The sequence below is a fragment of the Telopea speciosissima genome, chromosome 6 (genome assembly GCF_018873765.1).
Source record: "Telopea speciosissima isolate NSW1024214 ecotype Mountain lineage chromosome 6, Tspe_v1, whole genome shotgun sequence".
In the NCBI taxonomy this organism is placed as follows: Eukaryota; Viridiplantae; Streptophyta; class Magnoliopsida; order Proteales; family Proteaceae; genus Telopea; species Telopea speciosissima.
The window spans coordinates 15,308,448-15,380,536 of NC_057921.1; the positions used below are offsets into that span (position 1 = coordinate 15,308,448).

At 43.0% G+C, this 72,089-nt stretch overlaps 2 protein-coding genes and 1 long non-coding RNA gene across 3 annotated transcripts; 1 reads left to right on the top strand and 2 right to left on the bottom strand.

Moving 5' to 3' along the window:
* Window positions 1-3,736: 3,736 nt before the first annotated feature.
* On the bottom strand, window positions 3,737-9,231 carry LOC122664020. The gene is made up of 3 exons (XR_006333262.1): window positions 9,221-9,231; window positions 7,655-7,659; window positions 3,737-3,871 (listed from the first exon to the last, which is right to left on the bottom strand). It is a non-coding gene; the product is annotated as an uncharacterized LOC122664020 (long non-coding RNA).
* Window positions 3,737-29,597, bottom strand: LOC122664878 (cytochrome c oxidase copper chaperone 1-like). The gene is made up of 2 exons (XM_043860902.1): window positions 29,540-29,597; window positions 3,737-4,248 (listed from the first exon to the last, which is right to left on the bottom strand). Exon 2 carries the CDS (start codon window positions 4,227-4,229, stop codon window positions 3,993-3,995), a length of 237 nt encoding a protein of 78 aa, XP_043716837.1. The 5' UTR covers window positions 4,230-4,248; window positions 29,540-29,597; the 3' UTR covers window positions 3,737-3,992.
* On the top strand, window positions 26,600-27,028 carry LOC122665469 (uncharacterized mitochondrial protein AtMg00810-like). Its single transcript, XM_043861621.1, has one exon. It carries the CDS (start codon window positions 26,600-26,602, stop codon window positions 27,026-27,028), a length of 429 nt encoding a protein of 142 aa, XP_043717556.1.
* Window positions 29,598-72,089: the final 42,492 nt, after the last annotated feature.

Genomic DNA, 72,089 nt, shown 5'->3' on the forward strand with positions numbered 1-72,089 from the left:
ACTAGGGTTCTGAATCATTCCCAAATAAGGACAGATGTGAAGAAGGGCTTTTGGTAATTTCCAGCCTTCCCACAGTGCCCAGGGGGTATGTGAGTGAAATCCCCCAGGTCTGTCCATCATTCCAGCCAAATTCCCTTCAGTGGGCGTTGGCTCTAGGCGATGTTTGCATCGCCCAGTGCCTGTAGAATCGACACAGGCTGAGTTTCCAAGGCTGGGCTTGCATGGTTGGGCTCACACCTGATCCTCTGCATGTCAGGGGTGTTGTGTAGCCCCAATGAGGGTCTACATCACGGTCCAATTGGTTTCTCCATCAGGGTTCCAGTCAGGCTAACTATGGCTGCCCAAAAAACCCTGGTGGATAGTATTCAAGGTTTTGCCACACCTGGGAACCTGGATTCAGCCACATGCAAGGCTGGATATGTATGTTCAACAAGGTTTCAGGGCTGCACCCACCTAGGGTTTGGTCCCTGCAGCCTTGGCTTGCACTCTGGGCTTTAATCCATCAACCAGAAGGGGATCTGGGCAATACAACCATGCACAGCCAGATTTCGGCCATGGCAGCAGCATAACTAACTACTGATTTTCATAGAAAAGCCTAGATCTACCATGCATAAGGTCTGCATGGCTGATCTGGACCAAGGCTGGGCAAACCCTAGCTTGTCTAGGCAGTACAACCATGTACAGCTAGATTTTGGCCATGGCAGCAGCATAACTAACTACTGATTTTCATAGAAAAGCCCAGATCTACCATGCATAAGGTCTGCATGGCTGATCTGGACCAAGGCTGGGCAAACCCTAGCTTGTCTGGGCTGCCCAGGGTTGCAAGGCACAACAAGAGCAGAGAAAGAACAGGTACAACAGGAATGGGGGTGGTTCTTTACCTGAATGATGCTGTAGGTGAGCTCAGATCAGCCTGAGATGGGCTGCTGCAGCTCCTTCCTCTTCCTTCCTTCTTCCTTCTTCTTCTTTCTCTCCTTTCTTTCCTCTCCTTTCTCTCTCGGATTCAGATCTGCCAAGGGCTCTAAAATGAGCCTAAGGCCTCCTATAGCCAAGGCCAACTAAGGTCTGTTTGCCTTCAGTCCCTCTTTTAAAAACTAATTTTTGGAACTGATTCTGTTCAGTTCTGGGTTCACTGGGGGGGTCCACACCGAACCAGGGGTATGAGGTGGTCCCTCAAACTCCCCTCTATCAGTGGAGGGTGTCCATGGTCATGTTGGGTGGTCCCCCCATTTATAATAATTAAAAATGTACAAAATCAGCCACTGGGTGATGTCTCTGGGCCTTGCTGCATCGCCTAAAGAATTTCAGCAACAGAATTCAAAGGGGAACAGCACAGGGGTTTGACCCTGGGTTAGGGTATTGTCCCCATATGCCCATTATGAGTTTTTACATGATTTTCCAGAGGTGGGTCCCACCACTTTAAGGAGGAGAGAGAATACCTGGGGTTCAAGCCATACATTAGGCTGTGAGCTGTGCAAGAGCAGGGATCCACAGTCCATCTTCTCACAGGTATAAAAGAGGACATGCACAGGGTTTCTTCATTGATCCATGTCACTGGAGTGATGCTCCAGTGACAAGAGGAGGGATCCACAGTCCATCTTCTCACAGGTATAAAAGAGGACATGCACAGGGTTTCTTCATTGATCCATGTCACTGGAGTGATGCTCCACAGTGATCCTGGTTGCCTGATCAGGGGTTCCTGTCCTTCAACCAAAATTCCAACTTGTTAGGGGGCAGGGTTTGACAGCTCTGGTGTATTGGTGTCCCCCTAGTGTTTCTGTGAAGCTTAATGTTGATGGTGCCTGCAGAGGAAACCCCAGGTTAGGAGAGGGTGGGGTTGTTGTAAGAAACACGAAGGGAGAAGTGTTGGCAGCCTTCTCCAACTTCTATGGCAATTGTACGAATTCGATTGCTGAGTTGAGAGCTCTGAGGAATGGCTTAGCCCTTTGCCAGGCTTTAGGCTTCAGGGATGTAGTGGTAAACTCGGATTCTGCTAATACGATTAGAATGATCAACCCGAGCAGGTGTAATTTGTGGCAGAGTTGGTATTGGTTCCAGGAGATCATGTCTCTGGTTTCTGAAGGTCGGGCTTCGGTGGTCTTTGCATACCGAGAGAGTAATAGAGCGGTTGATTGGTTAGCTAACCTGGCTTGTGAGTTGGGTTCGTCTACCACTTTCCACTAGGACGATATTCCCTCTGGTAGGTTTCAGGTGATCCTTAGGGAGGACAAGGCAGGCCTGTTGATGCTTAGGAGCTAGATTTTTTGGCTTAATCTTGTAAAGGCTTGAGTGGAGGCAAGGCCGTGAGTGTTCATTTTCAGGGGCTGGGGTAAGGCGGAATGTCCCCCCTGTATTCTTTGATTCTTTTTGGGAATTAATAAAATTCTAGGGGCAGCCCCGGGTCCCAGATAATATTCGGGTTAAAAAAAAGAAGGGACATCTCCTGTATTGTTTTTCTCATGTGAATTTTCCACAAGGTTGTGGGCTGTAGGGGTCCTTGGGTTAAGGACGGAGTTTCTCTTTGGTAACTCGTTTTGAATAATTGTTTTCTTTCAATTGTTGATTTTCAATAGTTTTTTAGTGTTGCAGCTTTCACCTTTTATATCATTTGTCTTCATCGCAACCAAGTAATCTTCCAAAACGTTAAGCCCAATCAGGTTGCAATCTTGAAAAAAAAAATGGATTTGTGATCTCTGTTTATTCCCTGACCCACCACCTCTGGTAAAGCATGGTTTCAGTCCTCAACTTTCTTTGAATGCTTTGAAGATCTTTGGACATGTCTAACTTAAATTCTCCTGTGGTTAGCTTTGTTGAGAGTTTTGACTTTTGATTACTCAACCAATGAGGCTAGTTGGATTTTGTTTCAAAATCAGTTTAATTTTACGAGATTTGGTTATGGTGTGAGAGAAGGGGAGGTTGAGACAGAAACCAGGGATCTTCTTCAAGGGATTGAAGCAAGTAGGAAGAAGGGATACATGTCAGTAGAGGCATAGACAGTTTCTGATAAGCTCATTTGTTCCGAAGACCATAGAAGTGGTGTGGCCGTAGGAGTGTTTAATATTCTGCTAGATGTTTATTTGGGTTGTTATAAACTAACAGATTTTTTCTTAAAAGTTATTGATTTTCTTTTCATTGAAGAAAAACAAAATGCTCATGAAATGAACCCATCTTCAGATCTTATACCTTGTCACATAAATCAGGGTCCCCTAATAAAAAATTTATCTAAATTCCAGTATCTTTGTAGTAGATTTTGGGTTATGAACTTATTTTTGAAATTTCAAGGAAAAAGCCAATTCATTGTACACAAAATGAAAAATAGGGGGCTATGGATGTCTATCGCAATTCACAACTAGGCTTTGGAGAGAAGAAACTTTGAACAGTAACTTTTGTGGAAGAGGGATATGACACCATAAAAGTCCACGGACCACACAGAGCTTAAGCGGCATCTACCAAAAACCAATCTGTCTGGCCAAGGCTCTTTTCTTTTCCATTTTTTTTTTGTTCTTATTTATTCATTTAGTTTGAGGGGAGGGGGTGGTTAATGTTTAACCTTTCAATCTTAGGTTCAGCTTTGGTGCTTCTTGTTGACCACTTTAGCCCACTCTAGCCCCACTCAGCTCTATCCATTGCCAACCAAACAAAAAAGTCAAGAGAGAAAAAAGGTCACTGTCAATTCAGAGTCTGATGGACTGGCCAAAATTATTATTAACAAATAACTAAAGTCAGCCAAAGAACACAATAAAAAAAAGTTTGGGGGACTTACACTCATGCTTGTAAATGCATTTTGGATATTGTCTTTACAATAAAACAACAAATTATGAAATTTATTAGTTTGAATGGTTGATGAGATTTCCACCAAAGCTATGATATTCTCATTTCAAAACTTACATTTTCTATGTTTGTGAACAAGGCCGAAGTAAATTTTGTACTGACAATCTAACCAACACTGTTTAATCTCTGTTTTAATATCAGCTCAATTATCTTCAGCAATTTCAAACACTGAAGCCTTCTGCGCGAAGGCACTGATGATGAGCATTAATCCATTTTGTGCAGGCAGCTTCCCCATGCTCCACAATGCACTCATCTCTTACCTTCTTGGTTTCAGGGCAAGCACAACAGATTTTCTTTTTTGGCTTTAACTCAGATCCAGATTTTGCTCTGGATGATCCTTGGTTTTGCTCTGAAGATGACAGAGTATGTGTTTGCATTCTAACCTCTCTACTAGACATTGTGATAAGTACTTGAAACCTACAGAATATGCCAAGCATTAATGTTTTTGTCTAAGATGTTGAAAGCTTAGAAGCTGAATAATTGTGGAAGGGAATTGTAGAAGAAAAAATGGTGAATTTGGAAAACATAATTTCACAACAAAACACAGGGAGCAACCAATATCTTGCAGTGCATAATTTCCAATGGAAGTGCAATCAAGCAGTGCAAAATTTTAAGGCTAGTTAAAGTCCACAACTACATAATAAACACAATGCTGAAAACCTTCTGTGAGACCCCAACTATCTTAAATTAATCAATTGAAATCCTACCCAATCAATGAGGACTAATAGATGATCTAGCCTCTAGCATATGGAGAAACTGAGATAAGGATCAAAATACTATCAAGAGCAACATAAAATGTCCAGAGATTAGATGTACAAACTTAACAAAGCTCCTTTCTTAAAAACATGGGATGCTTTTCCGTTTCCTTCTATTTTTAATCCTGCATTGTTGTACACGTAAAGGCATGAGGCTCCCACACTGCAGGGTCGGGGGAGGGGCAAATATGTAAAAGCAGTCTTACCCCTGCTTCACAGAGAGGCTGTTTTCTAATTCCAACCTGCAACCACCAGGTTGAAATGGAGCAATCTTACAGTTCCACCGAGACCCGCCCTCTGTACACATGAGAATAGTAGCTGCTGTTAGAATAAAAGTAGAGAAAGGGGTTCTCAGGATTAGCGCTAGCGCTAACCGAGACTCCTAATAGGAGATTTATTTTATTCTTTATTTTCTTTCTTGTTTTACCCTTTACCCTATTGTGCTGTACCCCTTTTAATTATTCTATCATAATAAATCGTGAGCAGCCTAGTGTGGCTTACGGCTGCAACTCTCTTCTTCTTTCATCTACTGAAACTAACATGGTATCAGAGCAAGATCTCTAGGGAACTGGTACAACCTATCTAGGGGTCGTCCTGCTTCCTTCTTATCTTTTCTTTTTTTTTTTTTTTTTTTTTTTTTTCTTTTTTGTAATTAAAAGAAGACAGACTTCTGCTCTTCTGATCGGAACAACCAGAACTATTTTTGGTTTGTGTTGAGAGGGGGTGAATCGACCCCCTGGTTGTGGTGAAGGATGGACTGCTGAATATACTGCTATATCTATTACTTTTAAGCAGCATGTGTTGGATTGTATGAAGATTGGTGTCTTTTTGGATTGAGATATGAAGATTGGTGTCTGTTTGGGATCGAGACTGTTGATGGGGGTTCTGAAGATTGAGTTCGAATATATCTGAGACTGTTGGAATCGATTTTTCCTTTCAATCAGATCTATTCAGAGTTCTTTTGGCTGCTGTTTGAGGAAGTTCAGGTATGGGAGACTCTTAGGGTACAGATCCAAAGAGTGTAGTGACTGAGGTTGTATCCTCTTCTTCTAGTTGCATTACGAAAAAAAATTGGAAGGTATTACAAACTTCCAGCAAAGGAAGAAGATTGTAAAGCTGGTCTTAACTGGTCGAGATCAGCAAGCCCATTTGACAGGTCCCAAGACTGTTGGTGACACTTCTTGGGATACAATTGATGCCCATATTGAAACTGTGAAAGAGCTGTGGGATTATTTGAATGTGTTGTATTCAGGCCAAAATAATTTGTCACGTATTTATGAACTGTCCCAAGATTTTTACAGAGCTGATCGCAAAGGTCGGACAGTTACACAGTATTTTGCAGACTTTAAACAGATGTATGAAGAGTTGAACTCCCTTATTCCCATGACCAATGATGTTCAGCAGATGCAACTTCAGCGGGAGCAACTTGTTGTTATGGGTTTTTTGGGTGGCCTTGGAGAGGAATATGATTCTGTTAGGTCACAGATTTTGGGAAGTGAGAAGATTGCCTCACTCACTGATACTTTTGCTCGTGTTCTTCATGTTTCACATGAGACTGTTCGTGAATCTTCACCCAGTGATAGCTCAGCCCTTGTGTCTCAGAATAATTCCCGTGGAGGAGGACGTGGTGATGGCCGTGGGGGTTCACGTGGTGGTCGTGGGTCTGGCCATGGTTCTGGTCGAGGCCAATCTGGTGGTTCCAATAGTTCTAGTAGTTCGGGCTCCGTCCAAACTTGTCATCTTTGTGACTTACCTGGACACATCCAAAGATTTTGTTACAAACTCCATGGTAAACCCCCTCAATAGCAGCACTTTGCCAATTCAGCCGCACAAGTGAGTCTAGAATAGAGACTACTCAGCCTTCACAGTTTGAGAAGAGGATGGGGAGGATGTCAGATGAGAAGTGATAAACCCAAAACCACACTAACCAATCGGGAGCCGCCACGTATCCCGGCCCAAGGAGGTGGGCCATCCTAGGCCCGGCGGTGAACCAGCTCAGACGCAAACCACAAGCGCGGCCATGGGCGCGGACCAAGCATGGGCGCGACCAAGCAGGCACGGACCAGGCACAGGCGTGGACCAGGCATGGGCACAACCAAGCAGGCGCGGACTCAGGCACAGGCGCGGACCAGGGCATAGGCGCGGACTACCCATGCGCAGCCACGGGTACAGACCTGGGGGGGGCGGCCACGGGCGCTACCAAGCAGGAGCGGACTCAGGCACAGGCGCGGACCAGGAGGCCAGGCGCGGACCTGGGGCGCGGCTCACAGGCGCGGACCTTGGTGGGGACCTTGGGCACAGATCGGACCTCGGACATAGACCAAGGTCCAAGACCAGGCTACACCAAGGACCTTATCCAACACGTATAAGTGTCTATCTACTAAGGACATCAACCCTACTGGGGCACTACCTACCGTAGTAGACAACTAACCAAGGAAGAACCATGCTACCCAGGGACTCTATCAACTGCGAGGACGATTTGTCATCAACTGGGACTCCCCACACCGCCACACTCCACTATAAATGCGAAGGTATTCTATCCCATCAACCCATCTTGAATTCTATCATTCATCTGTTTGCTCAGAGAGATCTAACTTAGGCATCGGAGAGTCCTAGGCCGGAACCACACCGGTTCTCCTTTGTCACCCAGGTCCTTTTGCAGGTTACGGCACTTGAAGGGGCCACCGGACGATTTCTTGATGCAATAAGAAGTTCAAGAGATATAGTCAGTTTCAGATTTCTCAGCCTTCTACTTCTACTTCCACTGCTACTTATGTCCAAACAGGTAATGCCACTGCCTGCCTTTCCACCATCTCTCGACCCTGGATCATCGATTCAAGTGCAACTGATCATATGACAAGATCTCCAGGTAACTTTTCTTCTCTGTGCAACTCCTCATCCAGTGTCACCCTAGCTGATGGCTCTCTTGCCGAGGTTCAGGGTACAGGAACAGTTCCACTAACCCCTTCTTTGTCATTGTCATTGTCCTTTGTTCTTTATATACCAAAATTTCCTCACAATCTATTATCTGTGAATAAACTTACCAAGGATTTCAATTGTATAGTAACTTTTTCTTCTAATGCTTGCATTCTTCAGGATTCTATGACAAAGAGTAATTGGTAAAGGTCGTGAGTCAGGGGGGCTGCACCTATTTGATGATCCTTAGTCTATTGCTGGTTCTGGTGCTATTTCCCATCATCAAATACATTGTCGCTTGGGGCATCCTTTGTTGGAAAGTTTGAAGCGGCTTGATCCTAGTTTCAGTTCTTTGTCTAGTCTAGAGTATGAGTCCTGTCAATTTGGTAAACTCCATCGTGTGAGTTACCCGTCTCGAATCCATAAGCGGTCTACACACCCTTTTGCTTTAGTCCATTCAGATTTGGGGTCCATGTCGTGTCACATCAACGTTGTGATTTAAATATTTTGTTACTTTTGTAGATGACTATTCTCGAGTCAATTGTCTCTATTTAGTGGAAAATCGTTCAAAGTTTTTTTTTTGGTAAATGAAAATTGTTCAGAGTTATTTTCCATATTCTGTTCTTTTGTTGCTGAAATACATACTCAGTTTAATATGTTTGCTAAAGTCTTGCGTAGTGACAATGCAAAAGAATACTTTTCAGATCTTTTTTCAAACTTTATGCGTGATCGTGGTATGCTCCATCAGTCTTCTTGCTCTGACACTCCTCAACAGAATTGAGTCGCAGAGCGGAAGAACTGCCATTCGATGGAGGTCACTCGTTCTCTTCTTTTTGAAAGGAAAGTCCCACAATTATTTTGGGCTAATGCTATCATGACAGCCTGTTATCTCATAAACAGGATGCCTTCCTTTGTGTTAAAGGGTGAAATACCTCATTCTGTTTTATTTCCTTCTAAGTCCTTGTTTCCATTACCACCGAGGGTATTTGCGTGTATTTGCATCATTCATGACCACCGACTAGGTTGTCTAAGCTTGATCCTAGGTCACTTAAATGTCCCTTTCTAGGATATTCTCGTACTCAGAAAGGTATAAGTGTTATTCTCTTGCGTTGCATAACTTTGTTATTGATGATGTTTCTTTTGAGTCTACATCTTATCATGGTGAGTCTTTTGCTGTTTCTGAGTTGTATAATATCGTGCCCACAATTGTGCTTTGACAGGAGTTTCCCCAACCCCTATAGGTAACTCCACCACCACCACCACCTCAACCTGCTCCTCTTGACTCTATGCCTGAACCATCCTCTTCCACTCTAGATCCTGATGTAAGTACTTCTATTGCTCCTATATCTGATCTTGATGTACCTATTGCCTTGCGTAAGGGTACTCGTAGTTGTACTCAACACCCTGTGTCAAATGTGGTTTCTTATTCTGGTTTGTCTACTTCGTTATGTGCCTGCCTTTATACTCTTGAGACTCATCCTCTTCCTAAGTCTATCACAGAGGCATTATCTAGTTCTAGCTAGAGGACAACAATGGAAGAGGAGTTGGCTGCACTTGCAGAGAATCATATCTGGGATCTTGTCCCTTTACCTGTAGGTAAGTCTGCTATTGGTTGTCGTTGGATTTACGCTGTGAAGGTGAATCCTGATGATTCCCTAGCTCGATTGAAGGCTCGTCTTGTTGCTAAGGGTAATGCTCAAGTTTATGGAGTGGATTACTCCGATACTTTTTCTCCTGTTGCGAAGTTGGCTTTTATGCACTTATTACTTTCTCTGGCTGCATCACATCATTGGGCGTTACATCAGCTGGATGTTAAAAACTCCTTTCTTCATGATGATCTCCACAAGGAAGTCTACATGGAGCACCTCCAGGGTTTGTTGCTCAGGGGGAGTCTCCTCTGGTTTGTAAACTGAAGCGATCTCTCTATGAGCTCAAACAGTCTCCCCATGCGTGGTTTATGAGTTTAACGGAGGTTGTACTTGAATTTGGAATGTTACTGTGTAATAGTGACTATTTTGTTTTCCATCGCCACTCCAGTGTAGGGAGGATCCTCGTGATTGTTTATGTGGATGATATAGTTATTACTAGCGATGATTGTGTTGGTATAACTAGTTTGAAATCTTTTCTCCAACCAAAGTTTCAAACTAAGGATTTGGGAAAGTTGAAATATTTTTTGGATGTTGAGGTAGCTTAGTCTAGGAAGGGAGTTTCTATTTTCACAGAGAAAATATGTTCTTGATTTAGTTACAGTGTCACGCCCCTATCCCTAGCTTACGCCAAAAGCACAGTCAAGAGGGTGATTAGGATGACACCCGTCACCCCAATACCTACCAAGATTAACGACACAGTGTCCTAACGCATGGTCACCACCTAAGAGCCCACCCCAATAAATACATTTGAGTAAAAGGAATAATACTCCAATCATTGTCAGAGTTTCAAAGAGCGGAAGCATTAATTACATAAGCAGTTACAGTATGTTCAGCTATCTAAGTGGTAATAATATAGTTAGTATTGACATTAGCTGACCATGACATAACTACTCAAAAGTATAATAAGTTATTACAGAAAATGTTTATAACGGGCGTACTGCCCCAAAAGAATCAAAAGGTGGGAACGACGCCCCAACAACATCAGTGCCCATAAGCACAATCATCACAGGGGCAACCATCGTCGTGTTCCTCTAACACGTACTCTGGCTCCTCTGTACCAATACAATCATACTCCGCCGACTGTGCATCTAGGCCAGCCAAGTATCCATCACCTGCATCAAAGTCTAAAAGTTGTGTGCACAGGGGGTTAGCTCCACTGAGCCAGTGAGGGGAAAGGGGAGTGCACATACACACAATCACACATAGTCCATCATGCATGAGTTGTTAAACATATATTTTCCACCTATCAAACAATCTAAGTCATGGTATATGCTACCGTGATAACTCGGGAGACACTGAGGGTCACTTATCCTATCGCCCCAGTGAAACCTCAATTATCACAAGGGACCTGCGCCGGTAGAAGCCATCATGACCACCCAGTGGCAGACCCCATATATCCATTACTACCCCTGACCTGGCCTCTCCCACCTCCACAGACATCAGGTGCTCCGACTTTCCAACACGTAAACCCCTATTGACAAGGGTCATAGCATAAGGGAGTACAATTCCTAACCACAGATATACTACATGCATTTCTATCGTCCAGAGATGTATTCTGGGTGCATCAACGTCCCATTCCATTTAGCACCCGTGTACCAGCACGGCACGGCGCATATAGACTAGGATGGCAAGCAATAAAAATACTAACTTCGGGGTTCCGACACCGGCAAACCCGGCACCGAAATACTGATACAACAAGGTAAAACATGATATCCACATTTCATCAAATCATATCCAGCATGGTTTTATATGTGAATGCAACATGGCAAGAATGAATGCAAGCACATAAACCATTATGTATATATATATATCCCACATGATTGTATCTGTAAATGCATATGTCAAACCCAAACATCACCCAAAGCCCACTCACAGTTTGTTTGGTTGCCGTTTGGTGAGGTTTACCCTATTGCATGCACTCCCGTATAGATTCTAGAGTCTGAGGTAGCGTGAAAGTAGTGTTAGAAGTATATAGGTGGGTCCCACAAAGGATCCCAACAGATTAAATGAAGTTTGGGTAAAGACAGCAGGAGCGGATGAAGGAACGGAGTCAGACAGGTGAGTCCGGTCGTGGATCCGTCCAGGCCATGCCCAGAAAATATATGGAATAGACTCACGGGCGGATGCGGAACATGGATCTGTTCGTGCGTCCGTTCAAAACCTGAGACACACCCGAGAGTAACCTGAGCTATCTGGGTTTCGGGCAGATTCATCTAAGTGGGTCCACTCGTAACTCCGCCCAGAGGAACAGCCAGGTTAGGCTGAACGGACTAACGGACGGATACACGACAATGAGTCCGGTCGTTCGTCCGCTGCCCTCCCTTTGAAAAGCTGCGAAGAGCATCACCCCCAGCCCTTCATTCATGGATCCTTAGGGGTCCTGGGGTTGGGGAGGTGAGCTCAGACCTTCGTTGGAGGTCCAATACACATGGCCCTTCAAGGTGGTAAGGGGATTCAAGAGATTTGGGTTCATCCCCAAACCAAGCTAGGTTTAAATGCTTGAACAGCATAAGGGTCATTCAAAGCCATGGATGCATTAAAGTGAAAGGGATCTAAGTCTTAAGGAGTATTAACTAGGTATTATTGGGCTTCCAAGAGAAATCCCAAACTTGGAATCGATCCCAAGGGAATTCCTAAGGTTTGAAATGGAAAAGAGAGGGAGGAAGGTGAAGATGCCTACCTTAAAACCCCTTATTCTCCAAGCCTTCAATGCTCCTCACAGCTCCAACGTTTTGGGTAGGTAAGTGAAGTAATGAGGCTTGGGAATTAGGTCTTGCTTTTAAGACTAATCTCCCACTTAGGGTCTGTTTGGATGTAGGCCTCTAAGGTTAAAACTCATTAAGAGGTTTACTTAGCCAAATGGGTCCACCAAATGGTAAACCCACAAGTCAAGGAGACCAAGGATGATACCAACCTCGTCCAAAAGGCTAAAATAGGGTATCCAAGGCATAGGGTGTGGGTCCCACACAAAGGCCCGAGACAGCACGGACGGACTAACGAATGGATACAGTACTGGTGAGTCCGCTCGTGCGTCCGTTGCTGTTGTAAAGGTAGAAACAAAAAGGAAAGTGGTTGTGCTTTGGCCCACACTTCAAGGTCAACTGGGGGAGAGTACAGTAGCATTTAACAAGGTCAGTACCTTACCCCTCGACCGTCACGACGTGTTCTTCGTGATCCCAATTAGTTTCCCAATCGCGATGCTAAGCTCATCGCCAAAGGAAGTATCTAGCTGTGGGGACACAGGGAACGCCTTCCGGTACTCTTCGCTTTGCAGACTCGTGCTAAGAGGGTGATCGACGAAATCATCATCGATAAATCTTCCCCACTGCCGGTTAAGGAACCTCTCCTCCACAGGCAAGCCCGTGGACTAGTCAATGATCTTATGGCTAGGTTTGACCACAAGTGAAAACAACTCACCAGCATACACGGCAACAGAATCTACATGTCACACGAGAGAGAAAATAATTATTAATAGTGAATCCGGACGCAGGTATAACATCCTCCCCACCTTACAAAAATTTCATCCTCGAAATTGTCGTACCTTGTAGGAATCCAAGGAAAGGGTACTTCGCTCGCATTTCCACCTCGGCTTCCCAGGAGCCGCCTTCTTCTGTGTGGTTGCACCACTTCACCTTCACATTATGGATAGGTCTATTTCGGAGATTTACCACCTTGCGTCCAAGATCTTTTCAGGCTGTTCTTTATATGACATATCTGCTGCCAGCTCTGGTGGTTCCTGTGATAGAACATGACTAGGGTCATGTACATACTTCCGCAACATAGATACATGGAAGTCGTCGTGCACGCCATCCAAAGATGGTGGAAGCGCCAACCGATAAGCCACTGGTCCAATCTTTACCAGAATCTCATAAGGTCCAATATATCTCTGGCTTAGCTTGCCCTTCTTGCTGAACCGTATCATGCCTTTAGTAGGCGATACCTTGAGAAATACCTTGTCACCGATAAGGAACTCCAGATCCTTCCGCCTTTGGTCTGCATAGCCCATTTGTCTAGACTGGGCAGCTTTAATCCGCTCGTAGATTAAATCCACCTTCTTACAGGTTGCTTGGATTAATTCCGGCCAAAGGATACGCCGCTCACCTACTTCATCCCAATACAATGGAGTACAACACTTTTTCCCATACTGCACTTCAAAGGGTGCCATTCCAATAGTAGCTTGGTAACTATTGTTATAGGCAAACTTGATAAGCGAGATGTGCTCATCCCAGTTGCCCTGCATATCAATGGCACAAACCCGAAGCATGTCTTCCAATGTCTGTATTGTCCTTTCCGACTGACCGTCGGTCTGTGGATGGAAGGCAGTGCTAAAGCTCAATAGGGTACTTATAGCTATCTAGAACCTGCCCCAAAACTTAGACGTAAATCTGGGGTCTCGATCTGAAACAATACTAACTGGGACTCCGTGTAGGCAGACCACGTTATCAATGTACAAGCGGGCTAGCTTATCCATAGAATAAGTGACCTTGATTAGGATGAAATGGGCCGTCTTCGTCAACCTATCCACAATAACCCATAAGGCATCAACACCCCTAGGTGTACGGGGCAATCCTGGGACGAAGTGAGGCATCGGGCCACAAATTCAGCTACATCCCTTTTCATTCCACTCCACCAGTAATGTCCTTTCAGGTCCTTGTACATTTTAGTACTACCTGGGTGAATTGAGTAAGGAGATTCATGTGCTTCAGACAGCACTGCTTTTCTTAGCTGATCGTCCTTGGGAACACATAGACGATCTCTAAACATGAGAACGCCGCTATCTGTCAATGAAAAGTCTAGATCTCGCTGTGTCACCCTGGATAGCTTCAATAATCTCCTGAAAGCGTTCATCTGAAGCTTGAGCTGCTTGAATCCTCTCAACCAAGGTTGATTGCACCGATAAGGCTGCTAGGGATAGTGTAACACCCTCTACCAATAATTTTAAATCCATCCTTCTAGCTTCTTCTATAAGTTCCTTACTGACAGCTAAGGATGCGATGGACAAGGTCTGAGATTTCCGACTGAGAGCGTCTGTTACCACATTTGCCTTCCCAGGTTGGTAATGGATAATGCAATCATAATCCTTCATGAGTTCCAACCAGCATCTCTGTCTCATATTGAGCTCCTTCTGAGCAAAGAAATATTTGAGGCTCTTATGGTCGTTGTAGATCTCACTCTTCTCCCCGTATAGATAGTGTCTCCAGATCTTCAGGGCAAAGACCACAGCCGCCAACTCTAGATCATGAGTTGGGTAATTCCTCTCATATTCCTTTAACTAACGAGAAGCGTAGGCTACCACTTTATCACCTTGCATCAGAACACAGCCGAGGCCCATTTTCGATGCATCATAATAGACTACCATCCCTCCAGTACCATTCGGAATAGTAAGTACCGGAGCCGAGATCAGTTGTTGCTTCAGGTCTTGAAAATTCTTTTCGCATTCGTCTGACTGCTCGAACTTCACTCCCTTTCGGGTCAACCGAGTCATAGGAGCAGAGATTTTTGAAAAGTTCTCGATGAATCTCCTATAGTAGCCGGCCAGACCGAAAAAGCTACGAATATCTGCTACATTCTTAGGTGTCTCCCAGTCAACTACCGACTGTACCTTACCGGGGTCAACTTCAATACCCTTCGCAGATACCAAGTGACCGAGAAAAGCCACTTGTTGTAACCAGAATTCGCACTTGCTGAACTTAGCATACAACTGGTTTTCTCTCAAGCGTTACAATACAAAGCGAAGGTGATCAGCATGCTCTTCTTCGCTCTTGGAGTAGACCAGGATGTCGTCAATAAATATAATGACGTACTTATCCAGCACATCGTGAAATACCCTGTTCATCAACTCCATAAAAGCTGTCGGGGCATTTGTCAGCCCAAAAGACATAACCAAAAATTCGTAGTGTCCATATCGCGATCTAAACGCGGTCTTGCTAATGTCACTACCTCTAATCTTTAGCTGATGATACCCTGAGCGAAGATCAATCTTAGAGAATACCCTAGCACCTTGCAATTGGTTGAACAAATCATCGATCCTAGGCAGTGGGTACCGATTCTTGATTGTAAGCTTGTTGAGTTCACGGTAGTCAATGCACAGACGAATACTACCATCTTTCTTCTTCACAAACAAAACAGGTGTGCCCCACGGGGAAACACTTGGCCTGATAAAACCTTTCTTCAGTAGGTCATTAAGCTGTCCCTGAAGTTCTTTCAATTCTGATGGGGCCATCCTGTAGGGTGCCTTAGACACGGGAGCTGCACCGAGTATCAGGTCAATCATAAATTCTGTTTCCCGATCCGGTGGTAGCCGTGTGAGGTCTTCAGGAAACTCTCTTACCACACTTATCTCTTCCATAGGTGTAACTTTGGCTTCAGTATCCATTACAGAGGCTAAATAACACTGGCAGCCCTGTGCCAAGAGCTTCTGAACTTGGAGGGCCGATATGATTGGGTTCTTAGGCCTCTTGCTTTTGTTACCCTTAAACACGAATTCATTATCCTCTCCTGTCCGAAAGAGTATCTTTCTCTCTGAATAGATCAGGCTAGCTCCATGTGTAGATAACCAATCCATTCCCAGGATCACATCAAAGTCTTTCATATCTAGAATGATCAAACTGGCCTCAAGCCCGTGGTCGCTTATTTGAACAGGGCAAGAGTGGAAGGACCGGTCGAGTTCAACTTTGCTTCCCGTCGGTGTACTAACTGTCAACTTTTGCTCCAATCGGGCCGGTTCAATTTGGCAACTTCTCGGCAAAAGAGGGGGATATAAAGGAGTGTGACGCTCCCGTATCAAATAACACATAAGCAGGTAAGGAGCACACAGAAATCATGCCTGACAACACCGAATAGCCAAACATGATAAACTTAACATAAATGATTTGATTAAGGTGGTTGAGTATAATACCTGTAATGACACCGGGGTCAGATTAGGCTTCCTCATGAGTAACAGAATAAACTCGCCCTTGAGTCTTGCTTGCTGGAGAAGGTACAAGCGGGCGAACAATAGTCTTTGCCAAGGGTGCCTTAAAAGTGGCAACTGGCCATGAACCTGGTTGTCGTGGTTGTGGACAATCCTTGGCCATGTGGCCAGTCTCCTTGCAGTTGTAACAAATAAGGGTCTAAGCCCTATAATGAGAAGCAGGTATAGCTTTAGGCACTTGAGCCGAATCAGGTCTACGGGACTGAATTGGGGCTGCATTAATGTAAGGCCCTCTCCTTTGGAACTTGTTGGGTCCCCTAGAGTCATGAGATGGCATTGGCCTCTTGCCTGCCTGTATAGCCCGATAATTCTCCTTCTGCTGATCTTCTATCAGCTTGGCAGCTTCAACCACTTCTGCATAGGTGGGGTACTTGTGTAACACTACCGATGTACTCAGGCTGGCTCTAAGCCCTCTTTCGAACCTTCTTGCCTTCACTTCCTCAGTCGTCAAGTGAGTCGGAGCAAAATAGAAATGCTCCTCAAAGAGTTGTTGATATTCAAGGACCGACTTGGATCCCTGACTAAGGCTCATGAATTCAATTTCCTTCTTTTCACGAAAATTCCTTGGAAAGTAGTTCTCAAGAAAAGCTTCTTTAAATTGAGCCCAAGTCGCATTGGGATACTTGGCCCAAAAATGATCCTTTGAGGAATGCCACCATACATCTACGTCACCTCGGAGTTGGAAGGTAGCACATCGAATCTTCTCGAGATCGCTACACGGTAGTATCTCAAAGATCCTTTCGAGGTCCCGTATCTAGGTAGTCGGAAACATCGAGTCATGGATCAACTTATAAAAAGTAGAAGGATGATGCTTTTGAAACCTCTCAAAAAGTTTGGAGGCATGCACCCATTATGGTACCGTATTTCTGGCCGGTATGGCAGCCGAAGGAGGGGGAGGTGGATTGGGATTCACTTACGCTGCAAGAACTTCATTCGCAACCGGCTCAACAGGAGGAATGAAGGGGGTAGGATTAGCTGTGGGATTTGGGACTTCGCGCACCGGAGGTGGTACTCTTGGTCCTTCCCGACCGACATTTTGAAGCTTTTTTTTATTTTTTTTATTTAACCCGAACTTACCTGGGACCCGGGCCAGCCCCAAAATTTTATTGAATCATCAACAAATAAAGAATACAGGGGGGGACATTCCACCTTACCCCAAACCCACGAAACCAAACATTAGACTCTAAGGACCGGCCGGCCCTCCCTATCCTCCCTGATGATCGCTTGGAAGGTTCCTAAGGGCAAATTCTCCTGCAGGAAAGTGACCGAAGACCCTATCTCACAGGCCTGCTTGGCCAACCAATCAGCAGCCCTGTTGCTTTCTCTAAACACAAAATCCACTGTCGCCTGAGTAACCTAAATCAGCGCTAAAATCTCATTGAACCAATACCATCCTCTCTAAAGGCTGCACTTCCGCAGGATCACCATTCTCACTGTGTTGGCTGAATCTGAATTCACCACTACCTCCTTGAACCCCAGCTTGTGACACAATCTAAGACCATCTCTCAATGCTCAAAGCTCAGCTTGAGAGTTTGTGCACCATCCGTAGTGGTTAGAGAACGCTGCCAGGACAGTTCCACCTATGTTTCTGATCACTCCTCCTCCCCCCCCCTCTCCAGGGTTGCCCTGACACGCCCCATCCACATTCAACTTAACTGAATGAAAAGGGGGACACCAGTAAATCGGGAGAGGGCATGGAATTTAGCTGGAACAGCCTCAAGCCCAAAACATTGCAAGATTAACCTGTCTCTAGCAGACTCCCCCTTCCTCACCTTCACCGGCATCGGGAGCTCTTTTACCCAGGCTTTAATGCGTTCCATAATCGTGACCGCCGTGCGCCTATGTTCATCATGCCTCCTGTTATTTCTTTCCCTCCACAACTCCCAAACAATCAAGGAAGGGAGCAAACCTGTAATAAATGCACTGAGGCAGCGTCTGCTTGCCAATGCATGCCACTGGGATATCCGACTTCTAACATCCTTGAAACAGTCCGCCTAAAATCCCTAGCCTCCTCTGCTGTTTGTATGTCATCAGGTACTGCAATGTCATCATCATCAGAGGAGGAGGAGGAGTCATCATCATCATCATTGTATCGTCTTCCTCCTCCCATCGAACTCCTCACTGTATTCTCAAGTTATTCTCTTATCCTTTGCTTGTCAGCCTTCCTCTTCTTTCTTCCCATCAAACTATCACCAATCTCCCTGGTTACTTCAGTAGGGACCATATGACAACCTACAACATCTTTAGATCCTCCAGTCAGATGTTGTTTAAGTCTACTAGACCCACCTCCCATAAATTGCATGTGACAATAGTTACATATAGATTTTCTCTTATCCCCATCAATGGGAGTACCATGTAACCATGCAATGTCACCCCTATGCTGGCTGGCTGGTCTCTCTTGTTCCCTCTGTTCTCTTTGTTCCCTCCGCCCCCTTTGTTGACTTCTTTCCCCTACCTTTTGCTTGCCCTTCGCACGTTGTCTATCACGATCCGCCATAATGATACTTGTTTATTGCAATGTAAGTAACACAAATAATTAAAAAACTTAATGTAGATGCACTTCAATTGACACTTTTAGATTACTAATACACTTGTATAGTTATTTAATATTTTTCCCCTAACCCTTATATTTTTCACATAATTAAAACCAATTTTTTATATATAATGTTAATATAAGTATTGACCTAACACAACAAAACCAAAAATTAGTAAACATATTATACATATAATGCATCTCAAAACATATAGAAATAACTTTCATATTTTTTCATTATTTTTTAAACTTAAAACTCATATTTTTCCTTATTTATTTCTGTTTTTTAAATTTTTTATATATTTTTCTTAATTTCTGAAAATTAAAAGAATTATTTAAGAGCAGAAAAATAAATCCGACACTGTGAAGCCGTAGATCGACCATTGGTGTCTAACATATATTTAATTCATTACCATCTAAGTCATATTACCCCTAATTATTTCCTATTTTAGTTGTAGGAAAATGAATTTTTAAAACCAGAAAAAAAATAAAAAAAATATATATGGGAAAAAAATTTCGACACCGTGAGGCTGTAGATCGACCTCCAGTATCTAACATATATTAATATCATCAACATCCAACAACATTTGTACAAAGTATTTTAAAAAAAAATAGTTTTAGAGAAATAGAATTTACCTTAAATAATGAAAATAGGCTTGGATGATGAGCTTAGATGACCCTCCGACGTCTTCCCGGCGACAAGGAGCTTCAACAATGCTAGGATTAGGCTTGGAAGGGAGGAAGAAAAGCAAAAAATGAGGAAGAAGAGAGAAAAATATAGTTTCAGCAGCTCTCAGTCAAAATATCGACCAAGAGCTGCGAAATATGGTATAAAAGGGGCCCTAATGTGACACTATTTGTCACTTTTTCAATATCTCGCGATATATCGTGAGATCCACGATATATCGACGATATATTGTATTTTTTGGTTTCGGATATGTTTCGTATCTCGGACATGTCGAGATATACAAAATGTGACGATATATCGCCGAAATATCGCGAGATTTTATACCATGACCACAGCAGAAACACTTGGAAGCCATTGGAATCCCTATCGACATTAAAGCATCATCGGTTGGGATTTTCCCATTCAACAATTGCCAAGTGAAGAAAGCCACCTTCACCGGAAGGGATTGGTTCCAGATCCATCTCGTATATGGGATTGCAGGTGATACACTCCTTATTTTATTCCAGGCTGATTTAACCGAAAAGACACCATCACTAGCGGGAGTCCACACCAAAACATCCTCCCTAGCTGAAAGGCGAAAATCTCCTGAAGAAATGTCGTTCCTGATGGTCACCTCATCGATCTGGTTCAGTAAGTCCTGCTTCCATGAGCCATCCTCCTCCAAAGCATCTTTAAGGCGCAGTTCCACATCAACCTGCAGGTCATTATCCATTGCATCAATCAACGGACCAGCCCCAGACCAGTTGTCCAGCCAGAAACGGACTTCCCCCGACCCAAGAAGCCAACGAGATTTGTCCATCAACAGCCCTTTGTAGGCCAAGGCATTCCTCCAAGATCTTGAACTAACCCCCTTCGGATCAACCAGAGAGATATGGAGGCCTTTAAAGAACTTGGCCCTAAAAAACTCACTCCAAATAGAGTGGTCTGTCAAGACCCTCCAAAGACCTTTGAGCTTCAGCGCCATCCCCACATCCTCCAGCATCCTCACTCCAAGGCCTACCTCAACCGCAGGCCTATACACCTTCTGCCAGCTGACCCAGTGCTTCCGCCTTCCCCACTCCGTGCTACCCCAAAGGAAGTCTGCAAAGATGCCATAAATTTTCCGCAACACAGCCTTGGGGGGTTCCATCGTGGCCAAAACATGGATAGGAATAGAGGAGAGGACATGCTTCAAAAGGGTGAACCGACATTTCGAAGCTGAGCAGTCACATTTTGCATAAAAGCGTGCTGCTCATTTTGGGATTCCTGGTGTTCTCTCTGCATCTCACGCAGGATATTCCCTAAGAGCGCAACGACATCTGCATTAGTGCTCACCGGAGGCGGTGTAGGCAAACCTTCCTTAGAAACATCACCGGTGTCATCCCTAGGAGGGGAACGATTCCGGTTGCGAGTATTGACCATGTTTTAGCACCTGATAAAATTAGATGCCTTACATGTTAGCACAAGGAAGAGAGAAACAATGACTACAATATAGAGGAAGAGCATAAAAATGTACACAAGATGTGTGTTCCAACACACAGAAGTAATTAGGGCCCTAAGAAGGAGGCTGAGACAAAAATATAGGCCAATAGCCCTTTAGAACACGAGTGGATCCACGGACGGATCTATTCCTCTGAGTCCAATCGTGAGTCCGTTCGCAAAGTTGGCTTGGGCGGATGCGGAATATGAGTCCGCTCCTTCGTCCGTTTTCAGGGTGCCCAGAGGCCGAGAGGAACTGAGTCAAACAGATTAACGGACAGATCCTTATATCGTGGTTCCGTTCGTTGGTCCGCTCAATATAGAAGTCGAAGGGTCAAGGTTTTTAGGCTTAGCGGATTCATGGGCGGATTCACGATTAATGAGTCCGGTTGTGCGTCCGCTCGACCAATTTTAACAAAACAGCAACCGCGCAATTCAATTTCACATTTTAAGTTGGTTAGTTAGAGGCGGGAGAACAGAGCTAAGGTGCCCAAGCTTCGTCCGCCCCATTTCCTTGCCCAATAATCGTGGACTTTGGCTCCTTTACTCTCAATCTCAATCTCCGTACTTCAAGGTATGAGATTCCCCAACCATTTTGGATTCTTTGGATTGTTCTAGTTCTTCTTCTAGGGTTCTTATTCAAGTTCTTCTCCCCTTTGTCTCACATTGGGTTTGACTACTTGATATATGTGGAGATACTATATTTTTGTCCCTTTTTGCTCTTGATCTATTTGTGAACATGCTTAACCATGCACACCCCTATCGATTAGGACTAGGGTTAACCAAACCCTTGCCCAAACCGAAATCTCCCACTTGTTTTGGTGATGATTTTTTTTTTTTTTTTGGGTTCTAGGTTTATTGTGATAATTAATTTTTTTTTTTTACAACTCTTGTTTAAGACTATTATCAATATCTTTATGGAGATTTGGAGAATGCCCCATCTTACCATTTGAGATGGGATTTCCTTTGACCTTGAATGTGTGCATATAATTTCCCTTTAATTCCTTTTACTAACCTAATGTTTGCATGGTTGTTAATCAATTTCTTATTACAATGTCAACCTCATAAAGTTCACTATGTATATATATATATATATATTTTCAAGAAGACCATTGCTCTTCAGGTTTTCTTATGCTTAATCTCCATGTTCTTATTAAAATCGGAGTGATTAGTCACTCACATTGTTTCCTTTATTTTATGTAAATGTGTGCAGGCTAAGTCAAGGGAAATGGCTCCTAAAACAAGAGGAAGCAGGGCTCCTGCAGTTGCAGCAGCACCAACCCCGGTCCCAGTCCCCTATGATGCCAACTTCTTTGTGTCTGCAAAGGCTGAGAACCTCTACACCCAAACACTGCAAGCATAAAAAATTGAGACAGGGAGAGATGCTATTGTGGAAGAGCTCATGGCCTTCAAGTTAGGGCTAAGATTCGAGCATTTGGGGTGGTCCAATATACTAGTTCTGCCCAGGCATTACTACCCCAAACTGATTGGGCACTTTTATGCCAACATGACCGTAGTGCAAGAAAATGTGGAGATGCTTCGAATCAACTCCTTTGTGAAGGGAGTCAACATTTCCTTCAATGAGGTAGAGTTGGGGGTAATCCTAGGGATCAGTTCTATGGGTGCTCGAGTATATCACCAGCCTGCAAGAGATCCTTTGTCTTGCATGTCTTTGGCAGAGTACGAACACCTGTACAAGACTCTGACCAATGACAAGCACGAAAGCCGGGTGAATCTGACCAAGTTTGGTTATTCTCAGAGGATTTTGACCATGATAGTCAAGTTAAACCCGGTGCCTGTCAAAGGACACAACACCGAGCCTTCTCTTATGTGTGCCACCTTAGGGTACTGCCTATATTAGGGGAACCAAATAAGTCTGCCTTATGCCATCATCAAGCACATGGAACAAGTCCAATTCAAATCCAGAATTGAGAAGACCCTTCCTTATGGGAGGCTTCTGACCCGCATCTTCCAATATTTTCAAGTTAACATGAATGATGAACCACCATGCGAAAGCTTTAAGGAACCTTTTGGGAAAAATTCCCTGGCCTGCATGAGAATCACAGTTGACACCTATAGTGATGGAGAGCCAGTGGTCCCAGCAGGTGGTGGAGATGCAGGGGCAGAGGCTAGTGAGGAGGATGAGGGAGAGGTTCCAGTGCAGTATGCTGCTAGTGCCTCCAGTTCTGGAACTTCAGAGATGGGGGCAGTTCTGAGTGCGCTAGATCAGATGAACCTCAACCTGGCCAGGCTAAATTCAGATATGCTGGATGGTTTTGCAGGTGTCCATCGTTTCATACAACCATCGCCTACAGAGGATGGAGAAGGACATCCATGACATCAATGCATATCTCTACTATGAGGGCGATGATGATGATGATGAAGAGGAGGAAGGTGGTGAAGGTGGAATGGGGGATTAGACCCCGAGCCTGATGGAGTTTCTGCTGAATTTTCCTCAATTTCAGTTTCTTTTGTGGTCTTGTGGAAAGTTGTGAACTATATTTTATTTATCTTACCTTTTATTTTATCTTCTCTCTTTTTTTTTTATCATGTAATTATGGTTATACCGACTAGAGTTTTGGACTTTCTCTCTTTGGGTTTCTATATGATTTGCTCGCCTCCTCGGGAGGTTTGAGTAATAGATAGCTGGAGGTGTATAGAACTTACATGAATATATATATATTAACTCTTTAACTCTCATGTTATCCCTATTATTTGCTATGTTTCCGAATTGCTCCCTAACTGGTCCTCTTCCTATGTTCTGTATACATTCCAATTATGCTTGTTAAAAGTTTTTAATTTAGACCCTATTGTGTAGAATAAATCAAGAGCTCTCGGTGAACCAAGACCAGTGCAGAGCATCACACTCTGATACCACACTGTCACGCCCCTATCCCTAGCTTATGCCATAAGTACAGTCAAGAGGGTGATTAGGATGGCACCCGTCACCCCAATACCTACCAGGATCAACGACACAGTGTCCTGGCGCATGGTCACCACCCAAGAGCCCACCCAAATAAATACATTTGAGTAAAAGGAATAATATTCCAATCATTGTCAGAGTTTCAAAGAGCGAAAGCATTAATTACATAAGCAGTTATAGTATGTTCAGCTGTCTAAATGTTAATAAAATAGTTAATACTGACATCAGCTGACCATGACATAACTACTCAAAAGTATAATAAGTTATTACAGAAAATGTTTATAACGGGCGCACTGCCCCAAAAGAATCAAAAGGTGGGAATGACGCCCCAACAACATCAGTGCCCATAAGCACAATCATCACAGGGGCAACCATCGCCGTGTTCCTCTGACACGTACTTTGGCTCCTCTGTACCAATACAATCATACTCCGCCAACTGTGCATCTAGGCCGGCCAAGTATCCATCACCTGCATCAAAGTCTAAAAGTTGTGTACACAGGGGGTTAGCTCCACTGAGCCAGTGAGGGGAAAGGGGAGTGCACATACACAAAATCACATTTAGTCCATGATGCAAGAGATGTTAAACATATATTTTCCACCTATCAAACAATCTAAGTCATAGTATATGCTACTGTGATAACTCGGGAGACACTGAGGGTCACTTATCCTATCGCCCCAATGAAACCTCAATTATCACAAAGGACCTGCGCCGGTAGAAGCCATCATGACCACCCAGTGGCAAACCCCATACAGCCGTTACTACCCCTAACCTGGCCTCTCCCACCTCCACAGACATCAGGTGCTCCGACTTTCCAACACGTAAACCCCTATTGGCAAAGGTCGTAGCATAAGGGAGTATAATTCCTAACCACAGATATACTACATGCATTTCTATCATCCCGAGAGGTATTCCGGGTGCATCAACGTCCCATTCCATCTAGCACCCAGGTACCAGCACGACACAACGTATACAGACCAGGATGGCAAGCAATAAAAATAATAACTTCGGGGTTCCGACACCGGCATACCCGGCACCGAAATACTGATACAACGAGGTAAAACATGATATCCACATTTCATCAAATCATATCCAGCATGGTTTTATATATATCCCACATGATTGTATCTGTAAATGCATATGTCAAACCCAAACATCACCCAAAGCCCACTCACAGTTTGTTTGGTTGCCGTTTGGTGAGGTTTGCCCTATTGCATGCACTCCCGTATAGATTCTAGAGTCTGAGGTCGCGTGAAAGTAGTGTTAAAAGTATATAGGCGGGTCCCACAAAGGATCCCAACAGAATAAATGAAGTTTGGGTCATGACAGCAGGAGCGGATGAAGGAACGGAGTAAGACAGGTGAGTCCGGTCGTGGATCCGTCCAGGCCATGCCCAGAAAATATATGGAACAGACTCACGGGCGGATGCGAAACATGGATCCGTTCGTGCGTCCGTTCAAAACCTGAGACATACTCGAGAGCAACCTGAGCTATCTGGGTTTTGGGCGGATTCATCTAGGTGGGTCCGCTCGTAACTCCGCCCAGAGGAACAGCCAGGTTAGGCTGAACGGACTAACGGACGAAAACACGACAGTGAGTCCGATCGTTTGTCGGCTGCCCTCCCTTTGAAAAGTTGCGAAGAGCATCACCCCCAGCCGTTCATTCATGGATCCTTAAGGGTCCTGGGGTTGGGGAGGTGAGCTCAGACCTTCGTTGGAGGTCCAATACACATGGCCCTTCAAGGTGGTAAGGGGATTCAAAAGATTTGGGTTCATCCCCAAGGTTCTTCCCCAAACCAAGCTAGGTTTAAATGCTTGAACAGTATAAGGGTCATTCAAAGCCATGCATTAAAGTGAAAGGGATCTAAGTTTCAAGGAGTATTAACTAGGTATTATTGGGCTCCCAAGAGAAACCCCAAACTTGGAATCGATCCCAAGGGAATTCCCAAGGTTTGAAATGGAAAAGAGAGGGAGGAAGGTGAAGATGCCTACCTCAAGGATGGATCAATCAATGCTTTCCACCTCCACAGCCTCTCAAAACCCCTTCTTCTCCAAGCCTTCAATGCTCCTCATAGCTCCAACGTTTTGGGTAGGTAAGTGAAGTATGAGGCTTGGGAATTAAGTCTTGGTTTTAAGACTAATCTCCTACTTAGGGTCTGTTTGGATGTAGGCCTCTAAGGTTAAAACTCATTAAGAGGTTTACTCAGCCAAATGGGTCCACCAAATGGTAAACCCACAAGTCAAGGAGACCAAGGATGAGACCAACCTCGTCCAAAAGGCTAAAATAGGGTGTTCGAGGCACAGGGTGTGGGTCCCACACAAGGAAAACACACAAGGGCCCGAGATAGCACGGGCGGACTAATGGACGGATACAGTATTGGTGAGTCCGCTCGTGCGTCCGTTGCTACTGTAAGGGCAGAAACAAAAAGGAAAGTGGTTGGGCTTTGGCCCATACTTTAAGGTCAACTGGGGGAGAGTACAGTAGCATTTAACAAGGTCAGTACCTTACCCCTGGACCGTCACGACGTGTTCTTCGTTATCCCAAATAGTTTCCCATTCGCGATGCTAAGCTCATTGCCAAAGGAAGCATCTAGCTGTGGGGACACAGGGAACGCCTTCCAATACTCTTCGCTTCGCGGACTCATGCTAGGAGGGTGATCGACGAAATCATCATCGACAAATCTTCCCCACTACTGCTTAAGGAACCTCTCCTCCACAGGCAGGCCCGTGGACTGGTCAATGATCTTGTGGCTAGGTTTGACCACAAGTGAAAACAACTCACCAGCATACACGGTAGCAGAATCTATACGTCACACGAGAGAGAAAATAATTATTAATAGTGAATCCGAGCGCGGGTGTAACATACAGAGTTAGGAATGTTGGGGGTAAAACCACTTGATTATCCTATGGACCCCAACTTGAAGTTTACTGCAAATGAGGGAGATGTCCTTGATGATCCTGAGAAGTATAGAAGACTTGTTGGCAAGTTGAAATATTTAACAGTTACTCGACCCGATATTTCTTTTCCTGTTAGTGTTGTGAGTCAGTTTCTATCCGCTTCTCGCACCTCACATTGGGATGTTATTATTCGTATTTTACGATACTTGAAGAAGTCCCCTGGTCATGGTTTGGTGTATGGTGATCATGGTCACAACAAGATTGATGGATTTTCTGATGCTGATTGGGCCAAGTCTCCATTAGATTTGAGATTGACTACAGGTTATTGTGTCTTTGTAGGTGGAAATCTTGTTTTCTGGAAGAGCAATAAACAAAGTGTGGTAGCCAGATCAAGCGCAGAATCATAATACCGAGCTATGACTCATGCTACATGTGAGTTAATGTGGATAAGACAACTTCTAAAAGAGTTGGAGTTCCAAAATCCGTCTCCGATGCGTTTGTGGTGTGATAACCAGGCAGCAATGCACATTGCCTCCAATCCTATGTTCCATGAAAGGACAAAAACATATTGAGATAGATTGTCATTTTGTTTGTGAAAAGATTCAGGAAGGGTTAATCTCCACTCAACATGTTTGAACTGGGGAACAGCTAGCTGATGTGTTAAAAAGTTTTGGGGGAATGGGTGAATCAGTTATAGTTGTAACAAGCTGGGCATGCTTGACATCTATGCTCCAGCTTGAGGGGGAAAGGGGCTCCCAAGACTCCTAATAGGAGATTTATTTTATTCTTTCCTGTTTTTCCCTTTACCCTATTGTGCTGTACCCCTTTTAATTATTCTATCATAATAGAATCGTGAGCAGTCTAGTGTGGCTTATGGCTGCAACTCTCTTCCTCTTCTTCTTCTTTCATCTACTGAAACTAACAGCTGTGAAATACATGTGTTTTCTTAATGGGAAAATATGTCTTCAATAATACTATAAACAGAACTTGCCTATCTATAATATTGCATTAGAAACATTATGTGACTTCTTAGATGGATGACTCATTGAATCAAGAAAACTTAGGTTGTCGAAATCAGCAATCAGTGGGCTGTCTCTAGGCAAAAGAAGAGAACTTAGGATTTATCAAAAATCATTTTCCTCAACCCGCAAAATGGGTAATTTTAAGATTGATGACCCTATACCACAGAACTAGGATCGTCAGATCAATAGATTAAACCAAAATAATAATAATACTGACTACAACAAAATTACAGTATATTTCCTTCCAAAATATCAGTAAGGTAACCACAAGTTAGGTTTACTGGAGACTGATTGAACCTTTATCTCAAAATGAGGTTTTACGATAGAAATTAAAGGAGAAATGAAAGAGAATAGGGTTAAAGAAGTTGGACTTCAGAAAATTATAGGAGTGATAAGAAAGCTATTCTTTAGTGGGGTGAAAGGAGAGGTTCCTCTTTGTGGTTAGGCAATGCGGTTAGGCTTTTGAGGTGGTCTCTCGAGAGAAAGCAGGTTTTAGACCAAGAATGGCAATAAATGATTTATAGTGGAGTTTGAATGTACTGTCAAGCTGGGTTTTTAAGATGGTTTAGATGCTAAGGAAAAGGCTCGAATGAAGAAAATGACCAGTACGAAGGATAGATTGTATGACAGAAAAATAGAGAAACACAACAGAAGAAAAGAAAACAGAACATCTCCAGGAAATCATTTACACACGATGAACTCAGACACAGAGAGTAGGAACTCTTGGTTTCAAATCTGATTTCATTCAATTTTTTTACAAAAAAAATTAACAACCTTATATATTAGGACTTTAATAGCATCAATACCTCCTAAGATTAAGAATATCTATTCCTGATTGCTCTCACAGTTACCAAGAAAAACTAAGTAATCAAAACCTGTTATAAGAATGGTTAATGCCCAAAAACAAAGGAAAACCAAAACCAAAACCACATCTCTGTTACTTTCACTTATTTGATCTGCAATAAAATATAAATTTAAAACTTTCTAGCTACTTAACCCAATCAAAAAATTGATTTAACTGTATATGTTACTAATTAACTCTTGAAAGCACATAAAGACCAAACCAAAGAAAACACATATGTGATGAAGGTAAGTATGCTTCAATGTGTCATTTCTTCTTCTTCTTGTTTATCCTTTATTCATATCAGTGAGTGTGAAAAGCATGCAAACTTCTGTTCAAACCAAATTAATTATCAAATTCTCTGTACCTTATGTCATCAATGGTCAACCATAGCTTGGTTACATTGCTACAAAAACCACCTAAACCCTGTCCAACCCAGACATATAGGATTCTCTAGGTTTGAACAATCAATCCCCAAATTGTACCCAAACAATGGAGAAACCACAAATAGTTGGCAAGCGTAATGGTTTGAACAATTAGTTGCTATGGAATCAAAATTTCTTAATCCCAACGTATCAGACCTAGGCCCATGGTTCCCTGTTCGAGAATAAACGCTCAAGAAGAAATACCATTTTCTATCCCTTGCAAGCAGTAGATTTTTTTCTGGTGTATTTATGTATTGGAAGAGCAAAATCAATTTCCTATGCACTAAGTAAGTAACTCCAGAAGAGAAGGGCATACAGTTAACAAAAGGTTAATGCAAACCCATTGACAAAGAAAGCCTAAATCTCAGAAAGTTGTCTCTTTGCAATCTAGTTGAACTGTTTAGCACATTTTTTTTCCACCTTGAGGCAACAAAACTACGTCAAGAATCTGGAAGATTAAGACCCCTTTCGACTCCTCAAACAAGCGAATCCTTTTGGACCCAAGAAGCAGTAATCTTTAACAGATAAGGGAAAATTCTATAAGCTTTAGTGACTAATGGCCAATAGCATCTAACATGAAGAGGCCCAGAAAAAAGAAAGACGAAGAAGAACGAGGAGAAGCAAGCGTACCTGGGTCGGAATCGACTACGACACTAACTGCCGGCCGAATGATCTCAGCTCTCTCGCTGGATTGATCAAACACTCAGGTTCTCAGCTCTCTCTCTCTGGATTGATCGAACACTCAGGTTCTCTCTCTCTGCGTTTATTCCCCGCCACTTTGCTCAGAGTTTTAGCTAGGTGTGTCAATTTAAGGCCCGGCCTGGCAAGCTCGATCGAGCCCGACCGGTTAAAGCCTAGCCTGGACCGATCCGATTATTAAACATGTTAAGTCCGACACATTTAATAATCGACCGTTCCCAGTGTGGGGTCCTAGCACATTGGGTGCTCGACCGGACTGGTGGATTATACGCCCAACCTTTACCCAACCCTTTTAGCTCGACCTAGCCTAACCCTTTAATGTTGTTTGAAATTCCCCGCACCTTTGCTCAAGGTTTTAGTGTGTAGGATTGGACCGACATGGATCGGCTGTATTGGATTTGAAAGGACACTTTTGCCCCTCAAAATATTGATATAGGTGTTTTTATTATTTTGCCCTCCTTTTTTGTTTTTTTTTTTAATATATAATCGTGTATCAAGTAGGTATTGGTATCGGCCATGTTACGGATTGATCTGATCCCAATACCTAAAACCATGACCGTATGTCAAATTTAAAAGAGAACAATTGTCAGATCATTTGCGAAATGATCTTAACGCTTCACCATTTACCACTTGGCATTTACCACTTGGCAGTACATAGGTTAATCCATGTGGTAAAAGACCCCACATACATCTCAATGGCAAAATTTAGTCCAAAATAAGCAAGGAAAGTTGTTCAAAATCTGATTCAAAGTAGAAATGTAAATGGATAATCGAAAATCCAGATTCGATCGGCATTCGTATCGGTTTAGGGACATCTGTATTCGTTTAGAGATATCTAGAAAAAAAATCCAAATACTCTGATAATAATCCGTCCAAAAAAAAATCCAAATACTTAATAATAAAAAATTAAGTAAATAATGATCTTGAGTGTTTTTTAAGGTTCATCAAGTTCTAGAATATTAGGAAAAAAGAATCATGATCTAAGAGATATGGATTGAGAGTGAATTGTATCGGCTAGGGGGAGGAAGGTCCGGGTTACACAAGGCAAAGATGTAAACGGATGGTCGAAAATCTGAATTCAATCCCCAACCGAATCCGTTTAGAGGTATCCATATTCGGCCAGGGAATATCCAGATCCGTTCGCATCAGATCCATATCCAAGCCAAATCCGATCCGTTTACAAGCCTAATTCAAAGTTTTAGTAAAATTACCAAAATGCCATCAAATGGAGATGAATATAAAATATGAAATGGTATATTTTATAATTTTAGCTAATTTCTCTACTCATTTTAAACTGAAATTGAACCAATATAACACTTGTGTGGTCATCTATCACATGGACTAGCCCATGTGTTGGCATGTGGCAAATAGTGAAATGTTATACTTTAACTAGGCACAATGACAAGGAAGAAAACTCAATCGTGGTCTTTATATCTACGAAGAAATCTCTTGTTGGTAGACTTATTTTTACCACATAATAAATTAAGGCGCTCTGTTCATAGGGCAATACGACAAGTCTCAAACAAATAGATTTTGTCACATGATAAAATAAAACATTTGAGAAAGTTTTTGTAGGTCAAACTACGGTCCAGGGATCAAACCATGGTTCCCTAGGGAAACCAATTAGGGTATTGCACACCCTGGGTTAGCCCATGGTGTCCCATGGGTGCCCCATTTTAATGTTAGGGTTTTCTATGGTTGCCCATGGGAACCCTGGTGCATCCCTGTCAGGGTTTCTCCTTCCCTGTTGTGTCCCATATAATTATATAACACAATAGGGACGGAGAAAAGCATCTCTAGTTCATCACATGGCAAGAGAGATCCATCCCATACAAGAATGCGGAGCGAAAATAAATCGATTCGAGTTTCTTTCGCATCCCATAAATATTAATAATTAATAACTGAAGGAATTAATCAAGAATTGCTAACCTGGTGAGCCTCAAGTGTTGCTCCTCCAATAGACAATAGTTCTTCCTCCAGTGAGCGCTCCAAGTAAACAGATCTGAACCTCCAATGGCGCTACCAAGGTTCTTCAAGCCAATCCTAGATGCGCTCAAATTCTTCAGCACAAATCTGGGTTTCTAAAACCCTAACTTTCAAACACAGATGAGAGAAACTAGAAGAAGAAGGAGAGAGATCACAAGAGGGAGAGAGAGTGACCAAAATGCAGGAGAGAGGGGGTCAGGTTGAAAACGCAGAGCACACTCCCTTCTGAGTTTTGGTCCCCTATATATAGGCCTAGGGTTCTCTAAAAACCCTGAATGGATTAGAATTAATCCCAGTGAGAGTCTGTCTCTCTCTCTCTCTCTCTTTGTTTGGCAGTTCTGTTTAAACTCAAAGTGCTTCTAAAAGGGAAAGAAGTAGAATCTAATAGGGAAAGTATTAATTAGTTACTTTATTTAATATTTACGGATAATTATAATTAGCACCGTATCCATTAATTAAATAAAGAACCAATTAAAATAGCAAATTCCAAATAACTCCCTATATGATAACAATTTATCATATACAACCCCCCACTAATCAACACCATCATTATGGAATCTAGGGCATGTACGCATGTACTGCCAAACCCCAATCCATAGTACATGTCCATATAAGAGCGTTTGTGCATCTAATCGGGTCCTACAAAACTTGATAAAACACTTTGTTCAAATAATCATATATAATCTATTATTTTATGTAAAATAGATTTTTGCAAAACCATTTCCAAAATGGCACTGGATCCAGATTCTGATCAAACCATACACAGACAGTCTCAATCTAGGTGTTCCCCAATCATGCAGTGGTGACCATGTTGGATAACTCCTTCACTCACAAAGTGTTCACGCATTCCCAGAACACCGACTTTGACTCACTTGAGTCTCAGTCATTGATGAACCAAAGAATGCGATCGCACTTTGCAGCGACAGGGTTCCCTCAGGCAAAGGGTGGGGGTGACACATGTCTATCCCTTCCTACATCTGGCAGTAATACATGAGAGAATCGACAAAGTAGATTCTTCGCCAATACACACATCAAACATGTGAGTACTCGCATTCGTACCCTAACATCACATGTCTAGGCATACCCAATGCAACGACCATATGATAAGGGTGCCCAGCCCAAACCCTAGTCGTGACTACCATTTTAAGTAAAACTTACAGACACATAATGCTCAAAAAGTTTATATCGCATGTGATAATATCAAACTAAAATGTATAAATGTTCACTACAAAGGTGAACCGAGTTAAACCGGACCGAACCGGGTTTGATGGACACACACTTGTCCAACAGTTTTTTACTATCCAAGATCCATCGATTAACTAAAGGATGCATAAACATATTTAAGAGGGTAAATGGTTGAAGGGAGAGAGAACATATTGCTTGGTTGCATGGCCCCTGCATCAGCGCAGAAGCCAATGGGAGCACACACTCAGGGATCTAACAGGTGTGTCTAGGCATAGAAGAGCATGACCAATTAGTGTTCTTTTTCCATGATTGAATTTGAGTACAAAATCTAATATGTCCATTCAAAACAATTCCTCAAACATCTTGTAGTTGCACACTTCCATGTGATCCACATATCCCGATAGAAGTCAGAAGTACAATCTTCTGCACATTGAATACGCTCTCTACTTATACTGTTTGTTATGGTAGACCAATTCTAAGCTTTACCGATTATTTGAGCAAATCGAAAAAAAGAGCCAAACACATACATGCAATTTTGAAGTACAGTAAATAAGATAACTACTACTACAACTATTTAAAGGATAGTGCTTGGCGTTAGAAGTAAGTCTTTCATCTCTTATAACTAATTTGACAATTATTTAGTTAGGGTGAGTCGGTCAGTCCATGAGATCATTGTTTAAGGATAGCTCAGAATTGGAACGATCCGGATAAACCTGATCTTAACCCTAGTTTTCAAGTAGAAGCAATCTGATCAAGCGGAATCAGTTAGAATCAATCATAATCGGCATCGGCATCGGCATCGGCATCGGCATCGGCCTCGGGAGATTTGAATCTGATTTTTAAATCCTTAGATTCCACCGGGACAAGACAACGTGTATTTCACCAAATTCAAGAATTTAGAGAAAAAGTGTTTAGTCAGTCAATGAATTCCACCGGGACAACCAACCAAGTTGTTTCACCAAATTTAAGGGCATCAAAGAAAGTACTTTTTATTCAATCAATGAACACAACCATTTTCGACACAAAGGATCAGGTTGTGTCGAAAAAGGATCTCATGTGGTCTGTCTACTGCTTCTTTTGGGGGACGAAAATGGTCCCTTAGATCCAATTGCCATATATCATCATATTTATGCTCATGTTCATTTACTTAGAAGAATATCAGAAGCTCTTATTATAAAATCCACCAAGTATTATAACCTCTCTAAAATGTTTTTGCATTTGATTTAAATTCTAACTAACTCTTAGATCTCATGTGGGTCTAGTGATTGATTAATGATGGTGGAAATTGTCTCTCTGAATTAAGTCATCTTTAGACTATTATAAAAGGGAATGGAACCCATGCAATTTGCTTAGAAGCTTTTAATATTTGTAGTACTCATTTTGCTTGTCTTTTTCATCCTTCTTTTTTAATGTTTAAGGTTGTTCAATAGTTTTTGCACTTCTCTTTTTTAAGCATTATTACTTTTTTCCTTAACCTGAATTAACTCCAGGACAGTTTCCTTATCCTAACCCAAAAGAAAATGAACACCATAAAATAAAATATAAAAAAAAGAGAACCTGGCCATTAGTTTAATTATGACCATTGACACTTTAAGTTTATATGTTTCAACTAAATGCATAATTACAATTGATCCATTATGTAATTTAGATGTTTAATCTAAAAAAAAAAAAACATATTTTCACTTGGGTTAAAAGGAAAACCAAGATATTATTCTAGTGTAGTAGGTGAGGATTCAGGAGTCTAGAGACTCAAGATAGACATAGGATTTCTAGTGACCAGCAAGACGAGAGTCAAAAGGTCAACAATACTGATTTCACTACGATTTCTTTTTTTTTTCTTTTTTTTAAATTAAAATTTTCATTAAGATGTCAAAAAGTAAATAGTAATATAAAAAAATAAAGCAAATAGTAACAAAACAAACAAAGAGCGCTTCAATAATTGGGCCAATATGACAAAACCCATTAAAAATGTCCTCTCAATTTTATGTAATTCTTCATTCACAGTGTCTACACCCATTTTTGGTCTATTTCGGTCAATAGAGAAATAGACCGAAATATATTTCAGTCAAGGTTGACTTGTTAGTCATTGCACCAGAAAAGAAAACAGTTAGTGACTGATAAACTGTCAGTACGGTCAGTGATCGATGAACGGTAAGTGACCGATGAATGGTCAGTGACTGATGAATTGTCAGTGACCGATAAACGATCAATGACTAGCAAATTGACCAGTTACCGATAAACGGTCAGTGATTGATGAATTGTCAGTGACCAATAAACGATCAATGACTGACAAATTGACCAGTTATCGATAAACGGTCAGTGACTGACAAACGGTTAGCGAGGGAGTTATAATCTTTAAGTGGGTAGTTCCATAACTACTTGGTAACTACTGAGAAACCACCAAAATTACCAATAGCAACTATAAAAGGAATGTTGGTGATGAAAAACAGATCCCCGAATCAACACAACACTCTTTACACTACTTGTATTTTTATAAGTCTTTTCTTTTATCTTTCATCTCCTCATCTTTTCAGATGTAGAACTTTATCTTTTTTCCTTTATCCTTTCATCTTTTTAGATGTAGTTTTTGCTAAAGTTGGATTCCGGCCCCCAATGTCTCATTTGCATTGTTTCAAAAGACATTTATGTAGGTCTTGTTTGGAGAATAACTCCAACAATATGTCTTTTGACCCATGTTTCAGAAGACAGTCATAACCACCAAGTTGTAAGCTTCAACAGTTTGTGGTTGGCAGAGTTGTGAAGGCTTCTTCAAATTCATTTCTAGGAAGTAAACAATTTGGCCCTAGAGTAGTTGTAGTGTTAGTGTAATTTAAATACCAAATTGTAAGCCTCATCAGTTCGGAGTTGGAAAGTTATAATGATTTCAATAAATACAGATTGCAAGTAAGCAATTTGATTTCAATGTTTTTCTTCTTCTTCTTGGCATTGCAATTTTTCCTTTTATATTTAAAAATCCTTGGAGCAACCGGGGCATTAGACAGATCCCACTCTTTCCTATTAGAACTCAGATTCAATTCATCTTATCATCTCTTGAGTCCTTGTGCATGCCGCCGATGTTGCAAATATGGTAAACACACAACTTTTGAAATAATAATAACTAATTACTAAATAAAAACAAATGGAGTATATTCAAGTGTTTTGAATTATTTAGTAATTAATTTTTTTATGAAAAAGAAAAATATATTAGCAAGCGGAAAAATTTACAGGAATATCATGAACAAACGATAATCTATCCTGACGAACTTTGGTAGCCAAATGAGTTTGTTAGAGAAAACTTAAATCCTTCATCCATCTCTCAATGTTTACCATGGTCTTAATGGGATTAGGCTTTTCCAAGCCTTTAACAACATTGTTTCTTTTTCTTCCAAATAAACTAGCATGTAATTAAAAATAGAGCGAAAAATCAATTAAGAGAGGACTTATCAAGCTTTCAATGTAACATAGTAGAAATGCATAAATGTTTCAAGGATGGATGAGAGAGAAATTGAGTTCTCAATCCTAGAGAACCAACAACTCAAATATCTTTAACCCAATCACATGAGAGAAATATGTGTCAGGTGGTCATGATACAATGGCCACAGAGAGCACAAGAGGGGTCGATCGAAACCCATTTCGAAAGAGTTGCCTTGACCGGGAGCCCTACATGTCACATGCAAAAAAAACAAGTTTAAATTTAGGATGTAAATTGAGTTTCCAAAAGAACTTCCACTAAGAAGTATGGTTCAAATCACGAGTAGTGGGCTTATATAAAAGGGATCTAGCTGCTAGTTTAGTACTAAATCGACCATCTTTTGCTAGTGTGCACCACCAACTGCCATTAGTATCAGAGAGTCAAATTAAGAATATTAGACAAAAAAAATGTCGGAACAGAAGATTCCAATAAAGCAACATTCCATTAAGCAGAGTTGGTGAACTACTAGTCTACTACTACACACTATTGTGATGTATCACCTTAAGGGGGGACCCACACGGTTATTTACCTCAAGTCAGGTTTGTGTGATTCTGCTCCTCCACGTCTTTTATTTTTTCTTAGTAGAATGCTTTCTCACGTCACTATCCTTCTTTACGGAGTAGGACCCACACGGTTACTTACGTTAAGTTAGTTTCACAAATTGACGCTGTTCATTCACATCACTTTCCTTCTTTATGGAGGACTCACACGGTAGTTGCTATATGTGCTTAAATCACGTGTTTTTACATGGATTGATTAAAAAGGAAAATCAAATAACCTTTTTAGACTTTTTAACAAAAAAAGTCTATGCGAAAATGATGCATCATGATTCATATACTAATAAAATATTGGGGAAAAAAATACTATCTGGTCGCATGGCTTGCTTCGCTCGTGCAAATAGTAAGTTTGGGAATGGCAATTGAATGAGTACGGATACGTACGACAATTAAACGGACTAGACATCAATAATACGTTTCAAATATCTGGCGGAATAAAACGTATACGGCAATGATACAGTGCGCATTTAATATGGTTCTCTAAATAAAAATTATGGCTATATATTTACATACAATATATGAATAACTGGGATTTCAAGTAAAAAGAAGGCTTTAAAAAAGTTTATTTGATAGTTAAAATCAATCTTAAGATAAATAATACAACCTAGAAAAAATATTTCTACATGATCAAACATGGGAGAGGACCCCAAATGGATCCAAGTAGCTAGATTATTTAATTAGTTCAAGTAACTAGATTATTTAATTAGTTTTCTTTAATCCTTAATTAGTCTATTTTTAATTCACATTAGTCAATTAAATGGATTAAAATTAGTTGATTAATGTTTTCTTTTCTTTTTCTTTTTTATGCAAGAATAGGGTTTTTATTTTCAACCCTCTTTTTGCCCTATATCTTTCTCTCTAACCCAACCTAAGCCACCGCATTTTCCATTCCATTTGTTATTTTTTATTTTTTTATGCAAGATTATGGTTTCTATTCAACCCTTTTTCCCTATCTCTTTCTTTCTAATCCAACTTAGCCGCCGTCCTTCTCCATTTGTGCAACCCTCGGTCTTCCTCTTTCTCTCTCTCTCTCTCTCTCTCTCTCTCTCTCTCTCTCTATTGGATCAACACAACCACTTTGAAGATCAATTCCCCAAACCTGAAAATCATGGGTGACCTCCATTCTTGAATCACCTATCTCTGACCTTCGCATCTGATGGATCGATCCAAGAATTTTGAAACCCTGAAGCTCGTCACTCTCGAAGCTTTGGTGACCTGAACCACTTGATTTCAACAACCATGAGTAGAGTTCAGGAAATATATGCCTCATCTTCATCGCATTGCTGCAACTTTTTTGTTTTTTCTTCTTTTTTTTCAAAGCAAAGAATGTAGGGTGTATAATATGTTTAATGCGTGTTTAATAGTCAAACTTATAAAAATCATATTTTTTACCGTATCTGAAGCTTAATATGCAAATACATGTCTTTTTCATTCAAACATCCAGATACCTGAATAATACGCATATAGTACGTGTATTTACTAACTATGGTCATGCGTTTAGACACAAACAATGCGCTAAAGTAGCGCGTTGCCCCCATGAAAAGGTGGAATCTCATCTGAGGTGATGCTTATGCATACGCTCCCATTGGCTAGTGTACACATGCAGGCTCTAGAGGCACTTTTATAAAATACCACTCACGGTCCACATAAAATAGTACCCAAAGCAGCGCACCACAGGTCCAAAATAATCATGAAAGCAATTTTATCTTGACCTTTTGAAAAGAAAAACATAAAATAATAATTTATTAAATAAGGTTTCTTCATGTGGAAAACAAAGACATGGTTTTCTGTGACAAAAATTGATCAAGATGGGACTTGAGCTGTTCTTCATTCTCAAATATATTTCACCCTCCGTCAGTAATAACCAGATGGGGTGTTGAATTGATTAATCAACTTTTCAATCTTGCAAAAAAAAAAAAAGACTAATCAACTTTTCTACCTACATGCCATGGCCAATGGTAAAAGTGGAATATGAATTACCAAACATTAGAGTTAATAAGGACCAAGTTCGTTATTTTACTAAAGGTCAGCAAAGTATGTATTAGATAAATGAGTAAAATACAAGTTGAAGAGGGTCCCCATGTAGGGGACTCCAAAGATATAGAGTCATCCTTGACACTATGCCTACAATAAACTAGTTATAGGACATCCCTGAAATCCCACCTTCGGCATTGCCATCAACAGGAAGTCAAGGAGTACCTACACCAACACAGATAAGGGGTTATAATTTTGCCATAATCGGAACCGAAATCGACTCCTCTCTTGCAAGTCCCATTCAATCTCATAGGGAGCATAGGGTGGTGCTTTATCCCATCGTTGAGAAATGTGAGTAGAGGCACATTTCTTTGCAATAATGTTAGCAACTGTGTTTGCCTCCCTGTAGCTACGAGTGATTTCCCACCTGATGCCTTAGAGATAGCTTGCCACGCCAAGCCAAGCCTATTTGAATTTCCAGGGGATGTTCCCATTTTTTATAGCTGTCACGACTATCTCTGCATCACATTCAATCCACAGTCATATAATGTGCTTGTCACATGCCATCTGCACACCAATAAAGAAAGCTGTAAACTCTGCAATGTGGTTTGTAGTAATACCCAGGTATTCGGCATAGCTTCCCTTAGGTTGACCTTGGGAATTTCTAAAAATTCCAGCAGCACTGGAATGACCTTGGTTCCCCAATGAACATCCATCAATATTCAACTTCACTCAACCAAAGCTCGGCTTTTTCCACAATACTTCAATAATTTCATTGGCCTGTGTCTGTGGGAATGCAACACCAATATCATGTGCAATCAGCAGGTCCTGTACGGATTTGATGGCGCATTTCATAAAGGATGAAGCATCTCTAAGATCTGATTTGACGCAACGCAGAATGGTATTTGAAGTCTTCCCCTGCCCCTCAAATCGCCTCTGGTTTCTTTTGTTCCAGATTTGATGAGGAATCAAAATTAACCCCGCCATCCATACCTGCGGTAGAGGAGCGCATGTGGCCTTGTCCTTCACCCATGTGAGTAAGTCTGTTAGTGAGCTCACCATCAGCCATGCCTTCTGAAAAATTGCAACAAATCCTTGCCATATCTTCAATGAGAGAGGGCATTCAAAGAAGAGATGCTGTTGAGATTCAAAGGCTTTCAAACACAAGTTGCAGCAAGAAACAAAAGGCACTCCCTGTTGTACCACTTTATCATCAGTAGGCAATTTTCCCTGGAAAAAATGACATCCAAACAATGAATGGTGGGGCTGCAAGAAACGTGCCCAAACCACTGCATGCCAAGGGGGGTGATCTGCTATTCTACGAAGCCCTTCCCACACAGTTTGTACTGTGAAATTACCCTGTTGAGATAGGATCCATACCCTTTCATCACTCGCCTAGATCGAAGGAAGGGTAATTTTTGCTACATCATTGAAGATATGCCGTAAGGTGGGCGAATCAACTTGGGGAAAGGTCCAAGTGGCATTATTTATGAAACAAGCTAAAGGCGAGTGCAGCCTTTTCACCCACGGATCATCAATCCCTGCTCTAGCTGCAACCAAGCTACCATCAATCCACTTGTCATGCCAGAAATCTATTTGCATCCCATTGCCAACTATCCATGACTCATGATCGGAAACAAAGGCCCACATCTTCTTAATCCCCAACCAGATTGAAGAAGGTGAGTTAAAATGCTATTTCAAAACACCCTTTTGAAGTGAACCGTGCACGAAGGAAAGTGTACATAAGACTGCTGTCCGACTTGATTCTCCAACACAACTTGCAAAGCAGTGCCGTATTCACATCCCTTAGCTTCCTGATGCCAAGACACCCTCATCCCTGGGTTTACAAGTTGCCTCCCATTTAACTGTGATTCCCCTAGCAACATCAGGGTCACCACTCTATATGAAGTTGCGCATCCACTTTTCCATTGAAGTTATTAGTGAAGTAGGCCACCAATAAATAGAGAAGATGTGGATTGGCAAACTTGAAATCACAGACCTTACGAACTGGACTCTCCCTGCCATAGAGATTAACCTTCCTTTCCAACTTGCTAACCTAGTTTTGAATTTATCCATCAAAGCCATAATAGCATCTTTTTTGACCCTGCCCTTGAATATATCAATTCCCAAATATCTGGTAGGGAAGCTGCTATCTAAAAACCCAATAATGTCCCTTATCCTTGCTTTTCTGGTAGCACTCCCATTACAGAGAAACATCTTGCTCTTTTGAACATTTATACACTACCCTAAATATTTTTGGTACTTCCCCAAGAAAGCTTTCAGGCAGCAAACTGAACGTATGCCCGCTTTAACAAATAGAAACACATCATCTGCAAACAAGAGATGGGTTGGAACCGTCACACCTCTAGGTCCTGGCAGGGGGTGATCTTATGGCTGAACTGTAACTTTGCAAAACCCCTACACAGGACTTCTTCTACAATAATAAAAAGAAGGGGCACCAGGGGGTCACCTTTTCGTAATCCTCTCTCTACACCAAAGAAACCAACTGGTCTTCCATTAAGGAGGATTGAGAGCCGAGCCAAAGAAAGTAGCTGATGAATTATGTTAACCCATTTGTCATTGAATCCGAACTTTCTCATCACATCAAACATAAAGTCCCATTCCATTGAGTCATAAGCTTTTTGAATATCCAGCTTAAGGCCCATCCGTCCACCATGAGATTTCATATGTAGGATATTAGTCAGCACAAAAGCCACACAAATGTTGGAAAAAATGACTTTCCCCTTTTGGAAAGCCAGACAAGTGGGTAGCAAGGATTTTGGGAATTAGCTTATATAGAAAATTGCCAATAGAGATAGGCCGAAACTTATCCAGGGTAAGTGCCTCTTCAAATTTTGGGATTAGTGTGATGAAATTATTGTTAACCCCCTTGGTGATGATGCCATCAACAAAAAATCGTGAGACAGCCCGACATACATCACTCTCAATAATCTCCCAACAGGATCTATAAAACTAACCTAGAAACCCATCCAGACCAGGCACACAATTTGGATCCAAGTCAAAGGCTGCGGCTTTTATCTCCTCCCTGCTAGGTACAGCATAAGAAAAGCATTGTCATCTGTAGAGATTATCAAAAGGATGCAAGATAGAATATCCGACTGTGCTTCAGTAGTCACTCTCTTATGAAAAGCTTTATAGTACTCCGTTACATAGGTGCTGATTTGGGGTCCATCATTAAGAACAGTCCCATCAGTCTTCTTTAACACCTGAATGAGGTTCTTGGAACGCTTGATCTTAGTAGCCAGGTGGAAGAATATTGTGTTATGATCCCCACAAGTGAGAGCCCTAATTCTGGACTTTTCTAACCACAACTTTTCTTGCAGTGTGATAGCATTGATGTACTCCTGTCTGGCTTGGAATTTGCACTGGATAAGATACTCTATGGTTCCCACAGTCTCCATAATCTCATGGGCGTCCTCCAGCGCTGCTCTAACTCGGTCAACCTCAATATTTACATTGGAAAAGGTAGCTCTAGACCATCCTTTAAGGGCCACTTTCAATCTTTTTAGCTTCTTAGTGACTACATAAAAAGGGGAGCTTGACACATATCCACTCCAGGACTGGTGCACCACAGTGGCAAAATCCTTATGTTCTAACCAGAAATGCTACAACCTGAAAGGGCAGTTGACAGGCTTAGGCACAGAGTCAGAAAAAATCATAATAGGGGAGTGATCAGACACAGACCTCGAGAGTACTTGCTGATATGCATCATGGTAACGATCCAGCCAGGCATGGTTACATAAACTTCGATCTAGGATAGCAATAGCATTCCCTTGCTTTCTATTATTGCTCAATGTGAATTTATTTCCTTTGGACGGTAAAGGAAGGAGAGAAGCAGAGTCCAAAAAAGCCGTAAAATCCATCGCAGCCCCTGTATGAAAAGTACCCGGTCCTCTTTTCTCAGACGCCAGTAGGGTTGCATTAAAGTTGCCTACCACAAGCCAAGGCAGCGATGAAATAGGCTGACTTGACAAATCCACCCAAAGATCCCTCCTTCTAGCTCGTAGACTGCTAGCATGCACAGCCGAAAGGAAGAATTTTTTACCCCTCACCTCCATGAAAATCATGATTTGTTGATCAGAAGAACTATAGACCACTGGCTTAGAGAATGAATTCCTCTAGATTATCCATAAGTTAGGATTCTTCCCCACTCTCTCATTGTGTATAAAATCCACATAGAAGCCCATTCGTTGAAAAAACAACTTAGGGAATTTATTAGGCATAACCATAGGTTCTGCAATGCATACTACATCAGGATTCTAAGTTTGAACCAGAATCTTCAAAGCAGCCCTAGTACGGCTGTTCAATATGCCACGCAAATTCCAATAAACTATCTTCATTGATACTTACTTGATTTTGAAGTCCCTCTTGCGCGTCTTGGCATGTTCCCACATTCTTAGGCTGCTTAATCGATCTATTGGTAACCGGTGTAAAGGTACCCAAAAGAGCTGCATCCACCTATCTAACTTCATCAAAAGCTATTACAGTAGACGATGGATCTTGGCATGCCACCTGGCCTTCACAAATAATTGACGAAATAGGGTTAACCTCCTATAAGCTCACCCCCTCTGGGTTACCTTCCTGTGTACCAGTTGGGCTTGGGCATCCCAAAACCACTTCAATGGTGCCCCCCGCCGATGGAGCACTATCTTGTGAAATACAATTGTCCATGCAATGAACTGCCTCCAGTCTATCATGCACAACCACAGATGTTAAGCCGTTTGGGGCTTCCCCCACCAAAGGTAATGTTGCCTCTTCCAGCACCACAGCTGTCGAACTAAGAGGAGCCTCACCCACCATGGGTAAGGTTGTCTCTTCCAACGCTACAGATGTAGCTCGAAGTGGCGCTGCAGGTTGAGTTGCCTCTACAGGCTTAGGTAACGCCTCCTCTGTCGCTTGAGCCCCAATCACGTTTTCAACTGGCTCGTGTGTGGGTGGGGAAACACGCCTATGTCTCCTTCGTCTAGCTGTATGTGGAACACCTGCATTGCCATTAGCATACACAACGCCTAGAACCGAAGGCTCAGCCAGTGCTTCCTGAAAATGATTAGGGCAAGCCTCAGCCTTATGTCCATACTTCTAACAAACACTGCATCTCGTCGGGGGGGTCCTCAAACACCACCGGTTGCTTGAAAAGAAAAATCTCTGCAGACTCCAACTGTTCCCTCTCAACCAGTACCTCAGTAACCCTAGGTAGGGTTTCATCCAAATCGATACACACCCTTGCAAAGTGTCCATAAAAGGATTCTTTGGTCTTCTTGTTAATCGCCACTGGCCGTCCCACCGCGTTGGCGATAGAGAAGAGGATATCATCGTGCCAATACTCCTAAGGAAGATTGGGGAAACGTATCCATGTCAAACAGTGGGAGATCTATTGCGTATCCATGTTGAAATTCGGAAAGGACCCCAATGCCACACCATAGTTGTCAAACCCTGCTCCTAACTGACTGGGATTTTGATTGAAGGACAGGAACCCCTGACATGGCAGCCAAGCACATTGTGGAGTATCACTCCAGTGATTGAAATTGATGAAGAGACCATGAAGATGACCTCCTATATGCCTGTCAGTAGATGGATCACTGACCCTTGCAATTGCACAGCTCACAGCATAATGTATTACCTGGACTCCAGGTATTCTCTCTCCTCTCCATAACTATGGGTCCCACCCCTAGAGATGTGTGTAAAGGACCCTAAATGACATGTGGGTATGAGGCCTTGACCCTGGGTAAAACCCCTGTGCAAGTCCACAGAGAATCAGCCTTGCTGAAATCTCTGGGCGATGCACTAGGCGATGCAGACATCACCCAGAGACATCGCCCAGAGTGGGAAAATTGATTATTTAATGATTTGATCTGTGGGGACCACCCATATTGGACATGGGCACCCTCCATAGGTTGAGTGACCAGAATGGCTAAAAATGCAGTCAAAAATGTATTTTAAAAATAGGCCTTAGCAGCCAAACATGCCCTAGTCATGGGCTGGGCTATAAATAGCAGTACCTTGGGCTCATTTAGAACTCTTGGCTACTGTTCAAATCGTGGGGGAAGGGAGAGGAAAGAGAAGGAGAAGAAGAGAAAGGAAGGAAAGGAGAAGAAGGAGGTGCAGCCCTACATCCAAGGCCCTAAACTCGTGCCTCCTCAGACCTGTTTAGATATAAACATCTCTGTCCATACCTGTTGCCTTGATGATTCACTGCTGCTCTCTTTGATTCTCTGTGTTTTGATGGATTTCTGGCCATTGGCAGTGCAGAACAGCTAGGGGCTGCCATGGACCATCTCTGATCTACCATGCAAGCATGACGCATGGAAGATTTGTGAGATTTACAGACCTGTACAGCACCTGGAACTGAAACCTGGGCTGTGCTGGGCTGCACTACCCTGTTTCACCAAGAACTGGATAGTCTGGGGTCCAGATTGTATGCCCTGGTTGCATGAGACCTAACCCTAGGTGGTAGCAGCCTTGGATCACTGTTTTACACGTAAATCCAACCTTGCATGCAGCCAAAACCCAGATTTGCAACTGAAGATACCCTGGGTTACTATTCATTGGGCTGTCTGGGCAGCTCTTGGCAGCCAAGTGGTGGGCCCAATTGAAATCCACAAGGACCAGTGCAAAGTATGCCCCTGGGGGTCCAAGATGACCTAACATGCATGGGGAAAGGATCCATGCACTGCCCATAGCTCAAAACCTTGGAATCTCAGCCTGATTCTAGTTTTGCAATCTCTAGGCGATGCACTGGGCGATGCAGACATCACCCAGAGACATCGCCCAGTGAATGAAATTGCACTGTATTGCTGATCTGACTTGGGAGACTTCACCCATAGGCCATGAAACTTTGTGGGAAGGTGGGAAATGACCTAAATGCCTCTCCCCACATTTATCCACATGTATGAATGCTTTGGGTACCCAAGTGGGCCCCGCAGGACTTGGAAACCCTGCCTGTGATGGCCCTGCAACATTGTCAAGTTGGGGACAGTACTGTGAAGCTAATATGACCTAGGGACATGTACCAATGTGACAAATGACCATTCTGCCCCTAAACCACCATCTCTGGATGATGCACCAGGACATAGGCCTAAGGCCAAGTGCAAGGCCCAGAGAACTCCAAGTGATGATCAACTGTTCACCGAGTCAACCCAGTGAGCTTAGATCAACCCTAGGACATCCAAAAATAGTTTGGAATATTAAATGACAAATTTCTGATTTAAATCTAGGATTTGATCCAGCGCTTGAGGCCTACAGCCAGACTGCAGTCGGAACTGATTTTGCAGCTGAGCTCTTAGAACCAGACCCAGGTGAGTGAAATATTATCGTGTATGTACGTGTAACAGTATTATTATGCCTGCAATTAAATTCTTTAATTATAATGTTGTGTTATTTAATTCAGTTCAATTACTCAGAACTATTACACATTGTATGTTTGTTGATCAACTCTGTGATTATATCATGATGACTGTGAATGTTAGACTAGATGTCGTAGTCGGCTTGGAAACGAGGCCGGTGGTAGCCTGTAGTAGGGGATACGGTTGACACCGCCCGACTCGTACGATGCCATATAGACATGGGGCTAGAGTTTCATCACCCGTGCTATGCACCCTTGCCAACAGGGGTTAAGGTGTTGGATGACTGTGAGGACTACCATAAAACCTCAGGAGTTTACGTCGGGAAGCCTCAGCACAGCTAGGATGCCCCAGGGCAAATTTGCCGGGAAGCCTTGGGCTACAAGCTTGGGAAGCACCACTAGGTGAATCATGACTATATGCCCAATTAAAGTTTATCCTTGAATTACATGTCGGGAAGCACCAGAAGGTGAGATTATATTGAGTCGGTTACCTCACTAGTTCAATCCAGAGGGCTGGTAGGGAGATGCTAGAGCCAGCTGGTTCTCTTTGACTCAATGGGTGTATCGTAGGAAAGGGTAACCAAGCCCACACCAGGGATACATGTATTGGGGATTGTAATAGCACTAACTTGACTTAGCTGTATTGTTAGGTGGCTAATTAAATAATATAGACTTGCATATCATGTAGGAACATGTGGATTGCGGTTGCATATGCATGCATGATGATATGTTTTGCTCACGGGCTCAGTGGGGCTCACACTCTGTTATATATGTTTTTCTCTTAGATGATTGTGCAGATAGATGCCACTATGGCATGGAGACTCATTACGAGGAGGAGAGCCCTCGTGATTATGATGCTATTGGTATGGACTCCGACGGAGGTTGTGCTGATGATGCGTACGTTCTCGACGATCATTGATGAAGACCAGTGAGGGGTGCACGTGATGCTTTTTGTCTTGGAGACTCCTTTTTGTTTTTGACAGGAGTTTATCCCCGTTTTTGCTTCTGGTTTAGTTTTAGTCTTTTCTTCTTTTTAGAGTTGAGTTATCTCGTCCTGTATATATATATATATGTATTTCCTTTTGGCTTTTGTACTTGTCAGCTTTACTTTTCAGTTGTGGGTTGTAATGGGGGAATGTACTAGAACTTACTTATGTATATATATCACAAGCATTCTTGTATCGCTACACTTTCTTTCTTTGTTACAATTGTAGATTATCTGCAGCACTCTGATCTTACTTGTAGCAATGTTACGAATGTGGGACCGTGAATGTATTAATTGCTTCTAGATCTGTGGGATTTGGTGGATTGCCATTATGCAATTCGGGTCACCTACCTAATCCTTCTAGGGGGTGGTTTGGGGTATGATAGAGCTTGGTATCTGAGAGTGAGGCTCTTGTTACATTCACAAGATGCAGAATAGGAATAATAAGTCACCAATATTAAAACATGAAACGAAGTAAAAGCTACAGTGGAGGTAGATGTAATTAAATGAAAAGATGCATAATTACATTAATAAAAGATAATTGTGGCTGAGCCACTACATAAAGTTTGACATTTTACTACTTTCAAATTTACATAAGTTGACAAAAAAAAAAAAAAACTACTACATACACCACGACAAAAAAAAAAGAAAGATATATAAGCTAAAAAGAAAAAAAGAAGATGATGTAAGTTAAAACCATGTAAGTCGAGATAGTAGCTGGCTGAAGTACTACTCCGGAGGAGGCAAATCGTTCGGTGGAGGCTGAGACTGGTGTGAGTCAACGTGGTAGAATCTGTCCCAAAAGTCTAGGCGCTGCTCTACAGATACCACTCTACTCTCCAGAGATGAGAAGCCCCGATCCATCCATGTCGTCATATCAGTAAGCTGGGTACTGAGGCCCTGGAACTGTGACATCACCTATGACTACTCAGATGGCTCTGGCACATGCGAGCTAGTGGCACCTTTCGTCTCATATGAGGGAAAATCTGTGAACTGCGTGTGCCTATCCCTTCAAAGTCGCCCTGCTCATCCCCCTGGATGTCTCCCTCCTCTCCATGGTCCTCACCTTGCTCATCATCACGCTTCATCTCCATCTGCTCATCCTCCTCAGGATCATCACCTGGCTCCCCTGGTACCTTCATCTTCGAGAATAAGGTCTTGTTGATGGGCCTTGACCTGTCTCTTTCCATGTACTTGCCGTCTAGAGGAACCTTGAAGTGTTGGAAAACCAAAGTAAGGAACTTCCCATATGGAAGGTTCCCATCAGAAGGGTTCTGGGTGTGATACAGCATGGCCTGGAGTAATAATTATGGGAGGTTTATAACTGGACCCCCCTTGCTTGCTCCCAGTAGGCAGTAGGTAATGTAGGCTCTCAGCATAGAAATGCTACTCCTGTTCCCGCCTTTAGGGTAGATGTTGTAGGACACACACCTACTAATAATGCGAGCACTAGGCTTGTAGGAAGCCTTAGATCTGGGTGTGCTCTCAGAACCAGTCAATGCTTTGAAGACCTTCCTCCTGGTCTCCAAAGAGAACATGTCAGAAATGTCGACCCTGGGCTTGTAGTAACATCTCACCCCAGTGTTGGGCAGCCCCAGGATCCCAACTAATGTGGCGGTGGTCAGCCTAATATCCACCCCCTTCACTCTGCTCTCCAGTCCAAACTCCTGTGCCCCAGATGGCACCAAGTTACAGTAAAAGTATCGAACCAAGTTGGGATAACAAGGTTCTGTGGGTGTCAACATAGAAGCCCAACCCAAAGTGTTGAACCTAATAAATAAATTGTGCTGATGGAAGTCCTCCACCTATACCACCCGGCCATTGACAATCGTTAGGGACCTAAACTTGTCCCAATCCTTGGAGTGCTCATACCTAGAGAAAAGAAACCGATTGAACTCTGGCTCCTCTGAAGAAGAATAATCCCTAGGAGAAGAAGGTGGTACCGTGGAGGAAGAAGAATGTTCACTCTCGGACCGTAGCCTCTTGCATGCTACGGATTTCCTAGCCATTCGGTGGCTAGTAGACATTAGGCTATAAAAAAAAAAAAAGAAAAGAAGAAGTTAGGGCATGAGGAATGGATAAGAACCTAACCAAAACAAGAAAAATAAAGAAAAGACCTAAATTGGGGAATAAGGTTAAAGAATCTAACCCAAAGTTATGTAGGTTCGCGGAAGACCCGAGGAATTGCAAGGAAATGGTGTGGAAAAGGTCACACTACCCTCCAAAAGTCTGCCCTAGGTGTTTAGGAAGTGTTAGAAAAGAAATAGAATGAAATGGGGCCTTCTCGGACTAATATATTTGAGCCCCGATTCTCTGGGCGATAGCACTGGGCGATGCGTCTAACGCCCAGATACATCGCCCAGAGATTAAATCTTTGTTGTTTTTGTGTAATAGCTTATGGAAACTTTGGCTTTGCCTAAAATAACCCCAATAAACATGAAAATATAAATTATTATAAAATAATCATAACTTGTAAAAAAAAAAAAGTTAATTAATTAATTATTTTAATTAATTAATTAAATAATTTCAAATACCACCTAATAACCTATTTAGGAATATATAACCACTACTTGGCGGTTCTAGTATAAAACACATAGGAATTTGGAATTTACTTGAGTATAAATATCTAATAATAGATAAATTGTGTATATACCTATATAAAATTTTTGTGTGCATGGATATTAATATTATGTGCCTAATACTATGCGTGTATGAACCGAGTGGTGTGATGCTATGCAAATCCAAACATAGATATGTAAGTATGTTGTAATACGTATTTACGACGTGTAGTGAGCGTAGGTCTTACCATACCCACAACCTAGGCTAACCAAGACTAAGGTTCAATAGGTTGTCCAGTCAAGTTGAAACCCTAGATGCTAAGATGCCTCGAGCCAACCCATTTATATCTTATTGACTATAGACGCTTAAATTCCTATAGACATGTACTTAATTCTTTTAATTAAGTATACCCTGATGCTTAGAAACTTTTCATGACAGGACCATACTACCCCATCCAGTCTAGAGACCCCCGTAGCATGATCTACATTGCCCAACTAAGGAGGAGGCTGTTTAGGATACAAAAGATATTGCCTTGTGCGGAGAACCGTTTAGCTTTCTTCTTGGGACTTGCAGCTAATAGTGGACCAGAGGACCGAGTTATTTACCTATCCCTGGCAGACGAAGTTAGGAGTGACATAGAACACCTGCACGTACTAAGTTTATGCTTGGAAGGAGGCTGGAATTACTTGCCTGTTAGACTCAAGTAATAATTAAAAGACTTTTATTTAAAAAATTTAAAGTCTATCATATAGTGTCATGCATAGCTTATCACTACATAAGATGTTTAAGAACAGAACACAAATGAAAGAAGCACATTATAACAAACAAGGAAGACATATCTAACAACATACCTTACTGGTGCGACTACATAAATCACTGGAACTATGGAATAGGTGTGTACATGTCTTAACTAGGAATTATATTGTTGACCCCGAAAGAAAATGTTGGATTATTGAATGTGTTGCCCTTTTCAGAAGAAGGCAACCATGGTTAACACAGAAGTTCTCGGGGTGGTCGCAAAGGAAAGCGCCCACGTGTTATACCAGAGGTTGAACTGCCGAATGGGACTGAGGCCCAAAATTCTGAGGCATCGGCTGCTTCATCGGAAGCACCAGCGGCTGCTCGAGCCACTACTACGGTACCTCAACTGGGTATGGCAGCCGGTGAAGTAAGTGTTCTCATGACCACAATGATGCGAACCATGCAACAGCAACAAGAATTGCTAGGCTAGATGTCTACGCAACTTGCAACCATGATGCATGAGCGTGCAGCACCACCTCCACCACCCAACCGGCCCGTACTTTTCCCACCACCTGTGCCTCAACACTTAGTGGAAAACTCTACCACTAAGGTGATGGAGAGATTCAAGAAACTCCAACCACCCGCGTTTTCCAAATTGACTTTCGAGGCAATGCAGCCGAAGCAGTGGATTAGCGCCCTAGAGAAGGCATTTGAAGTGCTCGAGTGCACGGATGCACAGAAGCTGATATGTGCAGGTTATCAGCTACAGAATGAGGCTGAAGCTTGGTGGAAGGCTACTAAGCCCAATCTGGAAGCCACTCATCCAAATCCCACGTGGAACCAATTTAAAGAAGTCTTCTTCAAGAACTACTTCCCGGAGAGCTTCAGGGACAGGAAAAAAGCTGAGTTCACCGCATTGGTACAAGGGACCAAGTCAGAGTTAGATTACCAACAGCGGTTTGAAGACTTGTTCCATTTTGCTCCAGAGCACCTGAGAGAGGAAGTTAGTAAGGCAAAGAAGTTTGAGAAGGGACTCAAAACTGAGATTGGATCAGTACTGTCAGTTATGGACATCTGGGACTATGCTCAAATGGTCGATAAGGCAAAGATGATGGAAGACAGATTTAAAGAGAAAGAGAAAGAGAAAGCTGTGACATCGCCTGGGTTGGGCAAAAGGCCAAGTAATTTTTAGACCTTCGGTTGGCCGAACAAAACTTACCGTGGAACCAGTTCGTATTCCAACCTGACCTCGTACCGTAGGCCGAACGTGGGTCAGAACCCTTTCCTCTCCACTTTCAATCGACCTACTCAACCGGCTACGAGTCAGACAATAGAGACAGCAACAACAGCTCGACCAGCCACAAGTCAAGTGAGCCAAGCCTCTACACCAGCTGTTCCACCCTATAAGTGTTATGTGTGCAACAAGGAAGGGCAAATGGCCAAGGAATGCAGATTGCGTGGGTACAACAACAACTCGCCGAATCAACCCTACCGCTAGACCTTTTCAGCCACGGGATAATTGGACGCGAGGAAAGGTGTACGCAATGACAAATGAGGAAGCTGAGGCGAACCCCGATGTATTGACAGGTAAGTTTGCTGAACACTACTAAGTTATAGGGAATAACTGGTTTACTTCATGTAACCTAAATTATGTACAAACCCTAGGTACCCTGAGTGTCTCAACCAGACCTGCACGAGTATTATTCGACTCGAGCGCATCCCACTCTTTTATTTCTACCACCTTTACGAGTAGGATGAAAGATCAACCGAGAGACATTGGGCACGAACTAGTAGTCAGCACACCGACGGGTAGTGTCGTAAGATTAAAAGAGGTTTACGACCCCTGCGAGATAGAGATTTGTGGGAAGGATTTAATCGCACGACTAATAAAGTTCGATATGAATGACTTTGACATGATATTAGGTATGGATTGGCTATCTGCCTATGGTGCAAACATCATGTGTGCAGAAAAGAAGATAGTATTCAAGTTGGAAGATGGGTCAGTTTTCACCTATTAAAGTGAACCGAAAAGGAAACCCAGAAGGATAACCTTATCCGCCCTCCAGGCGCGAAAGTTGCTAGATGAAGGATACCAAGGCTTTTTGGCCACTGTGATAGATACGGAGGCAAAGATAAGACCCTTGGAGGAACTTGACGTCGCCAGAGAATTTCCTGATGTTTTTCCAAAAGATTTGACCCAGCTACCGCTTGACCGCGACATAGAGTTCGCGATTGATCTAATTCCTGGTGCAGCATCGATATCCAAGGCACCCTATCGAATGGCACCAATTGAACTGAAGGAGTTGCAGGTCCAACTTCAAGACCTACTGAAGAAAGGTTTTATACAACCCAGTGTATCTCCTTGGGGAGCACCCGTGCTGTTCGTGAAGAAGAAGGATGGTAGCCTGCGACTGTGTATCGACTATCGCGAGCTAAATAAGCTGACCATCAAGAATCGATACCCGTTGCCGCGCATCGATGACCTATTTGACCAGCTACAAGGAGCAAGAGTTTTCTCCAAGATTGATCTTAGGTCCGGATACCATCAATTGAAGATCAAGGGCGGCGACATTCACAAAACGGCATTTAGAACTCGATACAAACATTATGAATTTCTGGTTTTGTCGTTCGGGTTAACCAACGCCCCCCCGGCAGCGTTCATGGACATGATGAACAGAGTATTCCATGACGTGTTGGACAAGTTCATCATTGTGTTTATTGACGATATTCTGGTGTACTCCAAGAGTGAGGAAGAGCACGCTCGGCACCTTACCTTTGTGCTATAGCGGTTGCGGGAACACCAGCTTTACACCAAGTTTAGCAAGTGTGAATTCTAGCTACATCAAATTGGATTCCTGGGACAGATCGTCACCGAGGATGGTATCAAAGTAGACCCAGGCAAGGTAAAAGCGGTTCTCGAGTGGGAGACTCCGAAGAGTGCCACTGAGATCCAAAGTTTCTTAGGTTTGGCCAGTTATTACTGCCAATTCATTGAAAATTTCTTGCGCATCTCGGCACCCATGACAAAACTTATAAAGAAGGGCGCCAAGTTTGAGTGGAATGAAGCATGCGAGAAAAGCTTTCAAGAATTGAGAAATTGGTTGGTGACGGCTCCAGTTTTGACCATTTTGGACGGCACTGGAGGAATGGTAGTGTATACTGACGCATCCAGGACAGGATTGGGTGGCGTCCTAATGCAGAAAGGTAAAGTGGTCGCCTACGCCTCTAGGCAGTTGAAGGAACACGAAAAGAACTACCCCACCCATGACCTAGAATTGGTAGCGGTAGTCTTCACGTTAAAGAAATGGTGGCATTACCTATACGGTGAAAAGAGTGAAATCTTCAGTGATCACAAAAGTCTGAAGTGTTTCTTCACCCAAAAGGAGCTGAATATGAGACAGAGGCGGTGGTTAGAATTGGTAAAGGATTATGATTGTCAGATCCAGTACCACCCAAGCAAGGCCCACGTTATAGCAGATGCGTTAAGCAAAAAATCTCAGACTGCATCTCTCGCCTCCTTGGTCGTAAGCGAACAGTTGTACGAAGAAGCTCGGAAGCTTGATCTAGAACTCGTGATCGAAGGAACGGCTATACAACTAGCAGCTATGGATTTGCAGCCATCGATACGAGAGGAGGTAATTACGAAGCAACCATTAGACCCCAAGCTGGCCAAGATTATTTGGGAAGTACAGCAAGGAGTCCATAAGGATCCAGATTTTTCATTGGCCCATGATGATGCATTAAATTTTAAAGGCAAATTATGTGTGCCTGATGATTTTGACATCCAAGATCGAATCCTTAAAGAGGCAAACAGCTCACCCTATTCAATCGATCCTGGGAGCACGAAGATGTACAAGGACTTGAAGAAGTACTACTAGTGGATTGGGATGAAAGTGACCATAGCAATATACGTGTCCAAGTGCCTCACCTGTCAGCAGATAAAAGCAGAGAGACACCGACCGTATGGATTGTTGCAGCCACTCCCTATACCTAAATAGAAGTGGGAAAGGATTACTATGGATTTCGTCACAAATCTACCCAACACTAGGAAAGGGATGAATGCGATATGGGTAATTGTAGACGGACTGACAAAGGTAGCTCACTTCGTACCGATCAAGATAAGTTATTCAATGGAGAAGCTTGCCCAGCTATATATTGAAAATATAGTCCGCTTACATGGAGTGCCTGTCAGTATAGTATCTGATAGAGATCCTCGATTTACCTCAAGGTTTTGGAGGAGTTTACAAAAGGCATTAGGATCTTAGCTGAATCTTAGTACAGCTTTCCATCCGCAGACGGACGACCAATCAGAAAGAACTATCCAAACTCTGGAGGACATGCTCAGAGCCTGTGTCTTAGAAATGAGTGATAGTTGGGATGCCCACACACCTCTGGTGGAATTTGCATACAATAATAGTCATCACCCACCATTGGCATGGCACCGTTTGAAGCACTTTATGGCCGGAAGTGCCGAACCCCGTTATATTGGGACGAGGTGTCAAACCCTGCTCCTGACTGGTTGGATTTTTGGTTTGAAGGGCAGGAACCCCTGTCCCGGCAACTAGGATCACTGTGGAGCATCACTCCACTCAATGAAATCAATGAGAATACTTTGAACAGGTTTCCCTATATACCTGTTAGAAGATGGACAGAGACCCAGAATCGTGCGACTCACGACTTGATATATGGTTTAGATCCCGGTAATCTCTCTCCTCCTTATAATGGTGGGACCCACCTCTGAAAAATCATGTAAAAGTCCCTAGGTGGCATGTGGGGACAATACCCTGACCAAGGGTCAAACCCCTGTGCAACCCCCATTGAATTTCAGCTTGCTGGAATTCTCTAGGCGATGGCACTGGGCGATGCAGCAAGGCCCAAAGACATCGCCCAGTGGGTGATTTTGATTATTTTTGATTATTTTAATTATGGGGACCACCCAACATGGACATGGGAACCCTCCACTGATAGAGGGGGGTCTGAGGGACCACCTCATGACCTCAGTTCACTGTGGACCCCACCAGTGAGCCCAGAATCAGTCAGAATCAAGTTAAAAACTGATTTTTAAAAAGGGGACTTTTGGCCAAACAAACCTTAGTGGTCTTGGGCCTATAAATAGGCATGACTTGAACTCATTTAGAGCTCTTGTTCTCTGCTGAATCCGAAGGAGAGAAAGAGAGGAAAAAGGAGAGAAAGAGAAGGAGAAGAAGAGGGAAGAAGGAAGAAGAAGGGAGGAGGACCTGCTGCAGCCCTGCAACCAGCTTGGATCCGAGTTCTCCCAGCCTTGTGCAGGTATAAAATACTCATATATGCTGCTGCTCCCTATCCCTCTCTTGTTTTCACTGTGTTTTGCTCCCTGGGTAGCCCAGACTAGCTAGGGTTTGCCCAGTGTTGGTCCAGATCTACCATGCAGACCTTGTGCATGGAAGATCTGAGATCTTTATACAATTTTAGCATTTAGATGTGCTATTTCTATGGCCGAAATCTGGCTGTGCCCACCTGCACTGCCAAATGGCCCTATTGATCTATGGTTTGGAACCCTGGGTGTTGGCCAAGGCTGCACAGCCCTAACCGTAGATGGAGGCAGCCTTGAGCCCTCTTGATTCATGTATTTTCAGCCATATACAAGGCTGGAACTGAAATCCAAGCCTAGCCAAAACCCTAAATACTATTCATCTGGGCTACTTGGGCAGCCACAGTCAGCTTGACAGTGAGCCTAATGGAAAAACCCTCTGGACCATGACGTAGACCATCACTGGGGCTACCTAATCCCCTAAACATGCAGAGGATCAGGTATAAGCCCAGCCTTGTAGGCCCCACCTTGGAAACTCAGCCCTGCTGTCGATTGCAGGCACTGGGCGATGCAGCAACGCCCAGAGCCAACGCCCAGTGATGGAAAATTTGCTGTTTTATTGGACAGAGCTGGGGGATCTCATCCAATGAACCCCTGGACACTGTGGGATGTGGGAAATGACAAAAATACCCTTTCCCCACATCTGTCCTTAATTGGGAAGTATTTTGAAACCCTAGTGGGCCCCGTAGGTAAAGGTAACCCTGTTGTGCTTAGTCCTGTAACACAGACAAGCTGTGGACAACACTGTAAGCATATCCTAACCTAGGGTCAGGTACAACCCTGTAAATGACCATTTTTCCCTTTGAGCCACTGACATTGGTTGATGCACCGGGACATGACCTTAGGCCCAGTGTATGGCCCAGTAATTCCAAGAGTGAACCAATTGAACTCCGGGTCAACCCAGTAAGATTAGGGTAACCCTAGGACTTCTAATGATAGACTAATAACTTAAAATGACAACTTGTGATTTACAACTAGGATTTGATCCCGAGCTCGAGGTCAATGACCAGACAACTGCTGGAACTGAATTTGTGACTGAGTACCTAGAACCAAGTACTGGTGAGTGAATAATTCTATCATATGTGTAAATGTGATCATGATCTAATGCCGGCTAATAAGAAATGAATATAAATGCTGTGATATTTATTTCTGTTTAAAGCTATTCAAATCACTGCATATTGAATGACTGTTGATCAACTCTGAGAATGTTGCTTGATGAATGTCTGCTAGACTAGATGCCGTAGTCGGCTTAGAAATGGGGCCTGTGGTAGCCCGTATTATGGGGTACGATTGACACCGCTTGACTCATACAATGCCATATAGACATGGGGCTAGAGTTTCATCACCCATGCTACGCACCCTTGCCAGCAGGGGTTAAGGTGCTGGATACCTATGGGGGCAATTATCAGAGAGAGAGAAAAAGAATAAAAGAACACCAGAATGGTGCATATGGGCTTTATGCCAGAAAAGAAAATGAGGGAAGAAACGGTTGTTTTCCTAGGTTAATCACAGAGGGCTGGTCGGGCCGACCTTGATGAACGAATGCGGGGGCTGACTAGTCTTCTCCGACAACTCAATGGGTGTATCGCGGGAAGGGGTTAGAAGCCCGCACCAGGGATACATGTATTGGGGATTGTAGTAGCACATACCTGACTTAGTTGTATTGCTAGGTGGTTAATAATCAAACTGAACTTGCATATCATGTAGGACCATATGAATTGTGAATTGTGATTGCATGTGCATGCATGATTGATGTTATTTTCTCATGAGCTCAGTGGGGCTGACACTCTGTTATGCAATGTTTTTCTTAGATGATTTTGCAGGTGGATGCCTTTGTGGCATGACAGGCCATATCGAGGAGAAGACTTTTGGTTGTTACGATGATCTTGGTATGGACCCCGACGGAGGTCATACCGATCCTGCGCACGTATTCAGTGGTTGTTGATGAAGACCATTGAAGAGTGTTCATGATAGCTTTTTGACTTGGGGACTCCTTTTGGGTTATCTGGAGTTATCCCCGTTCTGACTTGTTGGTTGTAGTTTTTACTTTTCCTTTTTGGGGCTGAGAATGCTCGCCCTGTATATATTTTTGTATGTAGTACTGTACTTATCAGCTTTTGTTTCTTTGTTATGGGTTGTGTGTGCTCGGGAGATGTATCAAACAAGACTTTATATGTATATATTATCATCATTTCCCGTATCTCTATGCTTCTATTTACTTTTGAATTATAGACGTCCTGCATTACTTTGATCTTACTTATGGTTAAGATGTGGATATGGTTCCATGATCGTAAGCACTGCTTCTAGATCCGTGGGATTTGGCGGATTGCCGATATGCAATTCGGGTCACCTACCCAATCCTCCTAGGGGTGGTTTGGGGTGTGACAGAGCTTGGTATTAGAGCATGAGGCTCTTCTTACGATTATGGATTGCAGACTAGGACTAATAAGCTTTAAACAATAAAACATGCCAGAATTAAAAACCATAGGGGAGGTAGATGCAATTAAGTAAAGATGCAAAATTTCCATTAACTCAACAATAATTACAAAAGTTTGATTGCATAACTGCAATTCAACAAGTACATAAACTGAAAACAAAGAAAGAAAAATACATAAGCATGGAAAAGAAAATGATGATGATCTAGACTACGTAGCAGACTATCAGGAATTGGTGAGAATCGACTCTATAGAACATGTCCTAGAAGTCGAGGCGCTGCTCTACAGAATCCACTCTGCGCTCCAGGGAAGTGAAACCCTGATCTACTCTGGTCATCAAGGTAGTGAGCTGGGTACCGAGGATCTGGAAATGTGCCATTATCTGAGACCACTCTGAAGGACCTGGAACCTATGAGCTAGTGGCACCGGCTGACTCATAAGCGGGTAGGTCAGTGAACGGGGGTACCTAAGCCCTCCAAGTTGCCCTGATCCATGCCTAGCTCCTCTGTATACATGCCCTGAGTGTCTACTCCAATGTCGCCCTGCTCCTCTCCGGTCTGACCCTCACCCTGTGCATCACCACCCTGCCCTCCTCCCTGTTGCACATCCTCAGCCATCATCTGCTCCTCGCCCACCACTGGATCTTCCCCAGGCACTTTCATCTTCAAAATAGAAATCTTATCTATAGGCCTGGATTTGGTCCTATCAATAAACTCGCCCTCCAATGGAACCCCAAAATGCTGAAAAATCAAGGTGAGAAATTTCCCATAAGGAAGGTTCCCATCAGCTGGGTCCCTCGCATGATAAAGCATGACTTGAAGAAGCAAGTATGGAAGGTTGATGACTGGACCTCCCTGACCAGCTCTTAGTAAGCAGTAGGTAATGTATGCCCTCATCATAGAGATACTACCCTTGTTGCCGCCCTTAGGGTAGATGTTATAGGTGACACACCTGCTAATTACCCTGACACTAGGTTTGTAGGCAGTCTCAGACTTAGGAGTGTTTCCTGAACCAGTCAAAGCCCTAAATACTGTCCTCTTGGTCTCTAGGGTGAACATCTCTGAGATGTCCATGCGAGGCTGATAGTAAACCCACTCTCCTGTGTCTGGTAAATCCAAGATCTCTGCTAGGAGGGAAGTAGTCAATCTAATGTCCACTCCTTTCACCCTACTCTCCGCTCCGAACCCTGGTGCACTAGAGGGCCCTAGGTTACCGTAGAAATACCAAACCAGGTTGGGATAACATGACTCGGTGGGGGATTACATGGATGCCTAACCTAGGGCATTAAATCAGGCATAGAGGTTATACTGCTCGAAGTCCTCAACTCTCACCACCCGGCCATTCATTATTTTTACCGAAGCAAAGTTCTTCCATTCCTTAGCATACTCAAACCTGGAGAAAAGATGATGGTCAAAATCAGGTTCCTCTGAAGACGAATCATCTCTAAGGGATGAAGGTGGAACCGAAGAAAAGGAAGATTCCTCGGATTCGACCCGTAGTCTCTTTTGGGCCACTGATTTTCATGTAGTACGCCTACTAGTAGACATTCTCTACAAAAAAAGAAAGAAACCCCTTGTTTAGGGCTAGCAATTTGGTAAAAACCTAACCAAAGTAAAAGGGCCAAGTAAAAGACAAAGTAGACCTAGGAAGCTTACCAAAGCAAGTGTAAGGTCGCAAGTAGCCCAAGAAATCGACGAGATTTGGTGTAGAAGTGGTCCCCTTACCCTCCAAGATCCTCTCCCTAAGGTTTAGAGAAGTTTAGAGTGAAATAGGGAGCAAATGGGACCCTCTCGGACTTAAAACCCTGCTCCTCGATTCTCTGGGCGATGGGACTGGGCGGTGTGGCAACGCTCAGTGATGGTAAATTTACAGAATTTCAGTATTTGCACATGAGGACCCTAGTTTTGGGCATAATAACCCCATAGGACATAAAACCAAGGACTGAAAAAAAATTTATTATTATTATTAAATAATAATAATATTATATTAATAAAATATAATAATAAATAATTGATGATCTAAGAACTTAGATTTCATGAGCTCAAGAGAGTGAAGATTTTAAAAATGCAACATATTGGGATTAGGGAAAATCTATATGGTTAGGTTAAAATAAATAATTAGTGTACTTCATATTTGTGAGTATATTTGTATGTATAATTACAGCATGTGGTGTGTATTACTAATATGCTTTATGCTTGCCTATCGTAATGTACGAACTGATTGGACTGTTGCTATGCAAATCAGACATAGTTACATAGGTATGCTGTAATGCGTATGTAGTACGTGTGGGAAGCGTAGATCTCATCCAAACCTAAGCCTAGGATAGCTGAGAATAGGACCTAATAGGGCTCCTAGTCAATCGAAACACTTAGACGCTAAGGTACCTTGAGCCAACCCAAGAGTTGTTTCATTGATCTTTGATTATTGAAGTTTTAGTAGTCATGTACTTACTTCTTTTAATTACGTATGCCCTCATGCCTAGAACCATTTATTGTGACAGATATTACCTTACCTGAGGCTGGAGACCCCAGCATCATGATTTATCTTAGACATCTACGAGAGAGACTGAGACGGATACGATTAGTGTTACCCTGAGCTGAAAATCGGCTGGACTTTTATTTAGCCATCACTGCCATTAGTGGACCCGAGGATTGAGAGCATTTTATGAGTTTAGCTGGAGAGATAATAGCTGACATAGAATTTCTATTGGCAATGGAGTTCAAGACCGGGAAGAAGCTGGAGATGCTTGCCTGCTAGATTAGGTAATTAATTGAAAGCCTTTATAAAAAAAAAATTTGAAAATTTTCATTAGTGCCATGCATAGCATACTGACACATAAAACACGTAAGAAAGAGAAGCATAAAGTATTCAATAAGACACATCACCTAATGAACTAAGATAATGAATCTAACAATTCCACCTTACTGGTATGACTCATGATACTCATGGGAACTGTGGACTGGATTTGTACCTGTTTAGTTAGGAAACAACTATTTATCCATATAGATGAATTTGGAATATTGAACACGCTCCTCTTTTCAGAGAAGCAGCAATGGTCAACACTAGAAGTTGTCGTGGAGGTCATAAAGGTAAACAACCTAGAGTTGTACCGGAGGTTGAGCTGCCCAATGGAACTGAGGCTCAAAACTCTGAGGCATCGGCTGCTTCATCAGAGGCACCAGTGGCTGCACAAGCTACTGCAGCAGCACCTCAGCCAAGTGTGGCAGCTGACGACGTGACTACGTTCATGACTACTATGATGCAGACCATGCAACAACAACAAGAACTGCTTGGTCAAATGTCAACCCAATTTGCAACCATGATGCACGAATGCGCTGCACCACCACCACCACCCAATCGACCCGTACTATTTCCACCACTAGTACCTCAGCACTTAGCGAAAAATTCCACCGCCAAGGTCATGGAGAGATTCAAGAAACTCCAACCGCTTGCATCTTCGAAAATAACATCAGAAGCAATGCAGCCGGAACGGTGGATCAGTGCCCTAGAAAAGGCATTTGAAGCACTCGAGTGCACGGACGTGCAAAAGATTATTTGTGCGGGTTATCAGTTGCAAAATGAAGCCGAAGCATGGTGGAAGGCAACTAGGCCTAATTTGGAAGCTGCTCACCCAAATCCCACGTGAGCGCAGTATAAGGAAGTTTTCTTCAAGAACTACTTTCCCTAGAGTTTCAGGGATAGAAAAGAAGCTGAGTTCAACACACTAGTGCAAGGAAATAAATCGGTGTTGGATTATCAACAACGATTTGAAGATCTGTTCCATTTTACCCCAGAGCACCTGAAAGGGGAAGTTAGTAAGGCCAAGAAATTTGAGAAAGGACTCAAAACTAAGATTGGATAAGTTTTGTCCATTATGGATATTCAGGATTATGCTTAAATTGGCAAAGACAATGGAAGATAGATTCAAGGAAAAAGAGAAAGAAAAGACTGTGACGTCGTCTGGGTTGAATAAAAGGCCAAATAATTTTCAGACCTCTGGATGGCTGAGTAAATTTTATAAGAGTTCGAGCTCAAGTCCGAACTCAACTCTGTATCGTAGGCCGAGCGTAGGTCAGAATTCTTTTCGCCCTACATTCACTCGACCCGCTCAACCTGCTGCGAGTCAAGCGACGACAACAGTTTCGCCAGCCCAACCAGCAATAAGTCAAGCGAGCAAAGCCTCAACACCTGGAGTTCCACCTTTTAAGTGCTATTTGTACAACAAGGAAGGCCATATGGCCAGAGATTGTAGATCACGTGGATATGGCAACAATTTATCAAACCAGCCTTGCACTAGGCCATTTCAGCCACGGGACAATCGAACACAAGGAAAGGTGTATGCTTTGAAGAATGAAGAAGCTGAGGCGAACCCCGACGTATTAACAGGCATGTTGCTGAACACTACTTAACTATAGGGAATAATTGGCTTACTACATGTAACCTAAATTACCTACAAACCCTAGGTACCCTGAATGTCTCAACCATACCCGCGCGAGTATTATTTGACTCAGGCGCAACCCACTCTTTCGTCTCCTCAACCTTTGCGAGTAAGATGGAAGATCAACCAAGGGACATCAGGCATGAGTTAGTAGTCAGTACACCGACCGGGAGTGTCGTGAGATTGAAAGCGGTTTATGACCCTTGTCAGATCAAAATTTGTGGGAAGAATCTAACCGCACGACTGATAAAGATGGATATAAATGATTTTGACGTAATACTAGGCATGGATTGGCTGTCTGCCTATGGTGCGAACGTCTTATGTGCGGAGAAAAAGATAAAATTTAAATTGGGAGATGGGTCAGATTTCACCTATCAAAGTGAACCAAGAAGGAAGTCCAGAAGGATAACATTATCCGCACTTCAGGTGCAGAAGTTGCTTAATGATGGATGCCAAGGCTTTTTGGCCACTGTGATAGACACGGAGGCGAAGATAAAATCCTTGGAGGAACTCCATGTTGTCAGAGACTTTCTTGATGTATTTCCAGAAGATCTGACTCAACTACCGGTGGACCGCGATATAGAGTTCATGATTGATCTGATTCCTGGTGCAGCACCAGTATCCAAGGCACCATACCGGATGGCGCCAATCGAGCTAAAAGAATTACAGGTTTAACTCTAAGATCTGCTGAAGAAGGGATTCATTCGGCCCAGTGTATCACCCTAGGGAGCACCTGTGCTGTTCGTAAAGAAGAAAGATGGAAGCATGCGGCTGTGTATCGACTACCGCGAGTTGAATAAACTGACATTCAAGAATCGATATCCGTTGCTGCGTATTGACGACCCATTTGATCAGCTACAAGGAGCAAGAGTTTTCTCTAAGATTGATCTTAGGTCAGGATACCATCAACTGCTGATCAAAAGCGGTGACATTCATAAAACGACGTTTCAAACTCGATACGGACACTATGAATTTTTAGTTCTGTCATTCGGATTAACCAACGCCCCGGCAACATTCATGGATATGATGAATAGAGTATTTCATGATGTGCTGGATAAGTTCGTCATAGTATTTATTGACGACATCCTGGTGTACTCAAGAGTGAAGAAGAACACGCGTGACACCTTACTTTCATGTTGCAGCGATTGCTGGAACACCAGCTCTTTGCCAAGTTCAGCAAATGCGAATTTTGGCTTCACCAAATTGGTTTCCTGGGGCATATCGTCACCAAAGATGGCATCAAAGTAGACCCCAGCAAGGTGAAAGCAGTTCTCGAGTGGGAAACTCCGATGAATGCTGCTGAGATCTGAAGTTTCTTAGGATTGGCTGATTATTACCGCCGATTTATTAAGAATCTCTCGCGCATCTCGGCGCCCATGACAAAACTTACGAGGAAGGGTGCTAAGTTTGAATGGAATGAGACATGCGAGAAAAGTTTTCAGGAATTGAAGAACCGATTGTTAATAGCTCAAGTTTTGACCATTACGGACGGAACTAGAGGAATGGTAGTATATACCGACGCATCCAGGATAGGATTGGGTGGCGTCTTAATGCAAAGAGGAAAGGTGGTCGCCTATGCCTCCTGGCAGTTAAAAGAACACGAGAAAAACTACCCCACTCATGACTTAGAGTTGGCAGCTGTAGTTTTTGCATTGAAAATATGGCGACATTACTTATAGGTGAAAAGAGTGAAATCTTCAGCGATCATAAAAGTCTGAAGTATTTCTTCACTCAGAAGGAGTTAAACATGAGACAGAGGTGATGGCTGGAATTGGTAAAAGATTATGACTGTGAAATCTAGTACCACCCCGATAAGGCCAATGTTGCGGCGGATGCATTAAGTAGAAAATCTCAGACTGCGTCCCTCGCATCTTTGGTCGTAAGTGAGCAACTAATAGAGGAAGCTCAAAAATTTGATTTGGAGCTCGTGATCGAAGAAGCGGCTATGCAATTAGCAGCAATGGACCTACAACCGTTGATACGAGAGGAAATAATTACGAAACAACCATTGGATTCCGAGCTGGCCAAAATAATTTGAGAAGTTCAATAAGGTGTCCATAAGGACCCAGATTTTTCCTTGGCCCAAGATGGTGCATTGAAGTTTCGAGATAGATTATGCGTGCCTGATGACTTTGACGTCCAAGACCGAATTCTTAAAGAGGCGCACAGCTCACCCTATACAATCCACCCGAAAGCACAAAGATGTACAAAGATTTGAAGAAGTATTACTGGTGGATGGGAATGAAAGCAACCATAGCAATTTACGTGTCCAAGTGCCTCACCTGTCAACAAATAAAAGCGGAGAGACACCGATCGTACGGATTGTTACAACCATTTCCCATACTTGAGTGGAAGTGGGAAAGAATCACTATAGATTTCGTGACAAATCTGCCCAACACCAGGAAGGGCATGAATGCAATTTGGGTGATTGTAGACAGACTAACAAAGGCGGCACACTTCATGTCGATCAAAATAAGTTATCCAATGGAGAAGCTTGCCCAGATATACATTGAAAACATAGTCCGCTTACACGGCGTGCCTGTCAGTATTGTGTCTGACAGAGATCCTCGATTCACCTCAAGGTTTTGGAGAAGTTTGCAGAAGGCATTGGGATCTCAACTAAATCTTAGTATAGCTTGCCATCCGCAGACGGACGGACAATCAGAAAGAACCATTCAGATTCTGGAGGACATGCTTCGAGCCTGTGTCTTGGAAATGAATGACCGTTTGAATGCTCACATACCACTGGTGGAATTTGCATACAATAATAGCTACCACTCCACCATTGGCATGGCACCGTTCGAAGCACTCTATGGCAGAAAGTGCCGAACTCCACTTTATTGGGATGAAGTTGGTGAGCGGAAATATCTCGAACTCGAAATGATTCAAGCGACCTGCGACAAGGTGGATATCATAAGAGAGAAGATCAAGGCAACCCAGTCAAGACAGAAAAGTTATGCGGATAATCGAAGGAAAGATATCGAGTTTGAAGTCGGAGAAAAAGTATTCCTTCGAGTATCTCCAACCAAACGATTGCTACGTTTCAACAAGAAAGGCAAGTTGAGCCCAAGATTCATTGGTCCATATGAAATTATCAATAAGGTGGGACCCGTAGCATACCAACTGGCATTACCACCATCTTTGTCAGGCGTCCACAATGTTTTTCATGTGTCGATGTTGAGGAAGTATATTAACAACCCGACAAATGTACTGTCAACTGAACCTGAACAGTTGGATGTGGATATGACCTAGGAAGAACACCCCATGGAGATATTGGACAGAAAGGAGTATAACCTCCATAACCGCACCGTCGCTTTTGTGAAAGTTTGATAGGGGAAATAATCCAAAAGAAGAAGCTTCGTGGGAATGAAAGGAAGAAATGACGGAGAAGTATCCCCAACTTTTTGGATTACAAGGTAAGCAAATTTCGAGGATGAAATTTTTGTAAGGTGGGGAGAAATGTCAAACCCTGCTCCTGACTGGTTGGATTTTTGGTTTGGAGGGCAGGAACCCCTATCCTGGCAACCAAGATCACTGTGGAGCATCACTCCACTCAATGAAATCAATGAGAATACTTTGAATAGGTTTCCCTATATATCTGTTAGAAGATGGATAGCAGACCCCTGCAACTGTACAGCTCACAGCTTGATATATGGTTTGGATCCCAAGTAATCTCTCTCCTCCTTATAATGGTGGGACCCACCTCTAAAAAATCATGTAAAAGTCCCTAGGTGGCATGTGGGGACAATACCCTGACCAAGGGTCAAACCTCTGTGCAAGCCCCATTGAATTTCAGCTTGCTGGAATTCTTTGGGCAATGCAGCAAGGCCCAGAGACATCGCCCAGTGGCTGATTTTGATTATTTTTTATTATTTTAATTGTGGGGACCACCCAACATGGACATGAGAACCCTCCACTGATAGAGGGGAGTCTGAGGGACCACCTCATGACCTCCGTTCACTGTGGACCCCACCAGTGAGCCCAAAATCAGTCAGAATCAAGGTAAAAACTGATTTTTAAAAAGGGGAATTTTGACCAAACAAACCTTAGTGGTCTTGGGCCTATAAATAGGCATGACCTGAGCTCATTTAGAGCTCTTGTTCTCTGCTGAATCCAAAGGAGAGAAAGAGAGGAAAAAGGAGAGAAAGAGAAGGAGAAGAAGAAGGAAGAAGGAAGAAGAAGGGAGGAGGACCTGCTGCAGCCCTGCAACCAGCTTGGATCTAAGTTCTCCCAGCCTTGTGCAGGTATAAAATACTCATATATGCTGCTGCTCCCTATCCCTCTCTTGTTTTCACTGTGTTTTGCTCCCTGGGCAGCCCAGACTAGCTAGGGTTTGCCCAGTGTTGGTCCGGATCTACCATGCAGACCTTGTGCATGGAAGATCTGAGATCTTTATACAATTTTAGCATTTAGATGTGCTGTTTCTATGGCCAAAATCTGGCTGTGCCCACCTGCACTACCAGATGGCCCTATTGATCTGTGGTTTGGAACCCTGGGTGCTGGCCAAGGCTGCACAGCCCTAACCCTAGATGGAGGCAACCTTGAGCCCTCTTGATTCATGTATTTTCAGACATATACAAGGCTGGAACTGAAATCCAAGCCTAGCCAAAACCCTAAACACTATTCATCAGGGCTACTTGGGCAGCCACAGTGAGCCTGACAGTGAGCCTGATGGAAAAACCCTCTAGGCCATGATGTAGACCATCACTGGGGCTACCTAATCCCCTAAACATGCAGAGGATCAAGTATAAGCCCAGCCTTGCAGGCCCCACCTTGGAAACTCAGCCCTGCTGTCGATTGCAGGCACTGGACGATGCATTGGGTGATGCAACAACGCCCAGAGCCAACGCCCCCAGTGATGGAAAATTTGCTATTTTGTAGGACAGAGCTGGGGGATCTCATCCAATGACATCTATCATTAATTGGGAAATATTTTGAAACCTTAGTGGGCCCGTAGGTAAAGGTAATCCTGCTGTGCTTAGTCCTGTAACACAGACAAGCTGTGGACAGCACTGTAAGCATATCCTAACCTAGGGTTAGGTACAACCCTAGAAATGACCATTTTACCCTTTGAGCCATTGACATTGGTTGATGCACCGGGAGATGACCTAAGGCCCAGTGTATGGCCCAGTAATTCCGAGAGTGAACCAATTGAAGTCCGAGTCAACCCAGTAAGATTATGGTAACCCGATAGACTAATAACTTAGCATGACAACTTGTGATTTACATCTAGGACTTGAACCCGAGCTCGAGGTCAAGGACCAGACAACTGCTGGAACTGAATTTGTGACTGAGTACCTAGAACCAAGTACTGGTGAGTGAATAATTCTATCATATGTGTAAATGTGATTAGGATCTAATGCCGGCTAATAAGAAATGAATATAAATGCTATGATATTTATTTCTGTTTAAAGCTATTCAAATCACTGCATATTGAATGATTGTTGATCAACTCTGAGAATGTTGCTTGATGAATGTCTGCTAGACTAGATGCCGTAGTCGGCTTGGAAATGGGGCCTATGGTAGCCTGTATTATGGGGTACGGTTGACACCGCTTGACTCATACGATGCCATATAGACATGGGGCTCGAGTTTCATCACCCGTGCTATGCACCCTTGCCAGCAGGGGTTAAGGTGCTGGATACCTGTGGGGGCAATTATCAGAGAGAGAGAAAAAGAATAAAAGAACACCGGAATGGTGCATATGGGCTTTATGCCAGAAAAGAAAATGAGGGAAGAAATGGTTGTTTCCCCAAGTTAATCACAAAGGGCTGGTTGGGCCGACCTTGGTGAATGAATGCGGGGGTTGACCAGTCTTCTCCGACAACTCAATGGGTGTATCGTGGGAAGGGGTTAGAAGCCCACACCAGGGATACATGTATTGGGGATTGTAGTAGCACAGACCTGACTTAGTTGTATTGCTAGGTGGTTAATAATCAAACTGGACTTGCATATCATTTAGGACCATATGAATTTTGAATTGTGATTGCATGTGCATGCATGATTGATGTTATTTGCTCAAGAGCTCAGTGGGGCTCACACTCTGTTTTGCAATGTTTTTCTTAGATGATTTTGCAGGTCGATGCCGCTACCGCATGGTGGGCCATCTCGAGGAGGAGACTTTTGGTTGTTACGATGATCTTGGTATGGACCTCGACGGAGGTCATACCAATCCTACGCACGTATTCGGTGGTTGTTGATGAAGACCATTGAAGAGTGTTCATGATAGCTTTTTGACTTGGGGACTCCTTTTGGGTTATCTGGAGTTATCCCCGTTCTGACTTGTTGGTTGTAGTTTTTACTTTTCTTTTTTGGGGCTGAGAATGCTCGCTCTGTATATATTTTTATATGTAGTACTGTACTTATCAACTTTTGTTTCTTTGTTGTGGGTTGTGTGCTTGGGAGATGTACCAAACAAGACTTTATATGTATATATTATCATCATTTCCCGTATTGCTATGCTTTCATTTAATTTTGAATGGTAGACGTCCTGCATTGCTTTGATCTTACTTATGGTTAAGATGTGGATATGGTTCCATGATCATAAACACTGCTTCTAGATCCGTGGGATTTGGCGGATTGCCGATATGCAATTCGGGTCACCTACCCAATCCTCCTAGGGGGTGGTTTGGGGTGTGACATGAGGTCGGTGAATGAAGATATCTCGGGCTAGAGATGATACAAGCAACATATGACAAGGTGGATATCATAAGGGAGAAAATCAAAGCGGCCCAGTCAAGACAGAAAAGTTATGTGGATAATCGAAGGAAGGACATTGAATTTAAAGTCGGGGAAAAGGTGTTCCTCTGAGTGTCTCCAACAAAGGGATTGCTACGCTTCAACAAGAAGGGCAAGTTGAGCCCATGATTCATTGGTCCTTATGAAATCCTTAACAAAGTAGGACCCATAGCATATCGGCAGGCACTACCACCATCTTTACAAGGCGTCCATGAAGTTTTCCATGTGTCAATGCTAAGGAAATACATCAACAACCCGACACAAGTACTCTCAACTGAACCTGAACAATTGGACGTGGATATGACCTACGAAGAATAGCCTTCGGAGATATTGGATAGAAAGGAGCGTAACCTTCATAACCGCACGGTTGCCTTTGTAAAGGTTCGATGGGGAAACATTCCCATAGAGGAAGCTTCTTGGGAACGTGATGAAAAAATGAAAGAGAAATATCCCCAACTCTTTGAGTTACAAGGTAAGCCAATTTCGAGGATGAAATTTTTGTAAGGTGGGGAGAAATGTCAAACCCTGCTCCTGACTGACTGGGATTTTGATTGAAGGACAGGAACCCCTGACAGGGCACCCAAGCACACTGTAGAGTATCACTCTAGTGATTGAAATTGATGAAGAGACCATGAAGATGACCTCCTACATGCCTGTCAGTAGATGGATCACTAACCCTTGCAATTGCACAGCTCACAGCATAATGTATTGCCTAGACTCCAAGTATTCTCTCTCCTCTCCATAACTGTGGGTCCCACCCTTGGAAATGTGTGTAAAGGACCCTAAATGACATGTGGGTACAAGGCCCTGACCTTGGGTAAAACCCCTATGCAAGCCCACAGAGAATCAACCTTGCTGAAATCTCTGGGCGATGCAGACATCACCCAGAGACATCGCCCAGAGTGGGAAAAATTGATTATTTAATGATTTGATCTATGGGGACCACCCATATTGGACATGGACACCCTCCATAGGTTGAGGGGAGTCTGAGGGACCACTTCATACCCTTGGATCAGTGTGGACCCCACCTAAGTGCCCAGAATGGCTGAAAATGTAGTCAAAAATGCATTTTAAAAATAGGCCTTAGCAGCCAAACAGGCCCTAGTCATGGGCTGGACTATAAATAGCAGTGCCTTGGGCTCATTTAGAACTCTTGGTTACTGTTCAAATCGTGGGGGAAGGGAGAGGAAAGAAAAGAGAGAAAAGAGAAGGAGAAGAAGAGAAAGGAAGGAAAGGAGAAGAAGGAGGTGCAACCCTGCATCCAAGGCCCTAAATTCGTGCCTCCTCAAACCTGTTTAGGTATAAACACCTCTGTCCATACCTGTTGCCTTGATGATTCACTGCTGCTCTCTTTGATTCTCTGTGTTTTGATGGATTTCTGGCCATTGGCAGCCCAGAACAGCTGGGGGCTGCCATGGACCATCTCGGATCTACCATGCAAGCATGAAGCATGGAAGATTTGTGAGATTTACAGACCTGTGCAGCATCTGGAACCGAAACCTGGGCTGTGCTAGGCTGCACTGCCCTGTTTCACCAAGAACTGGACAGTCTGGGGTCCAGATTGTATGCCCTGGCTGCATGAGACCTAACCCTAGGTGGTAGTAGCCTTGGATCACTATTTTACACGTAAATCCAACCTTGCATGCAGCCAAAACCCAGATTTGCAACTGAAGATACCCTGGGTTACTATTCACTAGGCTGTCTGGGCAGCTCCTGGTAACCAAGTGGTGGGCCCAATTGAAAATCCACAAGGACCAATGCAAAGTATGCCCCTAGGGGTCCAAGATGACCTAACATGCATGGGGAGAGGATCCATGCACTGCCCATAGCTCAAAACCTTGGAATCTCAGCCTAATTCCGGTTTTGCAATCTCTGGGCGATGCAGACATCACCTAGAGACATCGCCCAGGGAATGAAATTGCACTGTATTGCTGATCTGACTTTGGGGACTTCACCCATAGGCCATGAAACTGTGTGGGAAGGTGGGAAATGACCTAAATGCCCCTCCCCACATCTGTCCACATGTGTGAATGCTTTGGGTACCCAAGTGGGCCCCGCAGGACTTGGAAACCCTGCCTGTGATGGCCCTGTAGCACTGTCAAGTTGGGGACAGTACTGTGAAGCTAATATGACCTAGGGACATGTACCAATGTGATAAATGACCATTTTGCCCCTAGACCACCATCTCTGGATGATACACCGGGACATAGGCCTAAGGCCCAGTGCAAGGCCCAGAGAATTCCAAGTGATGACTAACTGTTCACCGAGTCAACCCAGTGAGCTTAGATCAACCCTAGGACATCCAAAAATAGTTTGGAATATTAAATGACAAATTTTTGATTTAAATCTAGGATTTGATCCTATGCTCAAGGCCTACTGCCAGACTGCAGCCATAACTGATTTTGCAGCTGAGTTCTTAGAACCAGACCCAGGTGAGAGAAATATTATCGTGTATGTACGTGTAATAGTATTATTATGCCGACAATTAAAATTTTTAATTATAATGTTGTGTAATTTAATTCAGTTCAATTACTCAGAACTATTACACATTGTATATCTGTTGATCAACTCTGTAATTATATCATGATGACTGTGAATGTTAGACTAGGTGCCGCAGTCGGCTTGGAAACGAGGCCGGTGGTAGCCCGTAGTATGGGATACGGTTGACACCGCCCGACTCATACGATGCCATATAGAC

Bases quoted from the DNA above. Each gene is read 5' to 3' on its own strand.
- LOC122664878 (XM_043860902.1), bottom strand. From the start codon at position 4,229: ATGTCTAGTAGAGAGGTTAGAATGCAAACACATACTCTGTCATCTTCA.
- LOC122665469 (XM_043861621.1), top strand. From the start codon at position 26,600: ATGTTGGGGGTAAAACCACTTGATTATCCTATGGACCCCAACTTGAAG.